The 55000-nt window shown below is 37.3% G+C and overlaps 2 protein-coding genes across 2 annotated transcripts; one reads left to right on the top strand and one right to left on the bottom strand.

Moving 5' to 3' along the window:
• Window positions 1-7626: 7626 nt before the first annotated feature.
• Window positions 7627-23047, top strand: LOC135217373 (coiled-coil domain-containing protein 85C-like). The gene is given in 8 exon segments (XM_064253218.1): window positions 7627-7965; window positions 11389-11974; window positions 11976-12338; window positions 13251-13439; window positions 14332-14596; window positions 15894-16175; window positions 21687-21925; window positions 22363-23047. Coding segments are annotated over 7 exon segments (1911 nt in total). The 5' UTR covers window positions 7627-7965; window positions 11389-11446; the 3' UTR covers window positions 22408-23047.
• A 7252-nt stretch (window positions 23048-30299) lies between these two features.
• On the bottom strand, window positions 30300-46838 carry LOC135217029 (uncharacterized). Its single transcript, XM_064252623.1, has 5 exons — window positions 46680-46838; window positions 44932-45586; window positions 44286-44435; window positions 43472-43636; window positions 30300-31365 (listed from the first exon to the last, which is right to left on the bottom strand). The coding sequence occupies exons 2-5, from the start codon at window positions 44974-44976 to the stop codon at window positions 31132-31134; spliced, it is 594 nt and encodes a 197-aa protein (XP_064108693.1). The 5' UTR covers window positions 44977-45586; window positions 46680-46838; the 3' UTR covers window positions 30300-31131.
• Window positions 46839-55000: the final 8162 nt, after the last annotated feature.

The raw sequence follows: 55000 nt of genomic DNA, 5'->3' as shown, positions 1-55000 counted from the left end.
CTTTTCTTCTTCATTATATTTATCTATCCCTTTACTATTTTCTCTCTCTTTCGATGTTATAGATCAGAAAATTGTGGCCACTATGTTAAAAAGCAAAGGAGAGAGAGAGAGAGAGAGAGAGAAAGAGAGAGTGCTAACGAAAAGATGCCGATAAACATAAAATGTCATAAATGAGAATTAGCAACCAATAGAATGATGTATTTCATGGAAAAATAGATAAATGTAAGATGCCATAATGCGTTCAAAAACATGCTTATACTATACCTTTAGCCGTGCTTAACGGTTTTGAGTGACTGCAAAACATAGATAAATAGATAAATAAATAAATCAATAAATAAATAAGTACATCAACCCTGGTTCAGCGTCCGTGTCTGTAGGCCACCACTGACTTTAGGTGATATTTCATGACCTGATAAACAAACGCGGTCGAAATCATAATTCGTACACGAAATCATTTAATCTTAAAAATAAAATATAACGCCGTCTCAGAGAACGAAGATCTATAACATTAGGGAAATGATTATAGATTACAAAAAATATTTTTTAAATTATAAAAGAACATTGATTTTTTTTTCCATTGTTGCACTGAACTGATCTTAATTAAACTTTACGTCAACATTTACATATATATATGACTGCTCCGGGGAGATATCCTTATCATTACGTCTCTCTCTCTCTCTCTCTCTCTCAATATATATATATATATATATATATATATATATATATTATCTATATATATATATATATATATATATAGATATATATATATATAGAGATATATATATATAGGATAGAGAGAGAGAGAGAGAGACGTAATGATAAGGATATCTCCCCGGAACAGTCATATATATATGTAAATGTTGACGTAAAGTTTAATTAAGATCAGTTCAGTGCAACAATGTAAAAAAAAAATCATGTTCTTTTATCATTTTAAAAATATTTTTTGTAATTTATATCATTTCCCTAATGTTATAGATCTTCGTTCTCTGAGACGGCGGTATATTTTATTTTTAAGATTAAATGATTTCGTGTACGAATTATGATTTCGACCTCGTTTGTTTATCAGGTCATGGAACATCACCTAAAGTCAGTGGTGGCCTAACAGACACGGACGCTGAACCAGGGTTGATGTACTTATTTATTTATTTATTTATTTATTTATTTATTTATCTATTTATTTATCTATTTATCTATGTTTTGCAGTCACTCATAACCGTTATGCACGGCTAAAGGTATAGGCATGTTTTTAAACGCGTTATGGCATCATACATTTATCTATTTTTCCATGAAATACATCATTCTATTGGTGGCTAATTCTCTTTTATGACATTCTATGTTTATCGGCATCTTTTCGTGAGCACTCTCTCTCTCTCTCTCTCTCTCTCTCTCGTTTGCTTTTTAACATAGTGGCCACAATTTTCGGATCTATAACATCGAAAGAGAGAAAATAATAGAGGAATAGATGAATATAATGAAGAAGGAAAGATACGTAACTAGACAAGGAAATGTATACCTATGCCAAAAAAAGCAACAAGCAATAATAATGCAAAATCGAAACTTCTGTTACAGGGAGACTCGACACGTTAGGATATAGCCCATCTGAATTCATATGGCTTTCAAAGCTCACGCCAATAGACTCTAAGTCACAGGATCGCAAGCACTGTTGGTTTTTCGCTTACTCGGGGAGTAAGTCTACAATCTACTTTGTTGTTGTTGTTGCTTGGGGGTTAGGGGGGGAAAGGTCTATGGGAGAGCTGAAAAAGACCTGAAAAACGTGTTTCGCGTCGAGTTAAAGATGCAGGAATTTTGGGGAAAAATATTTATGATTTATTTATAAGAATGAAAATTTAATAAATAAATAATGTGCATGTTAAACAGTACAGAAAAATTATTTCTTACAAAATATAGCGTACTTATTTTAATTTTCTATTTGGCCGTAGGTAGGATCACGTCTTGTGCAACTGGCCACTGTAATTTTTTTTCTTAAGAGCAAATTACCCTGATATTATCAACTACCTATCAAATATCTATTTAATTACCGCCAGAAAATAAAGAACTATTCATAAAGCATGAAAATGTTTAAACAAGTTATAACAAATCCTCACTGTTTTATCCACAGACACTTCTTTGAAACGAACTGAGTCACAGAAGCTTCTTTGTCAAAGCATTAAGTACCAAAGTGCTGAAAAGGACGATAATAATAAGGGTTCAGATCTCTCTTGGAACTGCACCTTCATTCATCTGACACTGAATTTAGAGTGGCTATAAACTTATACTGTAATCATTTAATTTGAGTTGACAGTAAAGTGGTAGATTTATCATGCAACTAATGATATACGTTTTAAGTGCAAGATACTGTAACATTTACAATATTATATATATATATATATATATATATATATATATATATATATATATACACATACATATATATATATATATATATATATATATATATATATATATATATATATATATATATATATACACATACTATATATATATATATATATATATATATATATATATATATATATATAAATGTTTTTGGCCTTCATTTATCTGTGAACCTATAGGGATGGTTCCTTAATCCAATACTGAGAAATCTCGGGAACTATTCAACCAAACATTCTGACATTTTGTGGAGAAAATGGATAACAAATATTTTAGTTTGATCTGCACCAACATAGGTGTCAAATGGCATTCCGTGATGGTACGCGTACAGCCTTGTAAAAAATGATAAAATTAGATATTTGAGTCGCTAGCATTAAGATAATACCGGAAAGCGATATCAAAAATGGAAAAAGAGTGTGGCAGCTTTTATTTTCTTGTTATGAAGCAAAAAGAAATCAATATTTCCCCAGGTTTCAAAAATGAATAAATAAATGTTTCCTAATGATTTGCACTTTTCTCGACAAAACTTTAGTCAGAGATTTGACCGAAAAGAAATATATCACGCTAAGCCAACATTGAGGATAAACTCGGTCTAAGAAATTATCATGGACGAAGAATCGAACAAAAAGTAATACATTTATTTTATGTCTCAACTGAGCCGACAAATATATCCTAAGATGTTTGCTATCTTTTCAACGGTTAACCAACAAATATAACATACTAAATCCTAAAATGTTTGCTATCCTCTGAACAGTTAACCTACAATTATAACATTTTAACATCCAAAATGTTTGCTATCCCCTGAACAGTTAAGATGCAAATAAAACATTCTAACATCAAAATGCTTGCTATCCACTGAACAGTTAACATGGAAATAAAACATCCTAACATCCAAAATGTTTACTATCCCCTGAACAGTTAACATGCAAATAAAACATCCTAACATCCAAAATGCTTACTATCCCCTGAACAGTTAACATACAAATAAAACATCCTAACATCCAAAATGCTTACTATCCCCTGAACAGTTAACATGCTAATAAAACATCCTATCATCCAAAATGTTTGCTATTCTCTGAACTGTTACCGTGCAAGGGGAAACTCGTGTAAATCCTTCATTGAGACCAAGCAAGACTTATCGCACCGGTCGATCAAAGGAAGTATAAACCTTTATGGCGTGATCACCACTCTGTTTAGTCCACGTCACGATGGATACATTAAAAAAAAAAGTAAAAAAAAAAAAAAAAAAAAAAAAAAAAAAAAAAAAACTGCCTGGGGTTGGGGGGTTCGGAGGTAAGGGGGTTTAAACCCCCTAAGGAAGTGTCATGCAAACACTGCACGAGTTTGCAAGTTCTTGCTGCCTGGCTATGCGATCGATTGAAAGGGCATTGGTAAGAACTTGTTCTAAATTGAAAGGTAAGCGAATGCAAAAGAGAATAACAGTACATAATGACAGTCCACGAAAATATGAAGATATAGACGTCTTTGAATATATATAGTATATATATATATATATATATAGATATTAATAAAAATATATATATATATATATCATATATATATATTAAATATAGTTTTAATGACAAAGAAAATTATATCAAAATGAAAATGGTAGTCATTTTATGTAACTAAAAGTGGGAAATGACAATAGCATAACTTGATATGTGTGAGGACGATGGTAACGTGAAATTGTAAAGGGTGGAAATTATGGTAACGTAACATTGCAAAGTGTGGAAATGACAGTAACGTAACATTATAATGGGTGGAAATGACGGTAAAGTAACATTATAAAGGGTGGAAATGACGGCAACGTAACCTTATAAAGAGTGGAAATTATGGTAACGTAACATCATAAAGGATGGAAATGACAGTAACGTACCATTGTAAGTCTGAAAATGACGGTAACGCAACATGGTAATGGGTGGAAATGACGGTAACGTAACTTAATAAAGGGTGGAAATGACAGTAATGTACCACTGTAAAGTGGAAATGACGGTAACGTAAAATTCTAGTGTGGAAATGACGGTAATGTAACATTAGTGTGGAAATGACGGTAATGTAACATTTTAAAGGGTGGAAGTGATGGTAACGTAACATCAAAAAGGGTGGAAAAGGACAGTAACGTACCATTGTAAGTGTGAAAATGACATTAACGTAACATTATAAAGTGTGAAAATGACGGTAACGTAACATTATAAAAAGTGGAAATGACAGTAACGTAACAGCATAAAGGGTGGAAATGACAGTAATGTACTATTGTAAAGAGTGAAAATGACGGTAAAATTACACGGTAAAGGATGGAAACAGTAACCTAACAATGTAGCTGAAGGGTAGACATGATGGTAGCGCTACGTAACACTGTGCATTGTGGAAATAACGTAACATAACATGGTAAAGAGTGAAAATGACGGTAGCGCATTAACATTGCATAGGTTGGAAATGAGGTAACGTAACCCTTTAATATATGAAATGATAGTAACTTGACATTATAAAGGTGGAAATGACGGTAGCGTAAAGGTGGGTACACACGTGCGAACCGAACCTTGTATTGTAACCGATTCTTATAACAAAAACGCAAGTGTGGACGGTTCCTCGAACCCGAACCCCGAACCCGCGAGGTTCGAGGCTCGGTTCGCCCTCCGTCCGCCAATTGTCGGTGGGGCCCCGGGCCCAGCACAAGGGAGTCTCTTTGAACGTTACGCCATGTGTGGACGGGGCCTGTATTACACGCGTAACAACAGAGGTTGCTGAACTTGTTAACACCGACTATGAACAAGACCGTCCATAGTAGAGTCCCTTGTTTTGGTCAGTCAGTACGTATATGTCTACCATGGCTGATTGAAGTGACGAAGAGGTCCTTCAATTTATTAGCTATTACGAAGAACAGACTTCTTGGAATCTCAAGTCAGCGAGTAATTCCCGTCCACTATTTCTACCCTTCTAGTATATAACCTTGATTGCCACCATCTTCTTTTATTTCGCTTCATCTTCGTTAAATAATGTGTATAAATGTACGCGGCAGCTGCTACTTGCATGGTGGCCATCGTCGGTAAACAACCCGGACAGAGACAGACTGGTGATCGCAGTGGATTGAAATGAAGTTACGTGCTTAACGTGGTTACGGTTCGTCCTCTACATTTTGACACCTTGTAACCGTATATGCGTAACTCAGTTACGCATACAAGGTTCGGCTCTCACGTGTGTACCCACCTTAACATATGTAGTTAAGGTTGAAAATATCAGTAGCAAAATGTAATATAAAATTTTCCGTAAAGTATGTACTGTTAAAAGTGAAAATGGGAACACTCACATTTACTTCAAACGTAAAAGTAGGAGTAACGTAACGTAACGTGAAAAGGCCAGAGTTAATTTGACGGTAAAGTCTTGTAGTCACCTGACCGTGAAATATCACATAACTGATCCCAGCACGATCTATGTAACCGTTACTGACAATTTTAGCGGTCGCAACTGTTAACGGAAGACATATTTTTCTTTTAAATATTGCTATAAAAAGTTTATGGATAGGCCTACAAACATATGCTATAAGTTACGGTTGATTCCCATATCCGAGTGTGTACCGAAGCGTTGGATTCAATGAGTAGTATACATCCGTTACCTCAATGAATATTTAAAATGCAAGTCACGTCTTCCATTACCTGATAATATTCAAAACCCAAATGAATTTAGATTTCCTGAACGGTTACATTGAAGGTCGTGGCCTTCAGGTGAAGGCTGTCCATCCATCCCCTTCCGTGACGGTGGTATGGGCGTTCAAAGATAAGCCTACGTTAGGCTGTAACGAAAAATGAGAAAGGCTGCAGCGGATATGAGAGAGGCTGTAGTACTAGAGCCAATACGAGAAACTCAAAATTCTTGAGGCTAAGAGACTAGTGTGTAGTAGGCTACGTACTGTTTCCTCCACTTTGTATGTAGTTATTTACAGGTTGATCTGTTCGTTTTGTTACATCTTACGACTTTCATGTCTAATCCCAGTTTATTCCAAACACATTTAACAATGATATTATATAACAAGTTCACAATCAGAGAATTTACGTGACAGGCAAAAATGAGGAGAGAGATTGTTGTTTTTGTTAAGCTGCCCGTAAAGGAGAGAGAGAGAGAGAGAGAGAGAGAGAGAGAGAGAGAGAGAGAGAGAGAGAGAGAGAGAGAGAGAGAGAGAGAAAGCGGAAATACAGCAAAGATGTAGTCGTCTATTCCTCCATAACGTATTGACTACAAACCGCTAGATCAAAGCTATAAAATTCAGCTGCATGGTTGAATCATACATAATACTTATGAGATTTACTTTTAGTTAACATGAATTCATTTTACCATTACATTTTTACTCTCTTCCCGAAAAAGTGACAATTTCTCCGTAATAACCTCTAAATAGGGGAGGAATTCACCAGGACACAGTTAATCAATCAAGAAGACCCCTACCACTAAGCACGCAGCTTTCTCTCGACGCAAGTATGTCGAGACATTACCGCACATTACAGCCTAAATATTCAAGTCCGTCACTGAGAAATGGATGCTCATGCTTCTTCAAGCAACCAGAATTCTAGTTTCCATCATGAGAACACGTAAGACGTCCTACACAACCATTTAAAAACGGAAAACTTTTAGGCAGAAAAAAGCAACTACGTCATATGTGAGAAACCGGAAGCTGGACCGTAGTTCGTATGGTTCTATGCAACCAGGAGATATAGCTCACCGAATATGTGTGTCAGTTGTGCGAAAGGCCTCTGTGACACGGGAATAAACTTTTGTAAGTTAAACTTTGGCATGCAAGTGCGTGCATGCCAGGGCACAGCTCTCATTTCCGGTATAACCCTCTTCAACGTGGATGAAACAACTAAATACTATAATTTTTCTTTACAAAGCGCTTTTTGGGTCAGATTTAATGGATTAGTTTAAGTTCATATCACGAATATGCATTTATGGTCGTTGTTATCGCGACAGCACCAGCAAGAATTGCTATTGCATATTGCTAATGAAAATAGGCGATTTCAATGAAGGTATGAAGCAATCTCGCATTCCACAGCTTTCATTAAATTCCCCGGAGGGCATCGGGAAGGTGCCACATGTCACAATTTAATAATCTTTTACGGGAAATATTTGCTGAAATGTCAAGTTCATCTGGATAAGCTATATCTTTTTAAATAAGATCAATAGTACTTAACTACCTTTAATCAAGAAATTGCCTGAATTAAATGTTGTATTAACGAATCGTTCTGGAATATGTGGCAGCGCTGCCACGGGTGGCCATGTTGAATGTTTGTGTCCACAGGTGAACTGAGGTGAAATCGACGTTGATATGCGAGTGAAAATAACCGTTTTATCACTAGAATTTAACAAATTCAAGCCATTTTCGTGACGAATAAGGAATTAAACCAACACTGGAGTCGGTAGACAAGACGCCGACCATAATATATGTGTTCGAATCGGGTGAACTTTTTTAAAGTGTGTCAAGTGGAAAGTTTCGCTTCTGTTTTGAGTTTGAGCAGCATTTTCTCGCTCTTCCGCCTTTTCCATGAACGTTTTAACTCACTGAGATGGGGAGCGACGAAGGTGAGATTGAAACCGTCTTGTATTTTTCATTTTTGATTGTCTAGGGTTTTCTCAAAACCCCCTAAAGGTGCGGGTGATATGGTTAGCCCACTTGGATGGGCTCAGGTTACCTGTGCCCAGGTATAAGCTAACCGAATTTAAGCCAATTGTGTTTTTACCAATTCGTTCATTATTCACTGTAAGTTAAAATTTTGATAATTCATGCACTTTAGAATTTATTTTTTGATTGGCGACTAGGTAGTACCCAGTAGTAATCATTTAGGCTAAAGGAGTTTCTCTTGTTACCTGAGCTCCTGCCAAATTCAAGCTTACGATAGGCTGAGTTAGGCTAAATTGAGTAGGTAGCTAGGTATCGGTAGGCAAACTGGGTTAGCTTAAACTTCCTTGAAGATAGTCGGCTGAATAAGTCAGTCATTTAGGAACTTAGAACTAGCTATTAATTGGTTTAGATTCACACATTGCCTAGGCACTAGATTGCTTTCCATGCTTTGGCTATGCCAGTCTCATTTCATAAGCTTACGTGATTTGAGGCTAGGCCTAGATTTGTAGGTCTACTACCAGCTGTTGGAATTGTTAGGTCAATCAGCCAAGGCCAAGGTTCATATTTTAGATAGTAATAAATTTGTTTTGGGTAGTACCTAGTTTGTATATCTGTGGTATGCAGTTACCGCTCCTACCTAAGTACCTACCCAGTTGATTTTAACCCTGATGCTAGCACGCTCAGCGAAACAAAACCTCTTGCCAGATAAACGAGCTTGCCAAGAATATTTAAATATGTGGATAAGGCGCGAGCGCCGTTCCGCCACGTTCTTACGGACAGCACACATTTTTTTCCTTTGAAAATTGGCAGTCCGCAGAAATTCATTCGCTCCACTGTTTTTTTGGCTAAATGCTGTATCCAAATTTTTTATGCTAAGTCGCCCTGAAATGCTAAATCAAGCATTAAAAATACTAATTGGCAACACTGGGCCCCTCTCTGTCTTGTTTGCAATTTGTATCAGGGTTGTCTAAAGAGAATTAAGAAAACATAAAATTTTAAATGATTTCCCAATTTTTGTGGACCATCAAAATTTACTCATGAACCACTGTGGTCCTTGGACCACTGGTTGAAGACCGCTGGGCTAGATTAGCCTTTCTGTCATGAGTGCCCTTCTCAGATTAGGTTATATTAAATATAAGGCCAAGGTAGGCCTAATTGATTAATCCCAGCCTAAACCCATGATCAGGTTGTGAGCTTGACAATAGACGCTCAGAATCCTTCAGATGTTTTGTGCCCCTAGGAGCAAGTCTGTAATTTAGCCTAGTGTTCATTTCATGCCGTGGGATCCTTTGTAATTTGGCTAGGTTTATGTGCCAAATGTCTTTGTAGTGACCCCGTAGCCGCTGCCCCTTCCACTCCTTTTACTTTACCTATGTTCATACTTTTTTTTTTTTTATTTTATTTTATTTTTTTTTTTCATCCAACTTTCTATCTTAGGTCCTGACCTAACCAGATCTTACCTTCCAAATCTAACTTAGGTTGCCGTGCCATGACCTGGCTGGGGTGGGGGAAGTGAAGACAGTTGGTTAATGCCTATTATGACTTATTTCAGTCGAGCAAGTTCCTTGTCAGGTGTATTGTACGATGAAGAATTTGTTATCTGCCATGATGTTTTGCTCGTAATGTGGTATTTACCAAGATACTCTAGGCAGCAGAGCTAAACTCAAGTTTTACCAGTACTTTCGTGAATGTTGTGAATATATTTTAGACAGAAACACATTTGTTTCAAGAGGTATTATGTTGTACTGGTAAGTGTATAGTTGATGTGGTTGTTATTTTGAGAAATAGCCTATATGCTATGATTATTACAGTATTTTTCAGATTGTGTTTAGCATATTTTTCCATGTGTATCTTCTTAGTAATTACTGTGTGACATTGACCCTTTTATATACAAAAGATTAGGTTAAAGGGGACCCCTTGGATAGGGGTTGGTGGAGGCCATGCCTCACAGCAGGTTAGGCTAGGTTGTATTCCACTGATAAGAATTATGGTTGTCAGGCTTATTGTTTCAGTCCTCATATTATTATAACCCAGTTAGGTGGGTCTAAAGACCTGCCTGCTCATAAATCATTTAACTCTTACAAATGTTATGATCAGGTATATGCACATTTTCATCATTTCCAACTGAAAGTATGTAAGGCAAAAACTTTGGTCCAAACTTGTTAATTGTAAAGTGCTATAATTGATGTACAAATACTATACAGAATACTGAACACTATGTTGAACATGTTGATATTTCTGCAAAATATTAGCATCTGGGTAAATTCTATACATTTGAGATGGAACAGTATGTTAATACAGTACAATATGTACAGAGCTTGACCTAATTGTTATACAGGTGATGGGCTTTTGACAAGTGTTTTTTAATACTTCAGGATTTGAAAGTTGTATTAAGAAAAGCTGCCAAGGCTCTCACTCTAGATGATGATTAAATTAGGCTAAGGTCTTTCGATTATTTAAAGGATTGCCATTTACTTAAAAATCTGAGAATGATTACAAGTGCTCAGTCTTTCATTCCTCAGACATGGGTGACTGATTATTAGGAGGTATATAAATGTTTAAAATCAAGATTTTGAATAGGCTGTTTCATGATTGCTATTTAGTCTAGTGGAAAATACCTAGTAAAAAATTGTTAGAATTTAGGCTAGCCTTTTGATTTTGGGAAAAATAATCAATGACTTCATTGAAAGTAGTGGGAAAGCGCTTCTGGATCTCCACCACCTCACATGTTAAAAGTTTTTAGTGTTCTTTAAACTAAAACCCAATTTTGTTAGATGACTCAGAATGACAGGCATCAGGAAGATAATCATTAAGAGGAGATTTTATCCTTAACAACCATGTGAAGAAGCATTGGTTTGTTGTTAGTATGGGTTAATAGTATCCATTATTTGTTAATAATGGAGGGATAGTAGAAGTATTAGATCTCCAGATGGGGAATTTTAACTTTGTCCACTAGAGATGATGTTATTCGTTCACTGCAGTATGCACACTTGCCCTTATCAAATCCGTAAATTATTTCATCACAGGGATTTACAGCAAAATTTTTGTGATACAGCTGGGAGCAGTTATTATTATCATAATAATTTTTGAGACAACCCTGCATAAGCAGTGCCAAATTTGAACCATGTTTCCAAGCTTCAGCTGGGCTGTACCAAAATTTTATCCATATAAAGGCAGTGGTTTCTATATCTTAAAAAATGCAAATTATCCTCAAAATTTGCCACCTTTATAGAGATAAAGGTGTGAATTGGTAAAACTCCATAGACTCATTATACAATATGCAGATATGTAGCTGATTTATTGTGTGCATGAAAAGTGCAAATTGTTTTGTATCTTGTTTAGAATTTTAATATTTAGTCATTTACAGTATTCTTCTTTTCCAGATGGATGAAAGTGGAGGGGAATTTGCAGGCTAGTACCGGGTATAGATGATCCGTGCTAATGCCTGCTGTGGAGAGCTCCAACCATCTTGAGCGCCACATGGCCTATTCCCAGCACCAGGGAAAGACTGGTCCTTCTCGGGCAGGGCCTCCTCCTCACTTAGTTCCACACCATGCTCCTCACCCTCCACCATCAGCATCTTATGGACCTCCTCCACCACCACCACCTCAACATGGCTCGCACCCAGGGTATGGACATCATGTCCCACCACCAAATCAGCGTGGGCCACCCATCCCGAGCGGTCCCCAGAATCAGATGGGACCACAGGTGGGTCAGGGCAACCAGCAAAGATCGCAGTTGGGTCCTGGGATGCAACATGGACCACCACCTCCACATGGATCTCATAATCAGCGAGGACCACCTGGTATGATTGCACCTCCTGGTGTTCCAGGGCCTCCACATGCACAGCATAAAATGTCAGGTCCTCATGGTCAGTACATGCCACACATTCCACATGGAGCTAAACTACCAAGTGACCGCCCAGACATTCCTAATGCTGAAATGAGGCATCCTCCGGCTTACCCAGAGCCCCCCACGCTACCCTGGATCAAGTGGCATGCATGAGGACTCCGATAAGCAGCAGCCCCCAGCTCCAGCTGCTGGTGGACCTCAGGGACAGCCACCTGTTAAACAGTATCCCGGAACATTAGGGGGACCTGGTGGAAGCTCAGGGCCATCTATGAATAGTGTAAACAATAGTGGTAGTGGGGGAGTTAGTGCAGATACTGCTAAACTGGAGGAGGAGTTAAGTGCCCTTAATCGTACTGAACTTATTGGGAGAGCTTTGAGGATAGAGAGTGAAGTCAGGGATTTGAAACATTCATTCCACCAGCAAGCTGGAGAATTGAGGCACTTGCGAGATAGCCATCAGCGTCTTACTGATGACAATCAAGTATGTATAACTGCAAGATGTCTTACAATTGTGTAAAACATTGTTCCTCTACTGGTAATGTCTTTTTAATTGTCTTTGCTTCATGAAGGTAAAATGATGTTATAATAGGTTTTTCCAATACCATTGTTCAATTTCTACTTTGGTAATCCTTGAAATCGCTCATTTATTTTACTCATTTATTCAGCATGATATGGTAACTTTTGTGTTAGTTTACTTGATACTCCTGACCAAACAAGATAGAGTTCTGCTTTATATTTACCTATTTTCTTTGTGCTACAGTGGAAGGTATTCATTCCATAACTTTCTTAGTCTGTTAGCATATGAAATTGTGAAAATGAAGGAGAATGATCAGGTGAGATTTACAAGACAGTAATGATGGATACAGATGAAGCAGGTGTTGAAGCACTTGAAAGTCTACAGTGCTTGGTTTGACATCCGTTACTAGATAAGATTTGCTTGGGGTGATATCCTTCGCTAGATAATAATTACTTGGGGGTAATATCCTTTACTACTAGATAATAATCATATATTGTAGAAGTGTTAGCAGAGAAAGTTGAGGAATAAATAAAGGACACATTGAGGTTTTGATTAGTACAGTGTTAGGGAAGCAATTTTACTGTAGAGTAATTGGAATGTTCGTTAAATGATAAGTGTAAAGTACAGTTATTGCAGGCTAGAAATTTTAAAATTATTGTTAACTGTTAAAGGTCTTGGAAATACTTGTGTATCCTATGCTGTTGTGTTTTTGTTGCACATCAGAGTTTGTTGCCTGTCAGCAGGCCAGACCTCTGAAGTATTTGAAAAGTTGAGGAGCAGCAGAAACTGATTTTAGGTATTTATATTCTTTGGAGTGCTGTACTGTACCTTATTTCCAAAGAGACTAGTACTGTAACAGATCTAATGACTTTTCAGGAACTACGTGATCTGTGCTGCTTTCTGGATGATGACAGACAGAAGGGAAGAAAACTAGCTCGTGAATGGCAGCGGTTTGGCCGTTACACAGCATCAGTCATGCGTCAGGAAGTGACTGCATATCAGAATAAACTGAGAGAATTAGATGCAAAGCAACAAGAACTTATTAAAGACAACTTGGAGTTAAAGGTAGTGTCTTCGAGGTGATGGTTCTTAATTCACCATACATAAGTATTGTATATTTCTATCTGCTTCATTATGCTATTTTTTCTTCAGACTTTAGATTATTAGTTAGTGGATATAAGCAGCCTTTATATTTTCCTTGATAGAGCTTTTAAATGCCACTAAATTCTTGGAAGGGTCACGATTCTCATAGTGCTTGTATTAGGGTTTACATAAACATATCTGAGTAGTTGGAAATTTTAATTTGGCCTAACTTTGTAAACCTTTTACTCACCTCTTTTGTGGTTTCCTTTATTTCTTCCACAAGGTGGCTTAACTTTAATTATTTTCTCTGGTAATCAGAATTGTAGCTTATGACATTTATGATAAATACATACATACTCATGGCTACTGTTGATAATACTATTTCCATGGAGATAAAAAATTGTCTCCTCTCAGACAGAACTGTGGCAGTTACTAGGACACCCACATTTGCTGTTTAGTGATCAGTCTTCCTGTCCTTGTGTTTTTCTAATCTCTTAACCAAGCTTCAGGTCCATCACTTTTTTATTTTTTGTTGTTAGCCCCAACATAATGGAAATATACTGTGTTACATATTGTCACACTTCCAGTACCCACATACTGTACTATATTTGATTTATTAATGGCTAATTGCAGTTGGTGGATCAATGTTCTGTGTGGTGATTCTCCCCCAATACTTGTAATCATGGCTTAAACCCTGTTGGTGGTTTTTATGGTGAACTTTCTGTTCCTCTTCATTCAGTAGGTGAAATGTGTAAAATGTTGGTATGTGTAGGTAGGATGCATTTTTAGATTTAAAATGATAGATTTGAAAATTGCTTCAGGTAGCTATATAGGTAACCTGATTTCTGAGAGTCTCCTAATACTGTACTTCCAGGAATTATGTTTATACTTAGATGAAGAAAGGAACAATGCTGCTTGCAGTCATTGCGGACATCCCATGATTACTCGTGATGATGGTGATGGATCTTCTTCATCTACAAATGCTGATGAACCTTCAGGTCCTCCACCAGCTCCAACTCAAACTGTTACTCAATCTTCAACCTCAGTTTCATCATCATCTGAAATACCATTAGCTCGTTCGTCTTCAAGGGAGAGATTGTTAGAAGATACTTTAAGCCGCCAAAGGTCACCAATGAATGGTAAGTTAAAAATTGACTTGATATATGTTGGGTACAACAAGATATATATAGACACCACCCTACTTACAAACATTCAACTTTAAAACATTCAAAGATACAAACAAACGGTATTGCAAATTGAAATTGTGTTCATAGCACTCCCCTTTGCCACCCATAGTTTCAGATTTTGTTTTGTATACCTATTCTGTACATATAGTACTGTATGTGTGGCAAATTGGGTTTTAGGATGATAAAACATACAGTACTTATTAACTTTATATCATACTGTACATAAATAGGTATGATGAGTACAGCAACCAACTTACAGGCAATTCAACATACAAATGACCTTTGGGAATAATAATATAAATCCTCAAAATACTTGCAAAATAAAGGCATTAAAGTTAGTATGATTGAAGTAACTTGGACTATGTAGGAGTGAAATTCAAATGAAAGGGAATTCCTCAATTATGAATACAACTTTTCACTAGAACCATTTTTTTGGTTTTAATACTGGTGCCAGTTTTATATGATAATGGGATGGTGTATATAATGTGTATGCTGTATGCACCTTTAGATGCCGATCAACTGTAGAAAGTATTGTTCAGTTACTTTTAAGTACAGTGGTATTAAACTCTTAATTTCATACATTGGTAATGGGTTACACAGTGCTAATCCCAGTAACTAATGTTACAACTTTCTCATGGCTGAGCTTTTCTCTTTTTGTGTGGTAGTGAAAAACTGTGAGAAATGGGTGCACCTATTTACCATTTGCTTACTAAAGGCCACCACTCATAACCAAGTTACTATGTGTGGAGAAAGCAACAGAACAGTAACAGTAAGGCTTATTGTATGAGAATGTCTTAATTTCAATTGACAGCAAATAGCTACGAACTAGACGTGAATTATGTGAAGGAATTATCTCAGAATTGTCACTGTTTTGATGCTGTTCCATTGTAAAATTCATCTAATTCCTCTTAGTAGAGTCTGTACAGGCTACATGGGTTTTTAAGTTGTCTGCCAGCAGACTACAGAAACCAATTAGTACTGTTTGTAAAGGTTTTTTTATGTGTCCTAATTTTTTCTTTACATAAGTGGAGGACAGATAGGTTAGCAAGTTTATGATGAAATGGATAAACATGCTGCATTGATTTAGCCATCTATAAGTACAATGTGCATGCCCCTCTTTATAATGCATCGTAATCATAGGATGTTTTCATATTAAGAATTCTAATTGCTTATGCAAATCCCTTAGCAAATTAACTCATAGACATAAAATTTTAAAGCTGAGGACTACATAAAATTTGTTTTATTTCAGAGCAAGTGATGTCCTATATTCGTTCTCTGGAGGCAAGAGTTATCTTGTTAGAAACTGAAAAACAGCACCTTGTTGAAGAGCTAACAAAAGTAGATCGTACTCACCCTGAAGGGGAAGTTGCAGACTGTGTAGAGGTTCCATTTCCTCAACTGAAAGATAAGCAGCTTGGTTCACGACCTCCTCAGCCTCCACCATACTCATTTTCTCATCATTTACGAGCTGTAGGACTAGGTTTAACTAATAGAGCTCCTTTAGGACCAGGTAAGTTGAGTGCCAGCCATAGTTGTCTTAGTCATGTGTTAATGAAGAAAAGGCACTATTAATTGTATGGTTTTTCTTTTACTTTAATGTTGTTTGTGCTGGTATGGAAATTGTTTTGTATATTATTTTGAATGAATCTTACCTACTCCTTTTGGTGCGATTGGCAGTTTAAAAAAAATCAAAATACGCTTGGCTAACCTGCTCAGACTGTCACTGTAGTCACATATTTTCCTACCAGATGGTGCTAGAATGTTCTTCATGCTGACCTGGTGATCAGATCGGCAGCAGTAATATTTTGATGTCTATTTTCTCATGTAAGGTATTGTGCTTGTTTCTGCTTTTGCTGTATGTCATTTCCAAGCAGAGATGAAAGTATTAGGCTGTGTAGGAAAGACTTTGTGAAAACTGAATTTAGGTTTTGCAAGATGACCTTGTAGCTTATGTTAGGTTAGCTGCTCTGACATGAATGTTATTTTCTTGATATGTAGATTTTGAGTGATCTGATGAGAGGATGTAAATTTTGTGTAGTATCGCAAGGTGATAGAGGCCGATAATGTACGCAGACAATTAGGCCACACCAGAAATGTGCTGTCTTTTCCTTTTGTCATCCAGTATGGCTTCTCCTTCATTAACTTACTTGTTAGCCTAGGTAAAGGTCAAATCTCTCCTCTCTCTCTCTCTCTCTCTCTCTCTCTCTCTCTCTCTCTCTCTCTCTCTCTCTCTCTCTCTCTCTCTCTCTCTCTCTCTGTCTTCTTTTGCTTCGTATGTGTTTCAGGTGAAAAATAATATTTGACATACTAGATTCTTTATTTGTTTGAATTTCAATTGAAAATATTAGTTTAAGATTCCCACCCCCTCCCCTCCCAATTTTCAGCCTTTTCCAGTTTCTTCCATGAGAGAAGGTGTCAGAGCCTCCGCAACTCACCCTCTGGACTGCCGTCTGTTGATTGGTTGTCTCCTCCGACAGGGAACCAAGGCTTGTCGTAGTACCAAGGTTCTGTGCCCTTTGACACCTCTGTCTCTACTGTTTTTTCTGGTTCAAGTTCGGTGCTGTTTTTTTCTCAAATTGTCAACACTGGCTGGCATTTGCCGTTGGTCTCAGTTGTTTTCTGCTGCTCCTCCCCCTTCTGGTATCGTCCTTAAGCAAATAATAACCCTCTACTCTTCTTACTTAGTTTTTTTCTGTATTGTCTCTTATTCGTCCCCTTGTGACTATTCCTTATCGTATAGTAGTTGTTCCTTTTCGTCTGCTTACTTATCGAGAGTGTGTTAGCCAGGTGGTAGCTCAACTCTCACTTGTTCAGTATGTGTGCAACTAAGGTATTCATGGTTACATGATGACTTCATGTAAGACACCTCTTTCCCCATCCTTGCAGTTGACACCACCATCATAGGGGTTATGTGATGACGTCATGCAGGAACCCTTTACCTTCTTCACTCAAAGCCAAGTATTGATTGCTTTGTTCCGTTTTTGCTTCCTTGTACTGAAGCTGAATCCGGTAACCGGTGCTCTTTTAGTTTGCTTCTATCTCTGCTCCAGTTAAAAAATAAGAAGTCAACACAATTTTGGTGGGATGTGTTATCTTGAACGTAGAGCCTTTGGGAAATGGATGAACAGTTGAAGAGAAACTGAAACTGTTTAGTGTATTTTGACTCTTGGATGCCACTACATCTTTTTTCCAGTTTTGAATCTTATTAGAGGTGGGTCATGTCTTACATAAATTATACATTTTTCACCTTCCTTTGTTCGCCTTGCAGTTTCTGGTTCTTTGCCTAATTTTGAGGCGAAAATACCTTTGAATGTGGTATTTCGTTCTTAGTGCTACAGCTGGATACTATAAGAGTGATATTCCTATGTATGTAATGTTTTGCTTGCATTTGTAGAAATTTATGTTTATGTATATATGTACTATGTAGATATAATGATGTCTGCATCCCCTCCCAATATTGTAGACTATGTTATAAGGCATATAGGAAAAAATCAACATAGGCTACAATGTATTAGGCTAAGCTATCCCGTGTTTACTACACTTTAGGCTATGGTAACATAGTCTTGCATACCAAAAAATAAATACTGGCCTAATGGCTTTGTGGCCAAATTTTGGGATCTCTGTTGTAATAGTAACAGAAACAGTTGTGTAAAATCATATAGGTAGGCCTGGTAAACCATTAGTAGCTGTTTTTGACAGTGGTCCATTATTGTCTCCTTAACCCTTAAGTGTTAAGGCCATCACCTTAGATGTCTCGAATCAAATTAGAAAAATCTTAGCATTGCTTTTGAAGCCTTCCCTCAAGGGTGTAGCTCTTACTGCTGACTTTCAGAAGTCTGGCAAAGTGTCATGTAGAACATTTGGTAGTGATGGTTCTCAGGGAAAGATACGTTGTACTGTTTGTTGTATATTTTATCCCCATCAAATTCCTAATATCCTTCTCTTGACACTTCACACAGAAAAGTTCAGAGTTTGGAAGGATAGGTTGGATAGTTATGCAACTAGACTATCAAGCCATGAGCGTGTCTTGTCTCCAGTTTATTCATATTACTTCCTTTTCAGTAAGTCATTCATTTGGGTCCTGGCGGCTTTTTAGAAAGGCAAAGGATAAATTCTGGCAACATGTAGGACACATACTTCCACTTCCCAGTACTTCTACAGTCGAAGTAAAGTATTCACCTGCGAGTTGAAGTCATAGCAGTATGGATTCATTTGCTTGGTATCATAGTACTGTAGTTATCAGATATTTGGACAACTGGTTCTTTTTTCACCAATTTGTTATGATGAATATTAAGTTCTATGTCAGCCTTAGGAGTGGACATTTTGTCAAGGTTGACTATCTCTGCTTTTCTAACCATAGTCGATTGTTTATCTGAGGATGAGGGTCAACTGACTCTTGTCAAAAGTTTTTTCCTTTTTTTCTAAAAGATAGAAGGATAACAATTTTCTAGTACTGTTGAGATCTATATGGGTTGGCCTGTAAATCTCAAGAACCTTTGCACCGTCCTCAGATGTGTCTGAGGCCGATGGAGGGGCCATTCAGAGAAACATTTGATTTTAGGGAAGTGGAAGTTTAAACATCCTACAGCTCTTGGTAAGTTAGAATAGCCTAATGCAAGTCTTGATTCTTATATAAGATGACAAGGAGACACAGATCAAGAATTGTGTTCAAGCTAGCAAAGAAACTTCTTTTTCCTTTGGACAGAGTTCAGCAACGTTATTCTTTTTCCTCGTTTTGTCCTAAGAAAAAACATTGGTAGTAAACACTGACTCACCAGTAAAGGCAAGGTCTCCTGTCAGGTAGTCTCCTCAGCCTCTGGCTGGCCAGAGGTCGTGGAACCTGTAGGAAGATGCAAACGCCCATCTGTTCATGACTGCCCAAATGCTACACTACCAGTTTACTACCCTCTATTCCAAGAAAAGGAGTGGTCGAATTTAGACCTTTAGGTTTTTCCTCTGTTGGCTGTTTTTGAGATGATATTCAACAAGTTGTGAACTTTGCAGATCACAAGGATAATTTTGTTAATGCATTTGTGACCCCAAGGATATGGTTCCTTCAGCTTTCTTTCCTGGTGGTAATTGTTCCACATCTTTCATCCAGGAAGGATCTTTTCAGAGTTATTTGTGAAAATTCCATCAACCTCCACATACTTAATCTGACCATGTGGAGATTTTTATTTGCCTGTCATAAGCTTAGGGCATTTCCAGTATGGTCTAGGAAACAATTCTTAAATCTAGAAGGTATTCCATTGTTAGACTTTGTGTGGTTAGATTTTTATCTTAGTGCGTGTCCTAAGGATCCTCTGACAATAGTCTTCTTTTTCCACTGTTACGATCCTCTGACAAGTCTCACTACGAGGGCCTTACACCCTGTTGTGGTTCCAACATCTGGCGGCAGGAATTACCAGGAAGGCTCATACATTAGGCAGGAGTGTTGATACACTTTTTCTTTCCTTTTTAAAAATGCTTTTAGTTTGTTAAGCTGAACCCTGTTTCTCTGGCTGTACTAACCCACCACCCTTATTCAAAGTCAGCTAATTTTAACAGTAGGTAAGATTCATTCCAAATAATGATAATTTTCATGATAAAATTATTTGGATATTTACTTACTGTTGAAGTGGAAACCCACCCAGCCTCCCCACATCTTAGTGGGTGGTCATGAAGAAATATGACAAGAATGTAAACATCCAGCACCCTCTGCGGGGAAAACACATGACAACAGTGACAGTCCGAGTGGGTTAGCCAAGTGTATTTAGATTTGTTTTAAAATGTCGATTACACCAAAATGTGTGAAGATAAAGCTAACATTAACAATAGGTAAGTATCCAAATAATTAATTTTATTCTTGAAAATGATCATTTTTATATATTATACAAAGAAAAGCTATGGTAGAAAAATAGTATAAACTAGATATATAATGGAAATTGGAACATGTAATGCTTAAAAGAAGGTTCAAGGGCAAACTTAAGAAAAAATTCTTTGATTCAAGTTGAAAGTACAAAGAGAATGTTGATAAAAATGTATTAAAGCAGATATATAAATTATGCAAGAACTATACTGGAAAGTGGTTAAAAATCAATATATTGTAAGACATAATTAAGCATAACAGTAATAAAGGAAGGCTAGGTGTTCAAAATTACAAAGATATCAAGGCTACTAAGCTGTCAAAACTTTCACAAATGCTATTTACATGGGCTTGGAGCCAGGTCATGGATCAAGGACGTAATGAAAACTTGCCTTCATTGTATTCAGACATATCATTGTTGTTGATATACACGTAGAATAACGAGGGCATTTATTCATGCAGTTACCCTCTCCATTGTTTATGAGGTACTGCCTTGAGCCTTTGTAAATTGACACAAAAATGTTTGGCTTTTCATTTTACTGATTATCTTTTGAGTGTGATATACAAGTGGAAAAGTCCAATAATTATTCTAAAAATGTTTTTGTAAAATGTAACTAGAGATTGAGGCAGCCATGTTAAGGAAAATCCCTTGCATTGATTTTGGCTTTACTATTGTTATCTGTGTAGAGGGAATAACTTGCTGGTAAAATTTTGTGACAACTTTGCATTTATGGTCCTTGCATAATTAAGTTTTTTTAATAATGTCATTTTTTATCTTCAGTGGTCATTTTTTATGGTAGCATTGGGTTTTAATGAGTTGTGGTACCTTCTACACTTGTGTACAGTTCTACACTTGTAGACAGGGTCACTTACTTATTGATTATAATTAGATGGTTTTTTTTGCTCCTGTTATGTGCCACAATACATGAGAAGTATAAGGCTACTTCGTATTTGTAAAGTAGTGTTTTTTTTATTAATAAAATAAGTTATATACATATTAAATAGCTAAAGGTTATGTTTACCCACACACCTGAACCAGGAAAGAAAACCATGTACGAAAAAATTTATTTTGAATTATTTTTTATGTAACAACTAAGTTGTTCTGATGGTGTGTATATAACACACAGATCAGTTAGATAACATGACATCAGTTTAGTAGTAGAAATTATTTCAGGCTCTGCTGAGACGTGATGATAGAATTATTGGATGGGCCTCCCACCACCCCATTAGTTTCACGACCAACAGCTGTAGCAGCTGCTATGAGAGTTTTGGAGTTACAGGAGCAACTTGATGGATCATCACACCCATCAGGTGCACCTCCTCACTCACAGGGTCCTCCACCTCCACCTCTTCCTGGTGGCGGAGGCTCTAATGTGACTTGTCCAGATTCTGAACTGGCAGATGGTGAAAAGGCTTTGCTGCGGCAAATGTGTAATGTAAGTATAGTTTTGTAACTTGTACATTTATTTAGGTCTAATTTGCTCTTTTATTTGCACAAAATTTGCAAACTTCTAATAGACCAATGTGCTCTGGTACCTTCTGAAGTTAGGTTTTGAGGCCCTGTCTTCTTTGAACACAGGAATGTTAATGGTGATGATTTGAACTTAAAGAAGTTAGACTACTAAATGATGTGAGACATTGGGAAACAGGTGTAAAGTAAAAGGCTGAAAGTAGTGCAACTGTTACCAAAAGGATGTTAAGAAAATTTCAGTGAACCATTTTTTGATTATAGCTCAGGGCACATTGTAACTGATACTCCCTCTGAGGTAGAGCTTCATTAATTAGCATTGAAACCTTATTTTAAGAGAACCAACATACTGGTTCAGACAGTGAAACAGTTTTAAATGTGTCATTGCCATTTATATCATTACAGGTTGTCTGGAAGAAACTTGAAGAGGTGCCAAGCCAGCACAGATAAATGACGTACCTGCAGACTGACAAGGGACACAGACGTGTATGGTAGTTAGTTGTATCGTTGAATTGGGACTCTATGCAAGTATCGTACTGTATAGCAGTAGCTTGTAGTTTTGTTAATTTTATATGACAACTCTTTAGACTTTTAAAACTGTTATCTCTTGACTTACTCCTAGAATTAGAATGGTGCATCTTGAGGTGCCAAAGGTACAAAAATCTTTACAGTATCTGTTTGTATACATTTTATACAGCTGCTGTCATAATAGTGTTATTATAATAGGAGAAACATTACATTACTCATGGTGTAAATATTTTATATATTGTATATTGTAAATTTAGATGCTGGTTGTTAATTGTAATAGCAATATTATTAGGCAAATCTTATTTCTTGGTATTGATCGTACATATTCTATTAGATTTTTATACTCCTAATTAGATTTGTATAGGCATGTTTGACTCAAGTAAAATTATAGGTCTATTTTTTAAGCTGGAGTCAGTGATTCCTGTGGCTTAGATTATATTGGTGTTTCATGTTATTTTATGTACAGCTTATGAACAATAGTATATAAAAACTCGTAAATGTAAAAAGGAATTGTCAACTTTTATTTTTATTTATAAAATACATATTAAAATTTGTACATGTACTTTGGATCTTTTACTTTGCAGTGTTAGTTGCTGCCGAAAAGTAAATCCATAGCAGCTTGGCCTAGAACTGCATCTATTGGTGATTTGTAATCCAATGTTTTTGTGCATAATTTGTCAAAAAATGGACAGTTTACCAAAATCTTGACACTAATAAGGCTTTAGATTTTGTGTGTTTCCCGAAGTTAGCTTTAAAAGATGGTACTTTGGAAATTGCCGAATTGGAATTATTGTACAGTTGAACCTGGGTTTTCGTACATAATCCATTTCAGAACGTCTAATGAAGTTCGAAATGTACAAATACCGAAACAATAATTTCCATGAGAAATAATTTGAATCCAATTAATGCATTCCAGACACCCAAAAATATTTTAGAAAAAATACATTTTATAGAGAATAAACAGTTTTACATACAGAAAACAATGAAAAATAAATATTAATGACTAATGGAATGGATAAATAAACATTTAACATCACTCTTACCTTTATGGAAGACTATTGTTAGTGTATGGAAGAGGGAGGGGGGGGGCCTGGGGAGGAGGAGATTTTAATGTTTGGAGAAGGGAATCACCCTCCAGAAGGACTTCAGGTATCAACGACCCATCTGGGGTTATTTCCCCACTTTGTTTTTTATTGGTGCTATCTGGGGTTACTTGGACCCCTATCACACAACAAAGCAGTACAGAGACACAAGTTTCTGGCATCTTGTTAAAATTTTGCCTGAAGTGAAAGAAGGCATTGTTATTAAAGGTGTTGGAGATACGGATTACATTTTTGTTGGGATGATAATTCTCCACAAAATTTTTTACATCACTCCACTTTGCAACATGTGCGTGCCCGTTCACTTTTTATTTTTTTATTTTTAAGACCAGCCTCTGCTGGCCTTAAATTCACTAACAGCAGCACTTATAGGCATTTTGTTACCGAGATTGGCATGCAACATCCTTACCTTTTCCCAAATTATTGCCTTCAACACTGCTCAAGTTCTTTCTTAAATTCTAGTGTTTCTTGCCTTTTTTTCAACTTTCTTCGGCCCCATGATGGCTTATTTAGTAGTTGCACTGGAATAAAAAAGTGCAAAAAACAACAAACACAACAGCAGAATGGGTCATGAAAGGACATGGGATGCTTTGCTTTGGCTTGGTATGGGCTGAGGCTCAAGATGGGGCCTGGGATGAGCATTCCCTGGTGTACGCTGAGGAAATGCACTAAACTCGAGTCAAAATTTTGTCAGAAAAAGTTGACGAAATCCAGGGAATACGAAATGCGAGGTTTGACTATCTTTTAAGTCAGAATTACTACTTTCATTATTTATAAATTCTCTTTCTCTGCCCAGTTTTTCTTAAATAGCATAGAAGTCCAGTCCTATGAGAGTGAATTAATGTTATCCCTGGTTAAATCATCTGTTAATAAGAATATACAACAGTAGTTATGAAACTGATCTTTGAATGAATTGAATATGACACTGATAGCTTTTTGAAACTTGAAGGGTGAGGTGTTAAGTCTTAAATGTACATGAACTTGATTAAGGAACTTGGAATGTCAAATGTTAAACTTCTTTTGGATGTATTTTGTTGCCCTCCTCATACTGATAACTAATAGACTACCTCAGATTCTCTGTAGACTTTCTGCTGTGCAGCAAACCTTAAAAAATAAAGTCTATTGAAGGAATTCAAATACGTAGTGTGAAAAGAAACACAAAAACTAAAAAAAAACTAATGTTGATTTTAATTTACTGGGGTCAAAATTAAAATTTGTCAATGCTTGTGTTAAGAGTGCTATACTTGAATAAAAAGTTTGCATTTAATACAAAAAGCTAAAATTCTTAATTTTATTTTGATAACTGTGGATCTAATTAAAGAGTAAAAATGTGGTGAGGTTTCTTCAGTGCAATCGAGTTTTCTGTACAGCATAATGCTGTATGAACCGTGGCCCACGAAGCTTTCAGGCATGGCCTGGTGGTGGCCTGTCCTATAGCATTGCTAGGTGCACGAATATGGTCTAACTTTTTAACTTTAAATAAATAAAAGCTACTGAGACCAAGGACTGCATTTTGGCATGTTTGATGATTGTAGGGTGGATGATCCAACAAAACAAAAAAACAATCAACATACCAATTTTGTAGCCCTCTGAACTTAGTAGTGTTTAAGATATGAAGGCGGACAGAACAAGTATATATGGCTGGACAGAGAAATCCATCATAATAGTTTTCTTTTACAGAAAACAAACTAGCCCTTTAAGGGGTTAGTGCCATCAGTGTACCACACGCTGTGCACAGCAGCCATTTCTTTTGGTTCTTTGCAGTGTTACTTCAGCCCCTAGCTGCAACCCCTTTCATTCCCTTTCATGCACCTCTATTCATAGTCTCTTCCATCTTACTTTCCATCCTATCCTAACATTGTTTCTTATTGCAACTGCAAGGTTTTCCTCCCATTACACATTTCAAACCTTTTTACTGCTAATTTTCTTTTTTTGGTTTCAGTGCTGAATGATCTCATAGGTCCCGGTCTTGCCCTTTGGGCCCAAATTCTGTATTCTGTTCTAAATAAAGACTAGGTCACAATTGGATTCCATATGGTGTCCAAGATGGAAACTGAATGTATCACTTGTAAGTGCTGACTCTATTCCAGTATCATTAAATGACTGAATTATTATAAAAGGAGACCACTTGAAAACCTCCAGCAATTACAAAACATGACACCAAGACTGTTTAAAATATATGGTAGTATTATCTAATATAGTGGGGATGAAGAATTATGATCATAATAATAATTCATTAACATGGACAAATATGGGCTAGGATTTCCTTTAAAATAATTAAAGTAAAGCATCTGAAGCAAGGAATTTATGATTCTATAAAGAGGATTAAATGAGAAAAAATAACCCTTAAGTACTTCATGTCAAACCAGAAAACGAAGTGATGATGAAATCATATGTGCAGATGGTGCCTGTCACTTCAAGGTTACTTCTGACTGAAGCACTAACCAGTCCTTATTGATGATGTGCTCTCTCTTGTTTATCTTTCACTTTTTGGTCTTTAACCTTCTTTAGTTATAGCCTAACCTAACCTTTCATAGAATTGTAGAGAAATCTGTGATGGATATTGAGGAGTTTGTCTACCTATTTGTGCAGAAGTAAACTATAGGTTAGTTACTAATGTCAATCAATTCTAAAAGTTTTCTATGGAAATACTTTAAAGAAAACGAAAAACTAGGGGTGACATAAGTATTATCATTGCAATGACATAGGCAGACCATGCACAGGTGGCGCCTAGGGTTTCTTTGTTACTAATAATTTTAGAGTAACTTATAGCAACTTCAAAATAGCATAAGAAAGTTTGGTGTGAGTTAATAGGAAAGTGACATTAAAATTGTAATCTAGTATTGTAAAAATTATGTTATGAATTGTGTGCTTGGTAATTCTTGAAAAGCAACAGAATACCAAGTTTGATTAAATCTAGCTGCATTGATTGCATATTACAACGCGTCCCGAGGAAAGGAAAGTAGGCTTGTATGTAGAATTCACAGGAAACAAAAACACTGGCGATGATCACGTTTTGACTACACAACGAACTTGTATATGCTGTGGATGTAACTCATTAATTGCCTTTCTTATACTGCAGTAATTTCAGAGAATTTTCCACAAGCAAAGTGTTTCTTGCCAAATATCCAATATTTGGCTAACAAAATGTTTGTCTTTAAAGGCTCAGGGAACAGATTTGAAATATCCACAACTTTCAGCAGTGCTGCACAAATTCTTGTTGGTAAATTGACTCTTAAAAGTTTGCCAATACATCAAGAAGTCTCCAACACCATCTGCCATTCCTAATCTAGGTAAGGACTTTTTTACTTTTTTTTACTGTATATAAAATGTTTTGTAAATTGTAACACTGTAAATTTTATAAAACTGTTTTTGTAATTTATATTGGTATATGTACTGTATTGCATAACCCAATAATATTTATAATTTTATCTATCTTTGCAGATGTGCTGGCCAATTCAGATTCTCCTGAACCTGTACCATCTCCAGCATCCTCTCCAGAACCATGAGGTAAGGAATTCTTCACTTTTTTAAATTTTTATAATTAGTTTTACTGTACTTAATTGTTTGCCCTGTAATATATTATAATATATATTTACTGTTGCATAACCTAATTTTTTCAATATCATTCCAGATTTTCTCTGAGTGATGATAACCCAGACACCCCTGAACCCTTTGTGGGTTTGCAACGTCCAGCAGGTAAGGAATTCTTCACTTTTATTTTGTTTAAAATGTTTTATAAATTTTAGAAAAAGTGTGCGGTACATACTGTAACTATATACATAGTAATAATTTATATTACTGTACATTATGGTTGTTACCATTATCATTCCAGATCCAGAAGTTATCACCTCCTCCCAGCCCAATTTATCCTCACCAGCTTCAACTGAAACGGTGATCCCATCTGCAAACCCGAACTCATCAGCCCCTGTACCCTTTCAATGTCTATCAGGTAAGGGATTCATCACTTTTTATTTTTATTTTTAGGTGTATACATTTTTAAAAACTTTGTTATAAAATACTTATTGTATTTATTTTTTTATCTTTATCATTCCAGACTCCCAAGCACCTGCAGATTCCACATTAAAGGCATGTTCTATACATCCACATTCAGTACCCTGCTAGTCCCTTTAAGCGAGCCAAAAACTAGAATTACGCAAGAAATTCTCCACTTTTTATGTTTTATGAATTGTTATACATTTTGTAGAATACTGCAATATTTACACACTACTTCATTCCAATTTTTATTATTACATTATCGTTCCAGAATGCTGATTACGTCTACCTGCTGACCTCTATTACTAGAGCTCCCTCATCCTAACCTACATACTGCATTTCAAAGTGCCTCAGTGGTATGGTTGGTGTGGTGTTGGCATGCCACCTCGGTGGCCGCGAGTTCGATTCTCAGGCACTCCATTGAGGTGTGAGAGATGTGTATTTCTGGTGATAGAAGTTCACTCTCGACGTGGTTCAGAAGTCATGTAAAGCCGTTGGTCCCGTTGCTGAATAACCACTGGTTCCATGCAACGTGAAAACACCATACATACAAACAAAACCGCATTTCAAAATCACTGAAAGGCAAGGAATTCTTCATTTTTCTTATTTTATAAATTGTTTTACATTTTATAGATACGTAATATTTATACTGTACTTTTTAAAAATTTTTATCATTGCATCATCATTCCAGAATGCTAAGCACTTTTACTGACTCTACTGGAGCTAGCTCCCTCTTCATCTTTCAAAATCATTTAAAGGTAAGGAATTCTTCTCTTTTTTTCCCAATTTTTATAAATATTTGTACCACATTATAGTCAGCAGCATGCTGAATTCAAACAGTTTAATGGAGACAACTTACAGGTAAGAGAAGCTGTCCTTCCAAGGTCAATAAAAGTATTAATTTCCAGCTGAAACTGACTACTATGAGATTCAGGGCCTCTGTAACACGGTTTTTTCGCAATAACTTTTTATCTATGTATTTCATAAATATAACGCTTATGCAGAATACATATTATATCTACACATAAATTTTGACTGTATTCTGCATTACGTAGGTTTAATATATTTGGTACTTATAATGTAAAAGTGACTCAGAGAAAAGGTTTCGAACGCACTCATTACGTAACTTATGACAACATTTCTTCCCTCTTTCTCGATGGATGATTGGCTATGCGTAACGAAGGCTAAACCTGACAACAATGACATACAAATTTAAATACAAGCAAAGCAGTACACTTTTATGAACTCTGGAACCTCTCCACTGATAATTGTCATAATGAACAAACCAACAAAATATGTTAATGAATACAAAAACACTTCGATTAATAGTCTAACTCCCAAAATAGGTTTCCTAAGAAATTACACTCTACTTTATAGGTCACAATCAGATTGACAAGATGTAGGAAATAGTTGGTAATTTTCAAAAACATAGGAGACAAGCTTGATTTGATAACTGCTATATCCAATGTCAAGCAATTTTTATTTATTGGCTATCTACCTATTTACTGAAAAAATAATAGCCGGTACCGTATATTGGCTTTAAACCTTCACCAATAATTATCGTCAGAATTACTTCATGAGGCTCCACCCACTTTGGCCTCGTCATAACTCAGGACACTGAAGGCTACCATGGGCATTGTTGGATTAGAAAATTTAACTTCTGGCTATAAAAACTAATTTCTCGAGTAGTTGTAAGAAGTGCTAAATGATCCTCAAGGATCCCAGCCGTTGGCCTGAACGTTTAATTCATGTATATTACTGCTATACTGTTGCGGCACTACTGCTACAGTAGTATTACTACGCAAGCATTGAAACCCCACGCACATCTATGTATCGTTCCGCCATTCATAAAGTCTTTGGGTTTCAGAGCCGATGGAGTTTCTGTCTGGTGGATGGGCGGGGCAACATTTCGGCAAAAGGTGTTTCTCGTAATCATTGGCCATGGCGTCGGCTAGATAATTTTTACTCTATAAAATTAAAACTATCGGGTTTAGGTTATTGATAATGCTGACAAAATTTTGTGTGGTTGTAAAATATACGTATGTCAACTTTCAGCTACATCCGATGCTTTGACAAGGAACAAAGTCCAAAAAACCGTGTTACAGAGACCCTGCATCTCATAGTAGTTCTTTTCACGAGAGGCTCTCAGTTATATCTATATCTATATGGGGTTAGAGGAGTGCAAGTATTTGGCATTATGTAATTGAAACTAGCACCTAGATAATAGATAACCACCCAGTAGACATGCTTTTCTAAATTCAGTTCAGGAATCCTCAGTCAAAAGTTAGAATTCCATTTTTCTTTCATCATGACCTGTAAACCAAGTCAAAATGCATAGATACAGGGGAAAAGAAAAGTGTACCCATCTATATATTTATCTAACTACCTATCTATCTTTATATCTATATTTATCTATAAACAGCAAGTGTGAAGATTTTCTGTCCCCAAAACAAACAGCAACAATAGGATGAATGTAGAAAAATCTATTGTGGTGTTTTCCTGAGAGAGAGAGAGAGAGAGAGAGAGAGAGAGAGAGAGAGAGAGAGAGAGAGAGAGAGAGATTTCTTGCAGGCACATGCTCACGCATATGATTACAAACTAGTTAGTAGTAAAAGGCCCATCACGTCCACGTAAAACAGAAAAGGGTGTCGTAAACTGTGTCAGAATTGGTCATTCATTTCTGGCAGTAAAAGCAATAATGGCAATAAAATATAGATTTATGAATTTCTCATTTTATCAGGCACTAAACACGTTTTCAAATGAAAGAGAAAAAAACCCAACCGAATTAAAAACGAAAGCTTGTTTTTTTGTATTTTACATTTATTAAAATACTTGAAGAATCATGTTTTTATATCTGGATACGTTGCTTTTTTAATATTCAATATTCATGTAAAGATTAACAGCAATTAAAAAAGGAGAAAATTATATAAGGACTGTTATTCATTCATTTGGCTTAGGGAACCTACACAGGTGTAAGGAGATCAGTGGGTTACTTCATTCACGCCAGACATACATAGAAAAGGATTGTGGAAAAGATGTAAATGAGCATAGAGCTGAGTGATGATTTGTATATCTGAACTATACCACATTTTCTTTATAGCAAAACTGAACGTCGGAAACAAAACTATAAGCAGTTCTTTCCACTATCGTTTTCTTATCGTTCTTTCTTTCCCTGCTTGTTTGCTTGACGTAGGCAATGGGTAACCATTCCACTTTCTTTCCCTTCTTGCTTGCTCGTCCTCTGCAAATGCTTGACTTCAGCAATGGATAACCCTTCCACAGTCGCTTATTTTGATCTCCCTCACATCGTCACACTCCTGAACGTAACGTCTCAATTGATCGAGACCCTCGCTGACGCAGGCAAATATCTGCGACGCCAAACACCTCTGAGTGAGGATGCGAAACTGCGACGCCGTCGCCTCGGTGGATCCATGCTGACTTACAAACGTTGACAACATCCCCCAGCTGCCGCCATTCTTCCACCACTCATGTCCCTCTCTCCTCGACACGAGCGCCCTGCCGGCAGTTCCGTTGTTCCGCTCGAAGTCTCCTAAGACGAGGAACTCGTTGGATTTCCCTTTTGCATCACCTCGAGGATTTTGGAGTTTGCGTACGTAGGACCCCTTTCCCCCGTACACAGGAAGACGTGGTTTTTAACGTGATTGATGAAGTTCGTTTCGCTGTAGTATTTGATGACGATTCTCACGGGAGGTCTCCCTCTGGCTCTCAGGTCCATAAACGTCAGGCGATCGCAGTCGTATGTCAACTTCTTTATCTCTTCGTACTGAAAAGAACGACATAAGTTGGAAGTAATGCAAAAACTTAGAGATACCACAAAAGAACTCTCTCTCTCTCTCTCTCTCTCTCTCTCGTTCATTCTGCCTCTCTTCTCTCTCTCTCGCTGGTCAGTTTAGTATTCCTAAATTTACATTAATTCAAACTCATGACGTTCCTTTCAGTACAAAGTAACGGAGTTTCACGTAATGCAAATTTAGAAATACTACAAAGGAAAATAAACACATATTAAATTATATATATATATAGTATATATATAATATATATATATAATATATATATATATATATATATATATATATATATATATATGCGTGTGTGTGTGTGTGAGAGAGAGAGAGAGAGAGAGAGAGAGAGAGAGAGAGAGAGAGAGAGAGAGATCTAGTAAGTGCATTAAACGTGAGTGGCTGGACAGGATAATTATGTAGTATGTCTGGATGAAAGCAGGATTGATAGAGCATAGGGGTGGACCACTTCTGACCAAAATAGGACAATCTCGCGCATGACGCCGATCTGACTAAGGTGTGGGAAATTTGTTTCACTCAGTGGGAAGATTGAAGGAATATACTCTACAAAATTACGAGGGTAATTCCTTCCACTGAGTGTTCTCTAGTAATATAGTAAATTGTATAATACGGGCTGTTAAGCACACAATTCTTCCGTGCGCCTAACGTGTTTTCAGACTTGTGCCAGAAAATCCAAAGGACTAATAATTGCTTTGTAAGTTTAAGTAGGCTAGTTAAATTCAGGTAAGAGTAATTTAGGTAAATGCAATTAATCTAATAAGGACTATGAATAAATTAAACCAAGGCCATAAAATTCCCAGGGCAGTTCAGTTTGGTCCCAGAATTCAATTAAGTTTCTACCCGGTTAAAGTAAAACTAAGGTAAACCAATCCCAAATAGTAATGCTAAGTAAACAGACGGACTATAGAAATAGTTGATTGGAGAATGGTAATTTCATTCGTGGGAGAATAGTCGAATTGACTAATTCGTTTGTTTCTTACTTTTTGTCTCCATTTCTGGTGTTCGTTTATGGACGGAAAGTAAACTGAATGATTGCCGTTTGTTAATATTAAATGTAAATTCTTAACTTTCCCCTTTTTGTATTCTAATTGAATTAATTAATTTAATGTTAAATGTATTCCTTATAAGGAAACAGTTTTGCTTTCCCGTCTTTATATTTCAACGTTGTTCGAGAGTTTCGGACAAGCGAAAGAAAACGGAGTTGTTGACTGTTTTTGATCCGACAAGGAGAGTAGTCTTGTGGTACCTGTCGGACAGAAGAACGGTTGTTCTTTTTTCTGCCGATAAAAAGTGAATTAATTAAGGAATCAAAATTCGAAGCCAAGAAGACATTGTTCTGGATAATGGTGCAGGTAAGTTGAAGTATAAAGACTTTCCTTAAAATTGATTGAGTTAGATAATTCTAACACGGACCTAATTTTGACTAAATTTTCTACTACGCCCATGTAATTATAGTAATTATATAAGCCCCTGTGAAATTGTTTAATCTGAGTCTATGCCTAATTAATTCTCACAAACTCCAATATTACAATAGCCTAAGTACGTAAAAGGGCTCAAAATTTAGTTAAGGTAAAGAAAAACAGTGTATTACGTCTTAATAAGTAAGTTAAGTTAAATAAGTAAGTTAAACGTTAAAAGACGAAACCGCTTGCTAACGAATGACCATTGGCTCAAATCAGCCGTCCGATAATGGCGGTCTAGCCTTTGTGGAAAATTGGAATGTTGACCTACCTTTAAGTTAACCCAGTTTGGACGCACACCTTTTAATTCACTCCTAAACTAAAAATCAAATCCTATATATCTAATCAGCAAACCCAGCGACCTCTAATTACATTCGTGGAAATAAATTGGTACGTTGACAAGAAATGTTACTTTACTTACCGAATTTTCAGCCGACAGATCAGTGTGAATGGCCGTTTTAAGTTTGGCACAGGATAGGTACGGCAGCCGTATCCCTGACTGCGATAGATATTGGTACGGGCAGTGAATTGCGCATGCGTCAATTTCAGACTTCCTGCCGTACAAATAACATTGTGTATAGTAGGGGTACGTCAGATTCTGTGAGTGGTGCCGTATTGTGTTATTGACTTTCTGCAGATATGGTAGTTAGCTAATCATGCAACAGTTACCGTGCAGTGTTGCTAAGAGCTATAGGTACAGCACTAGAAGGTAAGTGACATTTGTAATAATAGTCGAACTGAATTGTTTCGCTGAACATGTTCAATTCGAAATGTCAAAGTGAAGCAACATACTGTTATCACCAAAGTACCAAAACATTTTGACAGTAAAGGAAAATATGAAAAATCACAATAATACTTTAATATACTTACATTTTGACTATATACATGAAAAATAAAACTAAACTAATCTATCTGTGTACTTCATATCTTCTTTTAATCTCTCTGACCGTGTAATAGACATCGGTTTTAGCCGAAAAACAGATGTTTTCAGGTTTCAACAAGCTGAGAAAAAGCAATAGATGTCTACGAAGAGTCAAACTTCCAGAAATTGTATATCCGTAGGTCATGAACGATCGAATCGGGCCCGAAGAGGAGATTCAGAGGTCTTGAAGTACACAGAAACCGTGCTCTGCTGTATTCATGGTAGTAGGGAAAACTACTAAAGTCAATCCTCTGGTAAACGGCCTAATCAATCTTAAGCAATCATCCAAATCAGATCCATTTTAACAGCATGTTTCCCATATTGGACGCACTACTGACTGCTGCACTACCTTACTAGCTAAGCTTCAAATCTTTGAATCTTCTCTTCGGAGCTCTTTTCAGGGACGATTCGATCGTTCGTAACCTGCGGATATACCATTTCTGGAACTTTGCCTCCTCATAGACGTCTATTGTCTTTTCAGCTTGTTGAAAAACCTGAAAACATGTTTTGCCTTCATTTTCTTGCTGTCACTGATATGCCTCAGTCGGTAAACAAGGGTTCGCGCATGCGCAATACACTGCCGTACCAATATCCATCGCAATCAGGGATACGGCTGCCGTACCTATATCCAGTTCGTTTAAGTTTGGTTGCAGATAAGGATTCGGATAGGATATGGGTTAGGATAGATACAAACAGGAAAGATCATACAAACCAATTATCTTAAGGTTATTAATTTCTAAAACCCTACACTACGTAAATTAAACTCCAGACGAAGTTGACGAAACAAGTTGTTGCCCGTCTTCTGTTGCTGTCTGTTTGAACAAGGCCCCAAAAACCTGCGCTCGACCTCTTGCTACCCCCAGAAAAAGCCTATGCCAGGTTAATGGTTCTTATCACTCCCTAAATCAATTAAATAATTTCTTAACTAATTTGAAGGGACAGTTAAATCTATTTATTAAATCTATCTTTCAAATATTTTAAATGCTAAGTAAAATTAATCAGATTATTCAAAATATAATATTATAATTTCTGCAGAGCTTATACTAAAGAAAATGGGGTATACAGTGGACCCCCTGTATTCGCGTTCTCCGGATTCGCGGACTCACACATTCGCGGATTTCTCTCAGGAACGTTTCCCTGCATTATTTGCGGAAAATTCGCACATTCGCTGTATTTTTCTATGAGAAATATCCACAAATTCCTGGTTTTTGTTATCAATTTCATCATAAAATGCAGTTTTTGTGATAAAACTATTAAAAAAACCAAGTATGAAAATTTTTATTGGTTTTTCTTAAGTTTTAACTAGCAAAATAGGCTGTTTTTAGCATTTTTATAGGGGTTCCAAACATTCACGGATTCTAACTTTTCGCGGGGGGGTCTGGTACGCATCCCCCGCGAAAAAGGGGGGACCACTGTAGTTATTTTGTAGCTCTTAGGAGTGACTTCGTTAAAGGTTAGAAAATGGATATGTACAAATAAATTTACAACATCCTCTCGGGGGGAGTTAACACAAAACACACAGTTTTGTGTCGGGTTAAACAGCTTCATCATTAATCAACTGCTGTAAGAATCGCCTCGAGTTGGTGGCGGCTCTTCTCTTCGGTCTCTCTTCTTCTGCTTGATAGCCTTCAGAATTTTGACTGTCTCCTAAATTTTGCTCCGCAGCATCTACAGTATACACATCCTCTGGCTTAGAGACATCCAGCGGGTAAAGTTTGTCAACTGACAGAGTTGTCTCTCCATTGCTGGTCTGTAGCTTCACAACTCTGACCAGTCCATCAGAGCTGGGCATCAGCTGAATAACCCTTGCCAATTTCCACATGCAACGAGGGGTGTCATTATGTACTAACATCACATCTCCTACTTTAATCTTAGTTTGGAACGGTTAGGTTGTATCCCCGTTGAAATAGTGTCTATCTCTTAGGGACTGCAAGTATTCCTTTTCCCACTGTTCTTGGAATGCATGTATTACCTGAGATACAAACTTGAATCTCTCATTACATTGTTTGTGGTAAAGCTCAAAATCTGGGTCATTCAGGTAGTCCCGATCTATGGTAGTGGGCAACGAGTTTAACAGGTAGCCATACAACAGGTGAGAAGGGGTAAGGGCATCGAAGGTATCTGGAGATGTAGCATCCACATATGTAAGAGGTCTATTGTTAAAACGACGCTCAATCTCAGTAACAATGGTATTCAGTTCATCAGAATTAATCCTCTTCTTGAATATAGCTTTCTTTAGTGCTGATTTGTCACCGCCAACCATCCTCTCATAGAAGCCTCCTTGATGGGGTGCCCTAGGTGTGATGAATGTCCATTTACAATTTTCCCTAGTCAGTGTGGACTGTACGTCAGTGTCATCATACAAAGACTGAATCAAGGAAGAGCCAGTTTTGAAGTTAGTGGCATTGTCAGAAATCATTCGACGAGGGCAAGATCTTCGTGCAGTGAATCGCCTGAAGGAATTGAGAAAAGCTGTGCGGGTTAAGCTTTACCACTTCAGGTGACAAGTCGTGTTGAGGTACAAGTGAACACGACTATGTAAACCTTGTCCATTTCTTTAGTGGCTAGATTGCATATAAGAATTTTTCCAGTCAAATCTACTCCAGTCACCTCAAACGGCCGGAGACTGTTCACTCTGCAAGCTGGTAGAGGTGGCGGAGGAGACCTGCGCAAGGCAGGTCCTTCCAGACGGTTACATAGGTGACACTTTGTTTTCATCTTCTTGACACACTGACTCAGTCTTGGTATCCAGTATTCTTCTCTCACCTTGCAAATTGTGTCTTGAACGCCTGCATGAAGAACATTTTCATGTGCCTGAATGATTATAAGTCCAGTCAAAGGAGAATTTGGAGGTAAAAGCAGAGGAAATTTACTGCTATATGGAAGGTGGTCTGCATTTTGTAGTCTCCCAGTGCATCGCAAAAGTCCATTCTCATCCAGGAACAAGCCTAGGCATTTAATTCTGGCTGGAATTTTGTGGGAATTCTTGTTAAGGTATGACAACTCCTCTGGGAAATACTGACTCTGTGTGAAGCCAATAAGAATTCGTAATGCTTCTGAGTTCTGTACTTCGACATTTTCAGAGTTTATGGGTCCCGAGTTCTTAGTTTTATGATTCCCAATGGTACGTTTAAGGAGCCTAGTGAACTTAATTACTAGCTTAGTGACATTTATAAGTTTAGGAAGGGAAGCGAACCTACGGATCTCTATGGGACAAGTAGCGTCTTCACTGACAACTGTAGTTAAAACTTCTTCAGGTGTTTCAGGTGGGTAGCATGTAGATACATCTGCCTGCTCTGGCCACATCTCTGGGTTCGGGAGCCAACTTGGGCCATGGAACCAAATTTGACTTTTCTTAAACTGCCGCATGGAAATTCCTCTAGAGACAAGGTCTGCTGGGTTTTCTTTACCATGTACATAGAGGTACCTCACTTCAGTGACCTGACTTATCTCATTCACCCTGTTGTGGACATAGATGTTTTTAGATTTGTTGTTCTGAATCCAGTGTAGGGCAACTTTACTGTCAGACCATATGACAGTGTCAGTAATCTTGACACCATCGGTAGTGAAAACGGTTCTGAGGTAGTCAGCTATTTTGACTGCACTATAGTTGGCAGTCAGCTCAAGTTGTGGTATGCTTTTCTTTTTGAGAGGGGCGACTCTTGCTTTAGAGAAAACTAGGTTTGCACCTGCGTGTTGGTCCATCAAATAGGCTGCAGCCCCATAGGCCTTTTCACTAGCATCACAGAATATGTGAAGAGAGTAGTTGGTCCCTCTGTTGGCTGTGAAGCGTGGGAATTCCTGGTATGATATGTTCTCGAGGTCTTTCTTGATCTTTGACCACTCTTCTTGAAGTTCTGGTGGCAAAACATCATCCCACCTTTTAGATAGTTTCCAGATCTTTTGCATAAGAACTTTGGCTCGTACAATTATGGGAGCAAACAATCCTAGAGGGTCAAATACTTTTGAAAGGTTGCTCAAAAGTAGCCGTTTGGTAAGCGGAGCTTCCTCAAAGGTAGGGGGTTTTATGCTTAAGTGGTCAGTCTTGTAGTTCCAATGAAGTCCTAGAACTTTGACAAGATCTGAGCCTTCTGTTGTTCCATCACCTTCTTGTTTTACCATTTCGTTGAAGGTTGGATCATTACTGATCCATTCTCTTAAAGGCATTCCGGCATCTGACAGAACTTCCTTTGCAACCTTGTAAAGGCTGTAGAGGCTGACTGTTGTTGGTAAGGCACCAATCAAGTTGTCCACATAAAATTTGGTCATGAGGAAAACTAACTTCAGGTGAAGTGGGGTAGGTTTCAAAGTGATGTTGCAAGGTTGACTGGAGTAAAAAGGTGAGCAGGTGGCTCCAAAGAGAACTGATCTAAACCTATAGGCTTGAAGGTCCTTTTCATTGTTAAGATCTTTTAGCCAAATGAAACGTGTATAATCACGATCCCTAGGTTGGAGACCTACCCGTAAGAAGGCTTTGCTGATGTCTGCCGATACCGCAAATGGGTCGAGACGGAATTTCAACAACAAGTCGGTTAAATGACTAGTCAAGGATGGGCCAGAGTATAAGCAATCATTCAGGCTAGGGGCCTGCTTGTCCATCCGGGCACTTGCATCAAATACAATACGAATGGGCGTTGTAGGTTGAATCCTTAATCACAGGTAAATGGGGTAAATAATGGACATTTGTCCGGTTTTGGTCTTCTTCTGGCACTGTTTCAATGAAGCCGAGAGACAGTTGTTCTTTGATGATCTGGTCGTAAATTTCCAGATACTTATTAGTTTGTTTCAGCTTGTGAATAGTACTGTTCAGTCTTTTCCTCGAGAGTGCTAAGTTGGTAGGGAGTTGTTTCTTATCGACTTTCCAGGGGAGAGATACCTCGTATCGTCCTTCAACCATATTGATGGAATTCTTGAATTCTTCCAGTACAAATTTATCCTCAGGTGACATATCTTGATCAACGATTCCGACTGATTCTAGGGTCCAAAGCTGTTGGATGGGGTCTTCAGCAAATTTGCTATCAGACATCTCAAGTGGTATCTCTAGAGCAGCTTTGGAAGGTCATCAACTGCTAGTCTCATTACAGTTACAGAATGAGCACTGATAGGGGTGTCATTACTAGGCAGTTTACCAGCGACCAGATATCCTAAGGAGGACTCAATCAGGTTCACTCCGTTTGCTTGTGGAGAATGGATAAAGTCAAAGTAGTGATCTATGCCAACAAGCAGTTTCACCTGGTCAATCTGACTACTTGACAAGTTAGGATCAGCTAGGGTAACATTCTGGCTCTTCAGTTCAGACACTATCTTACAGAGTCCACGAGGCCTAGCGCTCTGAGGTAGTTTAGGTATGACAATAGCCTTTAAAGTTAGCAAAGGCTGTCGTCGTTTACCCTGACAGGTACAGTGACCGTACTATATTCTCTAGGTTCTTTGGTATCCCAGAACCCACTGATGCTCAGTTGGACAGGATTGTCTCGTACAAGTTTACACTCTTCCACTGCCTCTTGTGTGATGAAGGTGCGTTGCGCCCCAGAATCGAACAGTGATCTAAGTTCCCTGGTATTGCCTGAGGGTGGACACACCACTTTCATTAAGGCGGTAGGGAGAATTCCACTTGTTTGTGACTTTAAGTCTTTGTCACTGTCATTGTCTCCACAATAGTTCACAGCAGAGACCTCAGTTGAGGAGTCAGGGCACAATGCTGAATGGTGTAGTCCAGTTTTACATGACAGACATTTGTGGAACTTCACAAGACAATCGGTTGTCTTATGGTTAGGTGAAGTGCATTTCACGCAACGATTTTGTGCGGTAAGTCTTGAAATGCGCTCTTGCGTGGTCTTGTAAATGTCACACTGGTAGGCTTTATGTTCTGGTCTATCACAGAATACACAACTTTGAGTTCTAGCGGTCTTATTAGGCTGACTGGATTGACAGAAATACTCAGATTCGTAACATCATGTTTCTTAGGGGTGTAAGAACTAACCTGAGTTTTGGTCTGATTACCTGGTCTATTAGAACTTTGGTTAGGCTTGGGTTTTCTATGTGAGTAATCCTTATTCTTATCCCTGGGTTCAAAATCCAAAGAAGACAAGGTCAGGATTATCTTAACTTGCCCCTCTCTAGTATCTAGGAGTGAGGGGTAGTCCCGTCCACACTTGTTTTGGATTTGTTCTTTCACCTTGCCAGGTAGTTTTTGGAAAACTAAAGGACCAAGTATCCAGGTACAGTGATCCGAATTAGGTTTTTCTTTCTATGCCTCTAACATATTGTTCAAGTTTAGCCCGGAAGCCATGTAGTGAATCCAGATCTGCAGAAGGCTTAGGCAGGCATGCTACTTGACAAATTAGAGATGAGGTTATTTTCTCTGGATCAGCAAAAGTTTTCTTCAACATGTCAATGGCGTCTAAATAGTTGAATCATGACAAAGGATATTTTAATCAGAGCTAGAGCTTCAACTTCAAACATCCCTTCAGGTAATTAAATTTGTCAACAGCTCTCAAGTCTGGACGAGAGTGAACATTAGACTTAAAAATATCCAAAAAGGGGTAGTGATAAAGACGGCAACTTAACCTTATGCAATGGCCTAAACTCTGTTGCAATACTCTGGGGTTTGGCTTCCAGGCAAATGATTTTTAGTTTCTCCAAAACTTCGGTGCTTTGTATGATGATTTGGTTGGCATGACGCCGCTTTGCAGTGAGCTGTGTTCCATCAAGGTCTTGCTCAGAGAGCCCTTCTTCTCCAAGTTGAACTAAGTACTTAAAGTTGAGTTCTTCATACTTCTTTATTTGAGACTCTAGCCTAAGACAATATGCCTCCAAGGTCGAGGACTCAACCTCACTTGCCCTTTGAATTAAGTCTTGAGGTCAGCAGCGCTTACGCATAGATCCCTTGCAGGTTTCCTCATAAAGTTGGAGGGAATATGCCTAATTGTGTCGCAGACATTTTATGAGTTTAAAAGGTAACAAAGTAAAAAAAAAATCCCTGGACAACAACACAGGCCTTAAAACATCCCACGGGGGATGCCAATCTTCCTTTGTGGGAAATTTGTTTCACTCAGTGGGAAGATTGAAGGAATATACTCTACAAAATTACGAGGGTAATTCCTTCCACAGAGTGTTCTCTAGTAATATAGTAAATGGTATAACACGGGCTGTTAAGCACTCAATTCTTCCGTGCGCCTAACGTGTTTTCAGACTTGTGCCAGAAAATCCAAAGGATTAATAATTGCTTTGTAAGTTTAAGTAGGCTAGTTAAATTCAGGTAAGAGTAATTTAGGTAAATGCAATTAATCTAATAAGGACTATGAATAAATTAAACCAAGGCCATAAAACAAAATTCCCAGGGCAGTTCAGTTTGGTCCCAGAATTCAATTAAGTTTCAGACCCGGTTAAAGTAAAGTAAAATTAAGGTTAACTAATCCCAAATAGTAATGCTAAGTAAACAGACAGACCTAATTTTGACTAAATTTTCTACTACACCTATGTAATTATATAAGCCCCTGTAAAATTGTTTAATCTGAGTCTATGCCTAATTAATTCTCACAAACTCCAATATTACAATAGCCTAAGTACGTAAAAGGGCTCAAAATTTAGTTAAGGTAAAGAAAAACAGTGTATTACGTCTTAAATAAGTAAGTTAAGGTAAATAAGTAAGTTAAACGTTAAAAGACGAAACCGCTTGCTAACAAATGACCGTTGGATCAAATCAGCCGTCCGGTAATGGAGGTCTAGCCTTTGTGGAAAATTGGAATGTTGACCTACCTTTAAGTTAACCCAGTTTGGACGCACACCTCTTAATTCACTCCTAAACTAAAAAACAAATCCTATATATCTAATCAGCAAACCCAGCGACCTCTAATTACATTCGTGGAAATAAATTGGTACTTTGACAAGAAATGTTATTTTACTTACCGAATTTTCCGCCGACAGATCAGTGTGAATGGCCGTTTTAAGTTTTGGTTGCAGATAAGTATTCGGATAGGATATGGGTTAGGATAGATACAAACAGGAAAGGAGATCATACAAACCAATTATCTTAAGGGTTATTAGTTTCTAAAACCCTACACTACGTAAATTAAACTCCAGACGAAGTTGACGTAACAAGTTGTTGCCCGTCTTCCGTTGCTGTCTGTTTGAACAAGGCCCCAAAAACCGGCGCTCGACCTCTTGCTACCCCCAGAAAAAGCCTATGTCAGGTCAATGGTTCTTATCACTCCCTAAATCAATTAAATAATTTCTTAACTAATTTGAAGGGACAGTTAAATCTATTTATTAAATCTATCTTATCAAATATTTTAAATGCTAAGTAAAATTAATCAGATTATTCAAAAAAAATAATATAATTTCTGCAGAGCTTTTTTTATTTTTTTTTTGTTTTTTGTTGCTTATACTAAAGAAAATGGGGTATAGTTATTTTGTAGCTCTTAGCAGTGACTTCGTTAAAGGTTAGAAAATGGATATGTACAAATAAATTTACAACATAAGGTTCCGGTAAAAAAAAAGTCATCAGTCAGTATTTGACCCCACCAGAGTGAAGAACAAGGAAACTATCATCCAGTACGTGGAGATTAATGGGGACCTCTCTCACACAAGGTCGTGAAAGAGATAGACAATGGGTGTGGGCAAACAATTCCCATAGTGACCCTTAATTTATTTGTTTTCTTGGTTTTCTTTTATGGCCACCTACTAATGACGTCACAAATATGCTCAGTAACGATGAGATGGTCTAACCCTGTACTCTGTTAATCCTGGATGAAAGGAAGGTTTCAAGCAAATAGGAGATGGGAATAAATGCTCCTTTATGATTGGGTCGGTTGATGAAGGTTAATAAGAATTGTAAAGCATAATCAGCCTCAATGATACCTGGGAAGGTGCTTGGTGCGTCTTGACCGAGAGACTAAGATAACAAAAGGGTCATAATTTTAATGAAGAAAGCAAAAGTCTATATAGTTCAGTGCACACGAGAGGTTGTTCCTTGGTATGCAATTAGTTCTAAGAAGAACGTGTATTGCTTCAATGAAAATTTAAAATTTCTATCGCTCGAGTGATGTGAAGTGTCAGAAAGAGGACAGGAAATGAAGGCGCTGAGTTGTAAAACAGAAAAGATTTCTTGAAAAGAGAGCAAAATGATGGGTGTTTGCAGATGATACATGCTTGGTTGGTGATAGTGGCAAGAGACTGCAGGGGCTAGGGAAAGAGTTAGCCAGTGATTAAGAGAGTAGAGAGATTTAGCAATAAATGTTAGTGTGGATGTTGGCAGAGTAAGAGCAGATAATTTGTTGAAGTACTTTGAAGAAAGGTAGGAATGATAAATGTAACATCAGATTCTGGTGATGGATAGAATGAAGTGTTTTTACCAAAAGAAATAATAAAACTCGATTAATTCCGTCATTTGATTCATTTATACGTTTTAAATTTCACATAACTCCTTTATTAGATGAGTAATTGCTTTTACCATGCTTGTCCCTGATGCTGTGAATACTTTAGTGGGTAGTTCTGACAAATTCCCTTGACTGAATGCTTTGTCAGATGACAAAAAAAAAAAAAAAAAAAAAACAAAAAAAAAAAAAAAACTCCTTGATGCTGTGAATACTTAAGTGAGTACTTCTGACAAATTCCATTGCCTGAACGAGTCGTCAGATGAAAAAAAAAAAAAAAACCTCGGGGCATGGTCCTTCAGTAACTTACCTCAATAAGCTGCGCGGTGGGAGGGATGTGAAGTTCATCCTTCAGTCTGTGGACGTAGAGGGTCTTGGGATTCTGACCTGATTTAACGATTTTAGCAAATCTCCTTCGTCCGTCGATGACTTTCACGGCGTACACTTGCTGCCTGGTCTTCTTGAGGTCGTCTACCTGTTGCGTATCATGTTTAGAAACGCTAGTATACTTTTCTTATGTTATATTATGCCAAGTATTGCGACTGAGATCTTCAGCCAACAGACAGGTTTCAAGGAAGAAAGCTCAGACTGTTCTTGTCCACATAGAAACAGGTAATCCAGACTGTTCTTGGCCACATAGAAACAGGTAAATCGGAGTGTTCTTGTCCACATAGAAACAGGCAAGACCTTCACAGACCCTGGAGTGTGTAAACCCCTCTCAATCTACCCACGATTAAATAACAAGGTAAGGCATTTCATCTAACATTTGATCTCATCATGACCTTTGCCAGCTTAAAATTTGTCTGCTTTAGTATCTCTAGTTATAGGTGATACATGAAAGGAAAACATGAATATACTTCTGTACCTAAATATTGATCGTAAATGAGGATTTGACCTGTGTACGAGTACGTGTCGTGGACCTCCACAATGGCCAAGTGGCTGAAGAATTTAGGAGACCCTTACATGAAAATAAGAGAATGGGATACCAAGGTTTTTTATTTTTATTGCGAAGTGGAAGTCATGGTATCTCCTTTTATTTTCATGTGAGGATCTCTTTAACACATGCATATATACACACAATTCAATTGCTCTCTATACGAAAAGTAAAACAAACCTGAACTTACCGATACATAATTATGGGCGCTGACACCGGCCGCCACTGCACCAAGTTCGGGAAAAAGATAATTTTGTGCCCCTTCTTCAATTTCTTCTAAATTTATGCCTTGTAAGAGTTCCTGGATTAGTTCTATGTTGATTCTTGTAGCATTGTGTTCCTGAAAAGTTCCTTGTAAGTCAGGTGAGAGAGCATTTGAACATACGCACCAAACTATACAACAGATTACCGCTTGAAATGAAGATCATAGAAGAAGAAAGCAAATTTAAAAAAGAACTAAAGACTCTCCTATTCTGCGGGAGAGAAATGCACACTAAAAGAAAACAATTATTTTAAATATATTAGGAATATAAGCAGCAACTTATTTGAAAATGTACAAAGGCCCTTCAGAGAGAGAATCATCCCTGTGGAGGGCTGTACATAAAACCAAACAAAGTGAAACAAAGTGAAAATACAGGGAATGACGCCAGCCGAAGGCTTCTAACAATTTGCGCTGGCGTTTCAGAAATACAAAGTGATGTGTTTTTGCTAGCGTCAGAATTTCGAAAATCGATGTCATTTCGAATTCTTGAAAGTGAGTCAGAGAGAGAGAGAGAGAGAGAGAGAGAGAGAGAGAGAGAGAGAGAGAGAGAGAGAATAAACAAAAAATAACTGACCATTGTAGTTCTCTCCAGTAACGTTTTGTTCATGTTCGAGGTCATCTCCCTGACAGTGTTTCTGCGATTTGATCATGTCATTGACGACGTCCATAATCCGATCATATTCGGTGGGGCTCTCCGCGTTTCTCAATGTATTCTTTGCTGCCCTGATGGCCGCTTGCTTTTCTGAAACCGATTTCGTGACATTACCGATTTCCGTATTGTATCTCTGTAACCTCTGTATCATTTTGTTGTTTTCAGAGACAACGTGTTTCAGCTTCACCACGATGTCTTCCGTGACGGTTTTATTGAGTTTCTGCAACTCTGCAATTCTCTTTTTGTTGATGCGGAACACCTGAAAATTTGCTTCGTACATCTCCCGTATGCACGGCGATCCTTCCCCGAAAGCTTTGCGTGCTGGTCGGTGCATCCGTTCGTGATTCAGGTAGTTTACAAAGGCAAGCAGGCTCCTGTGAATGGTCAGGTCCTCGTAGGAGCTGACTTGGAATTGCCCTCGGCAGAGGGGGCACCGTTTTTCGTTATTTTCCACCATTCTCTTCAGGCAGCTGAAGCAGAAGGAGTGCGAGCACTTGAGAACGAATGACTTGTGGTTCAGGCGGTCGTATTCCTCCCGGCAGATCGTACATTCCATCAGTGGCCTGCTGCTGGAAGACTGGAAAGGAGGCATATTGAGTTGAGATCAGGTCGAAAAAAAAAAAGAAACGAAGACTAGATTGCATCATTGCTATCATTGTTGCTAAGAAATTCAGTATCGCGATAAACTCATGTAATAAAAATTCACATATTTACAGTGAAATATATTAATGATCTCCTCAGTGTTTACGTTAGAATATTGCAAAGCAAAAGGGCTTTCCTGTGAAGCATTTTAAATCTGGGGTCGGGGGTGAGTCAGCCCCGCCCAACTGCAGTATTGTAGCGTGGTGTATGGTGTTGGCGTGCCACCTCGGTGGTCGCGAGTTCGATTCTCTGACATTCCATTTTAGGAGTGAGAGATGTGTATTAGAACTTCACTCTCGACGTGGTTCGGAAGTCACGTAAAGCCGTTGGTCCCGTTGCCGAGTAACCACGGGTTCCATGCAACGTAAAAACCATACAAACAAACAAACCAACTGCAGTTTTAAAACTCTTCATAGGAAAAGTACGTGTTCTCTCGCTCCGTATTTCACCGTAAACACGGTGTTCAAAAGCCTTTCTTTTATCTCTTGCACATTAATACATTTCACTATGTAGTTATTATTTTTTCCCCCAGAATGTGAAACCCAATATTCACGTGGAGCAATCGTATAGGAGCCATGGACTTGAAGTTCAATCTTCCTTAAGAGTAAAAAGGGCAAGACTGTACCTCATTGTTAAAGATTGAGTTTTATAGGCGTGGAACTAGTAGAACTATATCTGTGTATGTACGTACATGTATACACATATGTATATTTATTTATTTATATAACCATACAATATATATAATATATATATATATATATATATATATATATAATATATATATATAATATATATATATATATATATATATATATATACATATATATATTAACATATTTTATGTATTTAACATTTCTTTTTTGCACCTGGGACTCATTCAGCCTAGAACCGTATAAAAGTGCTATTAAGACATCCTATCAAACCGAAAAAAAGTCACTAAACTGAATTTTAAGTTTACAAATACTTCCACCCCAACCACTACTGGCCATGCTTACCGTACATGATTCACAAACACGGAAAAATCTTACCATGAATGATATCCTTTTAGATCAATCCACACAACAATAGATTTCCCTTTTAAGAGAATATGCAGTTCAAGACGCGTTTGAGTTCTCGAGTGCGTTCGAAATTTCACAAAGCGATATTTACGTGAGAAAGCGACTGGGTAAAGAAGGGATCTGCTTGGAAATGACGCCTTCGACAAGTCCTTCATTCTTATCTCAACTCTTTCATTCTTATCTTGTTTGAGTTTTGAATGAGATGACCGATGTATCCGTTGTCATCGCGACGTTGAGATTGAGATAACGGCACTGTGCTTTATCGTTGTTTATTTTCATGATAAGGGAATGTACTTATGTATATTTTTGTATTCGTTCCGTTCTTTGTTTGAATGTGTGTATGTATGCATATACATGAAGGCATAAATATATACTTTTAAGTTTATACGGCGCGCGCACACACACAGACACACACATATAATATATATATATATATATATATATATATATATATATATATATATATATATATATATATATATATATATATATATATATATAATGTGCGCACGCACGTGTGTGTATGTCTTATAAATGCATGTGTAAATAAATACATTAAAATACATGCTTACACATATTATTTATATATATAAGTATGTATAGATTATATATATACACATACGTATATATGTAACAATATATGTATATTTCAACGGAAATGTGAGGGAATATCTATGGAAGACTACAGAAAGGTAGAGAAGTCAATTTATATTGGATGTAAGGGTCTTAAATTCTACTGTAGAAGATGTGAACCCAATTTTTCGGAGTCAGTTACTTGAATGAGCTTGGCCGAAAAATGGAAACGTTAGAATTAATGGCAAGAGATATGTTTGCTTCATTAGAAAAACAAATAATTGAACTGAAGACGGAAAATCAATTTCTTAGGCTTGGGGTTACTGGTGAGCTACCTGTAAAGGATTTGAAACCAAGTTATTCTGACGTGGTGAAAGAGAGAAATTTGATTTTGATTGCTGATGAAGATGAGAATGAAGCTACCACAATGGAAGAGAAGAAAGGTGTATTAACAAAAGTCCATGGAATATTCAAATTAGTAATGTAAAGCCTACGAAAAAAGGTTCACTGGTCGTTGACTTTCCAGACAAGAAAACAAGAGAAAATGCTAAACGAACTCTGGACCAGACAGCTGATGACCATAAATTATGTTCAACTGTACTTCAGAAGATGTCGCCTAAAATCACCGTTGCCAATGTTAGTAATCAAGAACAGATGGATGACCTCTTGCCTGCGATTTTGAAGAAGAATAACATATTTCAAGGTATTAATGTAAGTCCAGATGATATGAAACTAGTATCAACTAGAGAAGCTAAAGATGGTAAATCGTATAAATTATACTTTTAAATGTACACCTATCATTAGACGCAGGATATACGAAAATGGAGATATACTTTTCACCAACTTTGGTCGACATAAGGTATGGGATAGTTATCATGTTATAATATGTAACTACTGTCAAGGATATGGTCATTTTGAGTCCAAATGTAGAGTCAAGGCTTCGAATGGATCTCGGATATGTGGACGTTGTAACGGAACTGATCATGAGACAAGGCATTGTCAGTCTGAAAGTTTGAAATGTCATCATTGTGCGCGAATGAACCTCTCCGATAATGAACATGCTGTTTTTGTCTGGAATTGTCCATCGAATGTTGCTGAGAGGAAGCGAATTGCCCAACAGACTGATCATGGATTCCAGTAATAGAAGAATAAAATGTGCCTTACTGAATGCGCAGTCAGTACGCAACAAGACAACAGAATTAAGAGAATTAATCTGTGAACAAGGAATAGATATGTTCGCTATAACAGAAACATGGCTAAGTGCTACTGATAATTTGAAAATTAATGAACTATTGCCGGACACTCATAAACTTTTTCACACACCACGTAATTTTGGTCAGGGAGGTGGGGTTGGCATTGTTTTATCCAAAACATTTACAAACGTTAGAATTAGGGTTGTTGGAGCGTTTGTGAGTTTTGAGTATTTAGCCTTGGAGTTTAAGGCCTATAATGTACAGTTTTTATTTTTAGTAGTATATCGTCCTCCGCAGCCAAGCAAGGCTACGTTTTTAGAAGACTTTTCTGTATTCTTGGATTGTTTTGAAAATGAAAAATGTAATGTATATATATGTGGAGATTTTAATATGTGGTTAGAGGATTATAGAGATACAAATGTAAAGAAGTTTATTGATATAATGAACAATATGAATTTTGTTAATAAGGTGAATGTATTTACCTCTAGGTCAGATCATATTTTGGATGCTGTGTTTTGCTTTACGGGTGATAATTACTTTATGAATTTGATAGTGGAGCCAGATTTTTCTATCTCTTTTTACCACAAGCTTATTATGTTTGATATTTCAGTCTTATTACCAAGTAAACTTAGGACTAAAATAACATTTAGGAACAAACGGTTATTAGACTGTACTGTACTAATAGATGTGGGTGTTACTGATATTGAAGAAAAATATAATGAACCCTGTGGATGTACTGACTTAAATGACTTAAATAGTAGCAGAAATATTTCTGTAGGTGAATGTGTGGTCTGTCTTGTTGCTTTGTATTTTTCTGTATTTTCCAAAGAATATGATAAAATGTGCCCTGTGGTAGAGAAAGACATTGTCATAAAAGACAGCTCCCCATGGTTCAATGCTGCAATTAGGGAAGCTAGGAAAAAACGGAGGTTGGCAGAGTCACGTTGGCATAAGCATAAAACAAAGAGAAATCGAATGTTATATGTGGAAGCTAGGAATGAGGTAAATAGATTATTAAGAGATGTAAGAAGACATATTATAATGAAAAAGTAACTGAGGTTGGGTCCAATATCAAAAGGCTGTATTCTGTGTTCGATGAACTTTTAGGGAAAATTAAGAGGCATGTTTTACCAGACGGGAGGTCTGAGCTTGAATTGGCAAAATGAATTTGCTGAATTCTTTGAGTCAAAGGTTGCCTGTTTACTTTGTAACTTCCACAACTGATGTTTCTTGCCCCTATCCTTACTTTCCCGGATTTTCCTTTCTCAAAGTTTTTGCAGTTTAGGCCAATTTCACTCGATGCTTACAAAACTATGTTCATTAGTTCTGGCCGCTCCTATTGCAGTAACGATCCTTTTCCAATAAATGAGGTCATCGACGCCCCGAACATAGATAGGTTATTGCAATTGCAGCTTCGAATAGTCAACTTGAGTATTACTAAGAGCTTAGTCCCGTCCTCTGAAAAAGTTGCTATCATTAAACCATCTCTTAAAGGATCCCTTGATCATCAAGAATTGAAATCTTACAGACCAATTTCTAACTTGTCTTTTTTGTCAAAAATGATCGAGACTTCCGTTTTAGATCAACTCAGTCAGCACTTGAAAGTAATTGGAGCTATTCCTGAAGATCAGTCGGCTTATCGGAAATTCCATTCTACTGAAACAGCTCTTTGTGCCGTAATTAATGATTTGTTAGGTTTCTCCGATTACGGTAAATGTAGCTTGCTTATTCTCCTAGATCTTAGCGCTGCTTTTGATACAGTGGTTCATGAAGTGTTAATAGAGGATATGACTGCTATTGGGATCGATGGGGATGCTCTTAAATGGTTTAATAACTATTTATCGAATAGATCTTTCAAGGTGAAGGTTAAAGATAGATATTCTGAAAGTAGAAAGCTCACCACGGGTGTTCCACAAGGAAGCGTACTTGGCCCGGTTCTTTATAGTATTTATACAATCGAGTTGTCTTGGATATTTAAATTACATGGCGTTCAATGTAAATTTTTTGCTGATGACACCCAGTTCTATTTAATAGTAGATGACATTATTGAAGATCAAGCTGTTATTGATAGACTTATGGCAGATGTTTCGAAATGGATGCAAAAGAAAAAGCTGAAACTAAATGAAAAAAAAAACTGAATGTATTCTAATTGGCACTAAATATAACTTAAGAAGGTTTGATAACGTTAATAGCATCTCCATCAATAAGGAAAATATTTTGTTAACTGATAAAGTCAGAGATCTCGGGGTAGTGGTTGATGGTTCTTTGACATTTGATGAACATATTAACAATGTGGTTAGGACCGCAAATTATCATCTGAGGAATATCGCATCCATTAGAAAATATCTTAACGAAGGTGCCACTAAGCTGCTAATTAATAGTTTGGTAGTTAGCAGAGTAGACTATTGTAACTCGTTGTATTACAATTTACCTAATTATCGTCTTAAAGAAACTTCAAATGATTTTGAATAGAGCTGCTAGACTAATTGTTGGTATATCCCCGCGAGAACATATTACTCCAACCTTAATTAAATTACACTGGTTACCAGTCAAAGCAAGGATTATTTTTAAACTTTGCGTCTTAACATATCAAGCTATTAACACGGGAGAGCCATTGTATCTTAAAGGTTGCCTGAAAAGATACTTAGTAGGGCCTGGTGTTCATACACGCCTTTCCCGTGATGATTTCAGACTTGATGAGCCTCGTGCAACGACCACTCTTGGTACGAGAACTTTTAAGCACTGCGCTCCTAGATTGTATAATCAACTTCCGGCATCAGTTAAGTGTGCTGGAAATATCTTTCAGTTCAAAAAGCTATTGAAAACCCATTTATTTTCACTCGGCTATAACACTGAGACAAATGCAATTAACCCACTTCACATTACATAGACTTTTAAATTTTTAACTATAATATAAGTGATTTGGAAATCCCGTCTGAACGCTTAATAGCGAAAGCAGGGATACTTGATAAACCGTCAGACATAGACATAGACATAGATCTGTCGAGTGATTAAACTTCACAGAATTCGAAGCACTGAGGATTTATGGTATGATCCTCTTGAAAAGGGACACTGCTGGGTAGAACTCAGTGGTTTATTCCACTGTGAAAGGCACAAGATGAACTGGATGTTTCCACAACTTAACATGCACCGTATGTGAATGAAAATAGCGAATTCTAGGCTTGCACTTAACAATGTCTAGAGAGTATTCTCTACACCTGGGTACTGAAGCTTACATTAATTTTACACACTGTGCTGACTCAGTCATGGTATTGTGAGAAAACGCACTTTGAAAAGAAATTGGAATTCAGTATAACAATGTAGGAACACGTGACTGGATTTAAAATAACCTGAAATAAAAACTTTACCTTTGAACGGGGACAAGTGGAGCCTGGTCGAGATGCATAGGCCGTGGAGGGAAACTTCAAGGGAATTATGCGCTGATAAATTGACGGGGGTGTCCATATGGAGGCCACGTGCAACAACTCAATGCAGGAGCTTCTAAAGGGACAATGCGACCAACTGGAGATGTGGGGCGGTTCTGAGAGCTTTGTCGTTATTGTTGTTGTTTAAGATTAAGCCAGCCTTGTGCTGGCACGGGCTCTTGCTCCTGGAGCAGCCCGTAACTGGATCATCTGTAAAAAAAAAAAAGTAAAAAAAAAAGAAAAAAAAAAAAACAACAGTGCCTTTGGCGGTTAGTTGGTGAAGTGAAAGAGGGTGACAGGCAGGATTGTAACCCTTTTGAACCTTACGGTACCCGGCAGTAGGAGAGAAAGTTTTATAGCAGTGAGGAGAGGGCTGAATTGGAAATGGAAGCAAGCTTATGTTTGAGGGAAAGGGATTATCTTTTTGTTCCCGAGAGATGGAGGCGACATCAGTAGCTGAGGCAAGACGCTACTGACGTTGTGACCTGGCGCCAACATGTTTTTGATTTCCCATTGACTTTAGAAAGGGCCAGTGTGGTTTTCCCCGGCATGGTGACGTACACGCAGTAGGCTACACAACCTTCATTCTGGCGGCACTGTCTGAAAGAAGAATTTTTAAAGGTAGTCACAAGATGTACATATATAAGGGTGTCGCCTTGCAATTGTTTAACTAACAAGGTTATTTTCTGACTTGCGATGACTAATGTTCTCAAGTAATATTCGCAAGTATCGGTTGGTATACATCACATCTTCGTCAAAGTATCATGTCCGTGATGATATTTCTTGTAAGTCCCCATCAGTCGTTAATTCTTGTATGTAGGTTTGAAGACGGTAAAACACATAGTGAAATAAGTTATATTTAACAAGTTTACATCACAATGATATCTACAGGAAGATTTGGATAGCTCTTCAAGCGGAGAGGTGTGATAGAAGTCTGATATACAATTCTGTTACGAGAACATTAGTCGAACGATACATTGTACATTGTTACCCAAACACATGAGTATACGTATCTAGGACTGTGACGTAGGCACAGACTATCAAGAGAACGACAACATGTATTTTGCCAATGGGGCATCGGTTGGCGTTACCTTTTTAAACTGATGATCTAGGTGTATACAAACGAAGATGTGATACAAAGTGTCGTCAGAGCAACGTCAAGGCAATGTCAGCTATTCACTAACTGTTGTTTACAAGTGCTGCAAGATCCAACTGGAATACAGGAGTCATCACATTAACACAACAACATGTTGCTACACATCCAATGTCTCAATACATTCTAATTTATATTGTAATCATTACACATATATTATAACAAAAAGGGTCAGGTATCAGTGTTTCAACAAACGAGCTCTCTTAATTATGATTAAAAGCAAGGTTGGTGGTTGAGGTGACTTGCTAAGGGGGCTACTTCTTTACAATATTATATATATATATATATATATATATATATATATATATATATATATATATATATATATATATATATATGAAGGCATTTTAAGAACAGGGTTGCTGGTTCACACGCCTTGAAAATGGACGTTCAATGGGCTTAGATATGTCCATGTATATCGTTGGTGTTTTATCACCCACTCAAATGTTGACCAAGCCCACCCATATTTAATTTCTCTTATGAATGGCTCCCGTTATATATTTATGTTGCCCGTATATTATATTTATTTTCTTATTGAATTGGCTCCCGTTATATATATATGTGCGAATATATATATATGTATATATATATATTATATATATATATATATATATATATATATATAAATATATATGTGTGTGTGTGTGTGTGTGTGTCTGTGTGTGTGTGTGTGTTTGTGTGTGTATACAAAGTTGTCAACACGGACATAGTGTAAGAGTGAGACGGGGCGCTAACCATTCTATCTTTATTATTGCGAATACGTTCTTGACGATGCAAAATTTCCCGATCTTTACTTCTCTCAGCACATAACGACCCCCTCTCCCCCCACCCCGCTTGTCTCATCATGACAATTAATGTCAAAGTCAACATAGGTGGCATGTGTCAACCAATTCCCGACGGCGATGCTCAACATAAAATCAGCAAAAAAATGGAAGAGAGAGAAGAGAGAGAGAGAGAGAGAGAGAGAGAGAGAGAGAGAGAGAGAGTAGAACACATTTTTATTTTTAGCTAATGGGCGAACAGCTTCTGATTAACTTTTATTATTCCAGATATCAGTATGAAAGTCATTTTAAAATCCCGACAAATTTACATTATTTCAAAATCTCTTGTCTTCTTCTGAGAACTTCCCAAACGTTTCTCTTAAAGTCCAATAGCTGGCATCAGGTTGCCCTTTCTGCTGTTTGAGTGATTCCAAACGTTTAATTAAGACGAGAAAGTCTTATCCTGAGTGTCATACTGGCCTACTGAGCCTAGAGACTACAATGCTATCGAGGAGTGGCTCCTTTTTAACCATAAATCCTATGTGTCTTTACAGTCTGCTGTTAGACTAATGATGATAAATTTTCTTGGTGTACATTATAAACTAAATACATAAGTTGACAACGTGAACTTATGTATTAGTTCACTCAAACGATATTTACTCGCATTGGAGGATTGACAGAAACTTTGTGGATTTGTATTTTGTTGAGATTGGATGATTGACAGAAACTTCGCGGATTTGTATTTTTTTGAGACTGGAGGATTGACAGAAACTTTGTGGATTTGTATTTTGTTGAGATTGGAGGATTGACAGAAACTTCGCGGATTTGTATTTTGTTGAGATTGGAGGATTGACAGAAACTTCGCGGATTTGTATTTTGTTGAGATTGGATGATTGACAGAAACTTCGCGGATTTGTATTTTTTTGAGACTGGAGGATTGACAGAAACTTTGTGGATTTGTTTTTTTTTGAGATTGGAGGATTGACAGAAACTTCGCGGATTTGTATTTTGTTGAGATTGGATGATTGACAGAAACTTCGCGGATTTGTATTTTTTTGAGACTGGAGGATTGACAGAAACTTTGTGGATTTGTATTTTGTTGAGATTGGAGGATTGACAGAAACTTCGCGGATTTGTATTTTTTTGAGACTGGGGGATAGACTGAAACTTCGCGGATTTGTATTTT

The sequence above is a fragment of the Macrobrachium nipponense genome, chromosome 7, assembly GCF_015104395.2.
Source record: "Macrobrachium nipponense isolate FS-2020 chromosome 7, ASM1510439v2, whole genome shotgun sequence".
NCBI classification, from domain to species: domain Eukaryota; kingdom Metazoa; phylum Arthropoda; class Malacostraca; order Decapoda; family Palaemonidae; genus Macrobrachium; species Macrobrachium nipponense.
Note: the sequence above shows the minus strand (reverse complement) of the source record. Positions and strands in the feature narration are given on the sequence as shown.

Excerpts from the sequence above, each read along its gene's own strand:
- LOC135217029 (XM_064252623.1), bottom strand. The coding sequence starts at position 44,976 with ATGACCTCGAACATGAACAAAACGTTACTGGAGAGAACTACAATG. Across the intron at positions 44,436-44,931 it reads TACTGGAGAGAACTACAATG|GAACACAATGCTACAAGAAT; the intron begins GTCAGTTATTTT and ends GGAACTTTTCAG. Across the intron at positions 31,366-43,471 it reads CCACCGCGCAGCTTATTGAG|TACGAAGAGATAAAGAAGTT; the intron begins GTAAGTTACTGA and ends CGTTCTTTTCAG.